The following is a 71,417-nucleotide window of genomic DNA, read 5'->3' on the forward strand; positions in this document are numbered from 1 at the left end:
TTTTTTTTCCAATTCTGTCTTTATTAGGGAAGACATACCCAGAGAACTATAACTAAGCCCCAAAAATAACGTACAATAGGGGCGTAGAAAAGACTCTGCGTGCCTTAGGGGCCCGCACCTCCATCACCGGTGGAGAACCACCGTCGTCATACGCCCAAAGACATTATAGCATCTGACACCACCCTGTAAGCACATAATCGTAATTAAAGAAATGTCCCTCTTAGTCAGTCCCATGTCCAACAATGTGTCCGCACTAGCGCGGGCCCACACACCACGGAGACACAACGTCACACTTGACACGATGGGATCCTGGCCATCACCGCGCACATGGTCACAAATTTCTGGACGATCATATTTTAATACCTTGTGGCCGTGCGCAAGTTCCAGGGCTATACCGGTGCCCACCACCTGGGCGTCTAAGACGTAGGTTTGGTTTCCTCTCTTGGCGACGAGGTCAGGTTTTAGGGCGCCTTGGGTGGTTCGGATGATGGGTTCGACGGTAGTGTCCCATCCTGTCTCCCGCAGCCTCTTCGTCACGAAGCGCACGATGTTGTCGTGCCTGCGGGTACGGGCTCCGTGGGTGCGGTGGCAGGTTTGTAGAATGTGCGAGAGGGTTTCGTGCGAACGACAACCCGCCCGACATGTCCTCTCGGTGTCCAACCCCCGGCCAGATCTTGTGCGGCAGGGGAGGGCGTTGACTCGTAGCTTCGTTGCGTCGATGAACTGCCGGCCGTTGAGAATTCGGGTGCCCTCCGCTATCCAGGAATGCGCGAAGGGCACCAGAGAGGCATCGGCGAGGGCCTTTCCATCGTTGGATTGATAGAGTCTCTTGCACCAAAACTTCTTGATTGCCGCCGTAGATCTTAGCAGGCGGCCGTCGAACGTAGAGGCTTCCTCTGCCCTACGTAGAGCAGCAGTCACACACCCCGTAGTTGTGGCCGCCCTGACAGCAGGGTGGTCAGAGTCCTTGAGGCTGCGGATCCTGGCTCTCTGTAACGTGGGCACGCTCGTCCGCAGGGAGGGGATTCCCAGTCCGCCGCCCGCCACTGGCGCGTGGAAGTAGGCCACGGGGACATCATGTGGTAGTTTAATCCAACGGCGGACGGCGGCTCTGATGTTGGTGTCAAGACGGTCCAGCAACCCCCTTGACCAGTGACCCAGTACCAGGCGGTGATATAACCTAGGTATCAGATAATAACGTAGGATCACAAGGCGTTGTTGAGGCTTCAAGGGGGCTCGCTGGACACGTAGAAGGAGATCCGCAACTTCCTGGGTGGGGGGAGTTGGTCTTCCCGTCAGTGTGAAGGTTACGCCCAGGTACTTCCAGACGAACTCCGGACCCGCGGCCTGGACGGTATGATCAGCTACCTGGAACGTAGTGGACGAGTCTATCTTCACCTTCTTATCACGGCCTGAATAGATCATCGCCACTGTGAAGGTCTTGGCTGGATTTATGGTGAGGCCGCGGGGGGTCAGGTAGGCAGCCGCTTCTTGCAGACGATGTTGAAGTCCCACGGGGGAGGACGCGACGAGGATCAGATCATCAGCGAATGCCATCGCGTCTACCGACGTCTCCCCCAGGCTGAAGCCGATGCCTTCGCCCCCCTTCCTCAGGAAGCCATCCAACACTAAATTAAATAATAGAGGCGATAGCGGGTCTCCTTGTCTGACCCCCGTTGTGGGCTGTACTAAACGGGTGGAAGATCCCACACGAAGGAGTGTCGGCGCATCCCTATACAAGTCTTCTATGTACTCGATGAAATCTGTAGACAGGCCAGCTTCGGATGCTGCGGCAAAGATGGCGTCCCGTGTCACCCTGTCGAAGGCTTTGGTAAGGTCCGTAACTGCCAGAAAGAGAGATCTTCCCTTGGTCTTCGCCTCTTCAATGACTGTCTTCAAGAGCATTACATTCTCTGCGCATCCGTCCACAGGAATAAAGGCGCGCTGCTTGAAGTCTAGTTGAAGATGCGAAGACAATCTCCTTGCCAGGATCCGATGATATAACCGTAAGATGACAGAGGTGATAGTTATTGGTCGGAATTCTGCTGGAAGAGATGCATCCGGCTTCTTTGGAACGAAGGTGGTTCTAGCGTTCCTGAGGCATGTAGGGACCCTGCCGATGACAACTAGCAGGTTGAGGAGCACCCGAAGGACTGTCATGGGCACTGCGCGGAGATTCCTGGATGTAAAATTATCCGGGCCGGGTGCGGAGTTCAGGGAAGGCATGTTGGCTTTGATCTCTTGCGCTGTCACAAGGTATAGGGGGTAGAAGGTGGGCCGGTTCGGTGCTGATATGTTCCGGGAAAGAGTTGGAGGAGTAGCCGTCATGGTGCCCTGCCAGGTATCCAGGAATGCCCGCTCGTCCTCGACTGCAGCTTTCGCGTAACCATCGAGGATCGAGCGGGCACAATCTGACTGACGTCGACGAAACAGGTGTTGCGTGCGAATATATTCGATGCGTTTCCTTTTTCTGCGACTGATTGGGCGTTGTGGTCGGCGCTGCGTCGTGGTCTCTGCTCGGGGTCTCGATGAGTTTGGCTCAGGAACGCTGAACACCTCCACAATGTAGTTGTTCAGTTCAGCAAAAACGTCCCCTCCCGCAGCCGCCTGGCGGGCCAGGTCGAAGAGGCGGGCCGCTTGAAAACTGTTCGGTGGTCGTCTATTCGCCATCTTCTCCAGTTCGGCGAGCACAACTTGCCGTCTGGACGGGACCGAGGCATGGGTCTCTACCGGCGGTGGCACAGGAGAAGGTTCCGGAGTCTCAGTTGTAGTAGCGGCGGTCTGTACGTTCATCGGAGAAGACTCCACCTGTGGACTGGGGTCTTCTGCCGCTGGAACCTCTAACAGGAGATCCTGCACCAGTCGTCGGTAGACAGCACTCTTTCTGTGACATTTTATAGATTCCAATGTCCGGTCCGAGAAAAGCTCGTGCAAGGCCTGATTGATGAACCGGGGAGGTTTCGGAAGACGTAGAAGGCGAACTTCGGCTCGGGCAAGTACGTGCTCCTCTTCGGTTGACCATCTAGGTCTTGATCGCTGGGTAAGGATCTCTTGGTGGTAGGCTGCAGGATGGGCGGCTCGGCGATGTAAACTCAGGCCCCTTTTGCTGGAGAAAGCCGACCCACATTCTGGACATGTAGTAGAAGGCCTCCCTTGGGTAGTAGATGTGGCAGATGATGGGAGTTCCGTCGGTGACGGGAGAGCATCATCATCGTTGTGGGTACTCGTTGTCGCGGCAGGCAGATTTGGCTCCCCATCAGGTTCTTGTGGCTGCTGCGAAGTTGGCCGGGAAGAGGAGGCTAGCAGGGTAGGATGGTTATGATGGGTGGCGTGCACCCTCAGGCCTCTTGTGGTGGAGAAACTTCGGCCGCAGGAGCAGGTGAAGTCGTGGGAGTTGTCAGGGGATGGAAGATGCTGTTGGTCTTGGGCCGGTGCGGGCTGGTCCCTTGGGCGCAGGTTTGCACTGGGAGCCGGTACCTCTCGGCGCCGGCTTCCCCTTTGATTGGTTTGAAGACTTGTACCCAGTGGAGACATAGTGGAGGGATTGGTTTGAAGATTTGTACCCAAGAGAGTCATAGTTACTCCCGCCGTTTACCCGAATCACTCGTCTCCCGCACTCTCCCGCACTCGTCTCCCGAATCACTCGTCACCCGCCGATCACTCGTCTTTGAATGGATTGTATTTCAAACACATGGTGGGTATTATATTTGGTCGTCCTTTGTGGCATTTAGCTAGGAACTTTTATTGCATACACAATAAATCATTATCTCTTTACACGGGGAGATTGACATCTCAATGGTGACCGCTGGTGCCCCTCATGAACGAAAAGAAACATTTTATTGAGCCTAGGGCCACCAGCAGACATATGTGCGTAATTGGTTGCTTAGCAAGGCCTAAATTCCTCAAAAATCGTACAGTACCTTTATCTATACAAACGCGCTCGTTGAGTGTTACGGGCTCGTGATAGATTTCTTCGCAATCGGTTTTCCTCTGGATCTTCTCATTGAAGCCTGCCGTGTTGTACTTCCTGCGCTTTTCCTCACTGAAGGCTGCCAGAGGTCGGTAATCCCCGCGGACCTGGACGTCAGCGACCACGGCCACTCCACGAGCATATATTATGAGATCAGGCCGGAGTACCTCATCATCCACCGTGACCCGTGGTTCCCGTAGAACTTGTAGTCCAAGCTTCGTCGCTGTATGCTGTAGGTATTTGACTACTCCGTCGTGGCGGGCCACGCGTGCTCCATGAGTCCTTGGGCACGCTTGTACTACATGGGCCAGGGTCTCTGCGGAGAGACACCCAGCCGAACACCTAGTATTTTTGCAGCGGCCTCTGGCACATCTCATACGGGTGGGGAGGGCATGAATCCTATGGCGCACTAGATTCACCCATTCCGCTGCCGATAGGAATCTGGGTGGGTTGAACACCCAGGAAGGGGGGGGGGCTGCTGGAGGCTTCGCTCAAACCCTTACCATCCGTTGTTGCAAGTAAGTGAGCTCGCCAGTGGTTTATCTGGTCAGCCTTGCTGTTGAGGCTGGATCCCCCTTGCTGCAATGCTCCTTGCAGTCTGGCCAGTTCCCTGGTGTATGCCGGCGAGGTTGTCAGGGCTTGCAGGAATTCATCGTCTTGGCGGGCCGCCAGGCGGGCAAGCCTGTCCAACCGCATCCTTGGAACCGCCAGGGCAAAACATGGTATTCCTAGGCCGCCGCTCTTGATGTTACTATAAAAATAAGCACTTGGCACATCGTGAGGTAGGTGCAGGAATTGTTTGAGGCATTTTCGAATTTCACGATCACATTTTTGCCTTAGCTGGACGTTCAGTTCCGCAAGGGTCCAGCCGTACACGTAGCGTGGTAGCAGGTAGTACACGAATATTATCAGTTTTTGGTGAGGTTTAAGCGGAGAACAGCGAAGGGATTCTAAGTGGGAAGCAGCCAATGTTCTGTCCGTCGTCACATTCCCGAATGCATCGATACACACGCCCAGGTAGCTTAGCTTGTCAACTACAGACAATGTTGGCAGGGGGTCTCGCCCGATAAGATATTCGTGCCGGGTGATCTTAACTAACTTCTGTTGGCCTGATGGGAGCAGCGTCCATGTGGCACACTTGGTTGTGTTAATATGCAACCCATGAGCACAGGCGAACAGCGTGAACATGTCGAGCACATGTTGGAGACCTTGGGGGGTTTCTGCCAGCAGAATAATATCGTCAGCAAACGCTAACGCTCCCAGCCGCGTTCCATTCACTTCTGGTCCGATCTGGCGGCTCAATGTAGTCAGAAATTCGTCGATTATCAGATTAAATAGTAAGGGGGATAGTGGGTCCCCTTGGCGCACGCCTTTCAGTGGCCTGATGATCCTTTCCACTTTTCCCATTTGAAGTCCTGTTGAGCTGTTGTTGTAGAAATTCTCAGGATACTCGATGAGGTACGGGTCGACCCCGCGTATGCGTAGGGCTCGGAAGATTATGCTAAACGGAACACTATCGAATGCTCGTCTGAAATCGATAGAGGCAAGGGCCAGTCATTTGCATTCTTTACGGGCCTGTTTAACAATATGTCTTAGCAGGATAACGTTTTCGAATGTCCCATCGGTGGGTCTGAAAGCCCTCTGTTGGTTATTCAATGTCACGAAACCACGGAGCTTATTGTCCAGGATCTTATGGAAAGTCCGAAGTAACATGCTGGCTATGGTGATAGGTCGATAATGAGAGGGATCCGAACTTACATCTTTCTTTGGAAGGAAGATCGTCCGTGCAGAGGTGAGGGAGGGAGGCAGCTTGCCCTGAAGCAGAAATAGATTGTAGAGTGCGGCGAGATCCTCACAGGGGATACGGCGAAGATCTTCTCCTGTTATGCCATCAGCTCCAGGACACGACTTCATGCCGGAAACCACTCTCCGCACCTCTTCAGCCGTCACTGGATCCAGTTGCATTATGGTTCCGGGTCGGGGTGTGGCCTTCATCAGCATTGGCTCAGGAGCGTCAGTTAAAATCTTTCCCCAGGCTTGTACGACCTCTTCCGGGCTGCCCTGACTCTTCTTCCTCCCTTGCAATATTTCATTTGTTAGCCCTCTTTTGTCACAACGGAATAATCTTTGATGCCTTGCGTACTCTCTCCTTCTCACCCTTCGCCCTGAGGTATTTAGCCCTTGGTTATCCCGGTGGGTGGGGTGCTCCGGCCTAGGAGGTCTAGGTTTCATGAGCACTTGCAACCAGCGATCGAGGTCGGCATAACTGAAGTCGTTACGCAAAGCATGATTCGCTATCCTCTTCAATTCTCTAGACCTTTCACGTGTAGTGACAATGGCACAATACTCACGAAGGGCATTTTGTAGTCGAGGTATTGTCCCTACTTCCTCGCTGGGAGAGCCTGATAGAGGGGCAGCAGAACATGTGGCCAATGAGTCGACTCGTGAGTTGTACTCCTCAGCATCACTGACGTCTCCGCCATCAAATGGGTCCCTGTTCTGGATTTGTGTGGCCTCGAGACGATCTTGTAGTACGAAGTTGGCTATGTCCTCCGCCAGGTTCGAAAGCTCGATGGGATCTTCAGACCAACTGTGTCTTCGGATGACTCCTGTTCGGTCCCCGGGCGCTATTTCCTCATCCACATCAGGAAGTGGGCCTCTAGGTAGTTGCAAGGGTGACCCCTCTACCCGACCTCTCACTCTTTGATTACTTTGTCTACTGCTCCCTGTAGCATTAGCTCTGCTCGTACTAGGTAGTGGAGATACCGAACTCGCCACCACAGCTCTTCTAGCGTTGTTAGCTTCATTCCTTCTATTTTCCTCCATGCGCACCTCAGTGGTGCTGGCGATTTCCTTTTGTACCGTATTTGTTCGGATGTGCGCGTCGTAAATACTTCCGCTAGAGCCTGATTCATAAATTTAGGAGGCGATGGTTTCCCCATAAGCTCTATCTCTTTGGTCGCTAATAATATTAGTTCTTCTCTACTCCATCTTCTGTTAGTTCTCTCGACAACGACATTTGCGTTTACTACTTCTGGGGCACAGACTCTAAGATGCAAGGTAAGTCCCCTTTTCTTGTAGGTTCTATGGCAGTTAGGGCACTCGGCGGTCTCCGCAGGACCCGTCGCCTGACGGGCTGCCATTATTATTGGGTTTACGTTACTGCCTGCGGTACTAACATTATTCATACACAGACCAAAGCCTCTAGACTCCTCAGGTCTATCAAGGCAATATGGCCATACACAATATCTTGTAAACGTGAAAAAAGGGAAAAAAAAGCCACACAAATATCAACACAATAAGCAACATCTAGTCTGGGAAAGCTGCATGCTAAACGGTGCATTGCATCAAGGTAACTGCACTATGGCGTAGTCTGGTGGGATCAATACTACAAAGTACCAATGCTATTGTACCAACCTGTGCAAAGACGAAGAATTGTGTAAGCACACAGTGGCGGGTATGCTCCCACCAGACTACGCTGGCGCGCTCGGGCGTTGTGCTTAAGTAGGTTTCCCGTCGTCTCGGATTGGGCGATTGAAGATATGCAAATGTGACGCACAGGATTGGGTGCTTGAAGATAAGCAAATGACCCTGTCTGTAGCGCCCTCTGGGTTTCGACGGTCGTACTGCACCACTCGATTAGACACTACACTTGCTTGACTAACGCGCCACCTAGTGGCTATTCTGGTGAGTATCAGACCTCACTGCTGGAGAGATAGCTCGCACGGCTAAAGACTCTACCACAGGTCTTTTAGGACATCGTATAGCGGGTCTATAGAAAACGATGAAGGTTGGCTGCCACTTGAGGCTCACACAGCAAGCAGCCGCCGCTGTTACCCGCTCCAAGTCCGGACCTCGCAGCTTCTCTGCACGTCACTCCAGTAGAAAGTTCGTCGTCACAGCTTCCGTCGACGCCAACACCACCAGGCACTTAGTCCTACCTGTGCAAAGACGAAGAATTGTGTAAGCACACAGTGGCGGGTATGCTCCCACCAGACTACGCTGGCGCGCTCGGGCGTTGGGCTTAAGTAGGTTTCCCGTCGTCTCGGATTGGGCGATTGAAGATATGCAAATGTGACGCACAGGATTGGGTGCTTGAAGATAAGCAAATAACCCTGTCTGTAGCGCCCTCTGGGTTTCGACGGTCGTACTGCACATGGAGGTAAGAAACTAAGGAGATGCCCTAAGCGCCTCTCCCAATGCAAGCGAGCGTGCTGTGGCCCGCGCATGGCATTGTGGTTAGTTGCCCACACACGTGACCCATAAACGTCACGGCAAGACGTCATAAAACATGGCGTCCTCCATGTCCGCGGCGTACCTTACCTGAATACAGAGACGAGCTGCGGCCGAATAACTTGTTTTCGCTTTCATAACATCTTTGGAGTTAGAAGTTATCACACCCGTTGAAACACAAGATAGATCATCTCAGTGTGGAAGCAATGGATCACTAAATCGCTAGAAGACGTACGTACGTCATCGTGACATTACCTGGCTTCTCTTGTGTTTTGCTCAACTTTTGCTGTGATTTACCACGCGGCGAATGTTGAAACACCCCATAACCTTCAAAGTATTGTGCGAATGGACTCCTTGAAGGTAAGAGGTTTCCTGAAGATGAGGTTTGCTAAACTTCCAAGTCTCCGCGCAGACCGCCATAACGCCGAAACATGTGAGGATCACGTGACTGGGCAACTAGATGGGCGTGGTATTGCCACTAGCGACCGCTAGAGGGGTCCCACGGCCCTCCGATCTTATAGCCCTCTCCTTAGTTTCTTACCTCCATGGTACTGCACCACTCGATTAGACACTACACTTGCTTGACTAACGCGCCACCTAGTGGCTATTCTGGTGAGTATCAGACCTCACTGCTGGAGAGATAGCTCGCACGGCTAAAGACTCTACCACAGGTCTTTGAGGACATCGTATAGCGGGTCTATAGAAAACGATGAAGGTTGGCTGCCACTTGAGGCTCACACAGCCAGCAGCCGCCGCTGTTACCCGCTCCAAGTCCGGACCTCGCAGCTTCTCTGCACGCCACTCCAGTAGAAAGTTCGTCGTCACAGCTTCCGTCGACGCCAACACCACCAGGCACTTAGTCCTACCTGTGCAAAGACGAAGAATTGTGTAAGCACACAGTGGCGGGTATGCTCCCACCAGACTACGCTGGCGCGCTCGGGCGTTGGGCTTAAGTAGGTTTCCCGTCGTCTCGGATTGGGCGATTGAAGATGTGCAAACGTGACGCACAGGATTGGGTGCTTGAAGATAAGCAAATGACCCTGTCTGTAGCGCCCTCTGGGTTTCGACGGTCGTACTGCACCACTCGATTAGACACTACACTTGCTTGACTAACGCGCCACCTAGTGGCTATTCTGGTGAGTATCAGACCTCACTGCTGGAGAGATAGCTCGCACGGCTAAAGACTCTACCACAGGTCTTTGTGGATTGCATTTCAAACACATGGTGGGTATTATATTTGGTCGTCCTTTGTGGCATTTAGCTACCTAAAGCAGATTATTCTTACTTCCGCCTATCACTCGTCTTTGAATGGATTGTATTTCAAACACATGGTGGGTATTATATTTGGTCGTCCTTTGTGGCATTTAGCTACCTAAAGCAGATTATTCTTACTTCCGCCTATCACTCGTCTTTGAATGGATTGCATTTCAAACACATGGTGGGTATTATATTTGGTCGTCCTCTGTGGCATTTAGCTATTTTTTTTTTTTTTTAAACAATTCTCTCTTTATTGGAAGAGATACCATAAACACTACACCACCGCAAAAACACTCACGCGGGTAGCGATCCGCGTCCACTCCAGGCCGGCTCCCTACTTCACCGGTGGGTATTGGCCACCGTCGTCATATGTCCAAAAATCTTATAACTCCTTACGCCGCCTTGGAGAGCTATGATCGAGATAGTTCCAATATCTCTCCTGCTGAGTCCCATGTCCAACAGTGTGTCGGAGCTTGCCTTCGCCCATATGCCTCTGAATGACAGTGTTATGCTCCCCACCAGGGGGTCATCCTCGTTGTCGCCCTTTACTTTGGAGAGTAGGTCTTGCCTGCCATATTTAAGGACTTTGTGCTGGTGGGCAAGTTCGAGGGCGATGCCTGTGCCCACCACTTGGGCATCCAATATAGCTACCTGGGCACCTCTCTTCACAACGAGGTCTGGCTTTAAGGTGCCTTCTGGCACAGTGTATCGAGGCTCCAGGGAAACTGACCATCCGCACTCTTGCAGCCTCTTTGCGACGAAGCGCACTACGTTATCATGGCGTTTTGTCCTTGCGCCATGCGTTCTGTGGCACATCTGTAGGATGTGGGAGAGGGTTTCCTCCGACCTACATCCCGCCCTACATTCACGCGGTCCCTCGAGACCGCGCCCCGAGCGGGTGCGGCATGGCAGTGCATTGATTCTGATTTTGAGACAATCAATGAATTGGCGTCCTGGAAGGATTTTGGTACCCTCAGCAATCCAGCGGTGCGCGAAGGGAACGTAGGCGGCATCTGCTAGGGCTTTGCCGTCGTTCGAGGCGTAGAGAGTGGTTGCCCAGTACTTGTGGATGTGGGTCTTGGTGGAAAGAAGATGGCCGCCATGGTGGGAAGATATCTTGGCTCGGTCCAGAAGTGATCTCATGTTTTCGCAGCGGAGCGCCTCACGGACAATGGGATTAGAAGATCTGGTGAGTCTCTGAAGGCGCTGGCGTTGCTGGACCGGGATAGAAACACGTAGCGAGGGAATTCCAAGACCGCCGTGCGTTGTGGGGGCATGAAAGAAAGCAGTGGGTGTGTCGTGGGGAAGATGGAGCCACCCCCGCACAGCCCCACGGACAGACATGTCGAGACGCTGTAGTTGCCCGGTGTTCCATCGGCCGAGAACCAGTCTGTGGTGTAGCCGCGGGAGGAGGTAGTAACGAAGTAGGACTAATTTTTGCTGGGGCTTCAGGGGTGATTTCCGAATACGGAGCAGCAGTTCTTCCATTTCCTGAAGTACAGGGCGTGGTCGACCATCCAGGGAGAAAGTGACGCCAAGATAGCGCCATGAAAACTCGGGACCAGCTGCAGGGATGGATGTTCCAAGGACCGTGAAATGTCTGGTCGTGTCCACCTTGATCTTCTTATCCCTGCCGGCTGCCACCAGAGACACGGTGAATGACTTGTTGTGGTTGATGAGAAGCCCACGATGTTGAAAGAACTCACAGGCCTCGTAAAGCAGATTATTCTTACTTCCGCCTATCACTCGTTTTTGAATGGATTGTATTTCAAACACATGGTGGGTATTATATTTGGTCGTCCTGTGTGGCATTTAGCTACCTAAAGCAGATTATTCTTACTTCCGCCTATCACTCGTCTTTGAATGGATTGCATTTCAAACACATGGTGGGTATTATATTTGGTCGTCCTTTGTGGCATTTAGCTACCTAAAGCAGATTATTCTTACTTCCGCCTATCACTCGTCTTTGAATGGATTGCATTTCAAACACATGGTGGGTATTATATTTGGTCGTCCTCTGTGGCATTTAGCTTTTTTTTTTAATTCTTCTATCTTATAGGGAAGATATACCCAAAAAATACAAACTACAGCGAGATATCCCGCTATCGAACAGTAACACTCAGTCGCGCGACCCTCTTCACCCGTGCAAAACGGCGGTCATGCGGTGGAAGACCTTGTACGCACGTATTCCTCCCTGCATGGCAATTACGGTCAGCATCTTCACATCATCCTTCTTCATCCCCATCTTCAGTAGTGTCTCGGCGCTCTTCGTGGCCCATACTCCTCTGAATGAGATCGTCACCCCGGCCACCGTCGGCACTTCCGCAGGGTAGTCTGGCTCTAGCTGAGACAGCAGGTCCTCCCTCGTATATTTCAGTATCTTGTGCTCGTTTGCGAGGTCCGGGGTAATGCCAGTGCCAACAATCTGTCCATCGAGGACCACGGTCTCGGCGCCCCGTCGCGCCACCAGGTCTGGCTTAAGGCTACCGTCCACCACTCTGTAGATGCACTCCCTCGACGTCTGCCAGCCGAGCTCTCGTAGCCTTTTATCAATGAACGCCATTATACTGTCATGACGTCGGCATCGGGTGCCATGCGTTGGTGGCAGACCTGCAATATGTGCGAGAGGGTTTCATTGGCCCTACATCCCGCTCTGCACAGAACTTCTGGTTCTCTCTGACCTCTGGTAGACCTGGTTCGGCATGGCAAAGCGTTAATTCTTAGCTTCACCATATCGATGAACTGCCTTCCAGGCACCAGCCTCGTACCCTCACTCAGCCAGGCATGTGCGTGAGGGACATCGCCTGCCGCTTTCATCGCGCGTCCGTCGTTTGACTTGTGAAGTTCGGACGCCCAGAACTGCTCAAGCCTGGCTTTGGTAGCTAGCAGATGACCGTGATACCTTGAGGCTCCTCTTGCCTTCGCCAATGCTTCCTTCATATAATGTGATGCCATAGCCGCACGGACCACGGGGCTGGTGGAGGTGAGTAAATCTTGGAGCCGCCGAACCTGGAGAGCTGGGATGCTAGTACGGAGATGGGGGATTCCCAGTCCCCCCTGAGAGATGGGCGCGTAGTAAAAGCCCATAGGCACGTCATGAGGTAGCCTTAGCCATTCCCGTACAGCGGATCTGACTCGAAGGTCCACCTTCCGCAGTAGGCCCATCGTCCAGGCGCCCAGAACCAGACGATGGTAAAGCCTTGGAAGTAAGTAATGCCTCAACAGGATTAACCGCCGCTGTGGTTTGAGTGGTGCCTTGGAAATCCTGTTGAGCATATCATCGATGTCGCACGTTGCAGGCGCTGCTCGACCGCTGGCCCGGAAAGATACCCCAAGGTACTTCCACATAAACGCCGGGCCTTGTGAAGGAATCGGCACATTTCCCGCTGTGAAGCTCGAGTTCGTGTCGATTTTTATCTTCTTATCCCTTCCTGACGGGACCATGGCCAAGGTAAATGATTTACCCGGGTTGATGGCCAACCCTCGCTTCAGCAAGAAATCGTGGCAATGCTGTAGTCGCTCCTGCAGCCCTTCTTTAGATTAAAGCAGATTATTCTTACTTCCGCCTATCACTCGTCTTTGAATGGATTGCATTTCAAACACATGGTGGGTATTATATTTGGTCGTCCTTTGTGGCATTTAGCTACCTAAAGCAGATTATTCTTACTTCCGCCTATCACTCGTCTTTGAATGGATTGTATTTCAAACACATGGTGGGTATTATATTTGGTCGTCCTTTGTGGCATTTAGCTACCTAAAGCAGATTATTCTTACTTCCGCCTATCACTCGTCTTTGAATGGATTGTATTTCAAACACATGGTGGGTATTATATTTGGTCGTCCTTTGTGGCATTTAGCTACCTAAAGCAGATTATTCTTACTTCCGCCTATCACTCGTCTTTGAATGGATTGCATTTCAAACACATGGTGGGTATTATATTTGGTCGTCCTCTGTGGCATTTAGCTACCTAAAGCAGATTATTCTTACTTCCGCCTATCACTCGTCTTTGAATGGATTGTATTTCAAACACATGGTGGGTATTATATTTGGTCGTCCTTTGTGGCATTTAGCTACCTAAAGCAGATTATTCTTACTTCCGCCTATCACTCGTCTTTGAATGGATTGTATTTCAAACACATGGTGGGTATTATATTTGGTCGTCCTTTGTGGCATTTAGCTACCTAAAGCAGATTATTCTTACTTCCGCCTATCACTCGTCTTTGAATGGATTGTATTTCAAACACATGGTGGGTATTATATTTGGTCGTCCTTTGTGGCATTTAGCTACCTAAAGCAGATTATTCTTACTTCCGCCTATCACTCGTCTTTGAATGGATTGTATTTCAAACACATGGTGGGTATTATATTTGGTCGTCCTCTGTGGCATTTAGCTACCTAAAGCAGATTATTCTTACTTCCGCCTATCACTCGTCTTTGAATGGATTGTATTTCAAACACATCGTGGGTATTATATTTGGTCGTCCTTTGTGGCATTTAGCTATTTTTTTTAATAACTTCCCTCTTAATGGAAGAGGTACCAACCCCCCATCCCCAAACTCCGCGCTGCGAAGATACAGGACCCGTCTTCAGCGGTGGCTCATCACCACCGACGTCATTCGGCCGAAGATCCGGTACGCCCGAACGCCACCCTGTAGACTGATGATAGACATCATCTTCATGTCTTCTTTCCGTAGTCCCATGGCCAGGAGCTGTTCGGCACTTTCAGGAGCCCAGATGCCCTTAAACGACATAGTAATGCTCCCAACTTCGACCTCCGGAGCATCACCTCTAACCACGTCAGCCAAGTCATCTCCGGAATACTTCAGCACCTTATGTGCATGTGCCGCCGACAGGTCAATCCCGGTGCCAACAATCTGGGCGTCCAAAATTTTCACTGCGCCGCTTTTCCTCGCGATGAGATCGGGCTTCAATATTCCCTGGGGAACACGCATCTCTTCTCCCTCTGGACTTCCCAGCCGATGTCCCTCAGGCGACTTTCAGCATATCTTACCACATTATCGTGGCGCCTGGTGCGTGCTCCGTGTGTTCTGTGGCACACCTGAAGTATGTGAGCGAGAGTCTCCTGGCTACGACATCCCGCTCTGCATGTCTTTTCCACCTCTCTCCCTCTACCCGATCGAGTTAGGCAGGGGAGGGCATTCGCTCTGATCTTAATAGAGTCAATAAACTGACTTCCCCTCATAACTCTAGTGGCCTCTTGAATCCATCTGTGGGCGTAGGGTACTTCGGGGGCCTCCCTTAGTGCTCTCCCGTCATTTGAAGCGTACAACTTCTGCGCCCATTGCTTGTCGACCGCCTCTGATGTCCTCATGAGGCGCCCTCCCCTCTGGGCCGCGAGGTCAGCCTTCTGAGCTACCATCTTCATGAATGGTGTTGAAAGCATATGGGCGATGGCCGGATTCGGAGATCTTCTTAATGCTTCTAATCTTTTCCGTAGCATAACCGGGATAATCCACCTTAAAGAAGGTATGCCAATGCCTCCTCTCCGCACAGACGTATGAAAAAATCCAATGGGGACGTCGTGGGGTAAATGTAGCCAGTGCCTCACAGCTGCTCTAATATTCACATCCAACTTCTGCAACAACTTGGTATTCCATTGGCCCAACACCAACCTATGATACAGTCGAGGCAAGAGGTACCACCGAAGCAGGGCTAGTTTTTGCTGCGGCTTCAAAGGTGCTTTCCTTATGCATTGCAGTCCTTCGTCCAGCTGCTGGGTAGTCTGTTTCGCTCTCCCACTGGGGCCAAACGTGATCCCCAGGTACGTCCATGTAAACTTCGTATCCATAACAGATAGTCTGGATCCCCCAATCGTGAACGACACATCCTCGGCCACCTTTGTCTTCTTTTGTTTACCTGACGCCACTAGCGCCATCGTCGCCGACTTCCCGACGTTCACTTGGAGACCCCTCGCCTTCATAAAGTCATTAACGATGTTGAGACGTTCTTGGAGTCCTCCCGGCGTCGATGCCATGAGTATTAAGTCATCAGCGAAGGCCATGACGTCGAGGGAAGCTCCCCCAACGTCAAAGCCCACGCGGGAATCACTGGTCGACAGGAGCTCGTCGATGACCAAGTTAAAAAGAACCGGCGATAGCGGGTCGCCCTGCCGCACCCCAGTAGTGGGGTTTACCAACCGGGTCTGTCCCTGCAGTTGCAATAGCGTAGGCGCGTCATCGTACAAGTCTCTGAGGTACTCCAGGAAGCCTTCCGTCAAACCAGCTCTTCTAGCACCGTTTAGAATCGCACTCCTGGTCACTTTGTCGAATGCCTTTGCCAGATCGATGGTTGCAATATATAAAGACTTATTAAGCCGCCTACTTTCTGATAAGGCCGTGCTCAAGAGAAACACGTTCTCACAGCATCCATCTGCCGGGACAAAGGCTCGCTGTCGATAATCGAAGCTCAGAAAGGCCAGTAGTCTCTTTGCCAATATTCGGTGAAATAGTCCGGCAATAACCGATGTGATGGTGATTGGCCTGAAGTCACCCGGCGACACCGCTCGCGGCTTTTTTGGCACGAAGATTGTTCTAGTCATCCTCAGCGTCGTAGGCGTTCTTCCCATCAGCATAAGTAGATTCATCAGTAGGCGCAGCACCGCCATAGGAACTGCACGTAACGTCCTAGCTGGGAAATTATCCGGACCGGGGGCGGAGTTCACAGGGGGCATATTTGCCTTGATGTCTGCAGCAGTAATCAGGTAAAACGGATCTACCGTTGGCCTCGGCGCCATTGTCTCCGGCGCGGTGATATCGTCAATAGATGATGATGGGGGAGCCTCCGTCATAGTGGACTCCCAGGAGTCCATGAACGAGACAACGTCCTCGACTGCAGGCGCACCGTAACCATCGAGGACGTGCCTCGCACAGACTCCCTGCTTCCTTCTGAAGAGTTCTTGCATCCGGCGGTACTGGGTCTTCTTCTGCTTCCGCCGACTTAATTCAGGTGCAGCGACCCCAGGTGTCTGTCTTGATGCTCTGGGGCCATCTCGAAGGTCTTCACTGAAGAAGACGTCCCTTATGTAGCTGTTGAGTTGACACATAATGTCCACCCCCCTGACCGCCTGGTTGGCAATGTCAAACAGTCGGTCTGCTAGAAACGTAGTGGGAGGAGACCGACTGGCAATCTTCTCAATTTCATTCCGGATTACTTCAAGTCTTGACGGTGGAAGCTCTCTATCCCCTCTCAAATGTAGGTCCAGTTCCGGTTGCTGAGCCACTGGTGATGTTACCACACTCTGAGCGGTATCCTCAAGCGCCAGTGCCTCCCGGCTCTCCACCTCAGCATCCTTCCTTTCTTCAATGAGACGCTGCACCAGCGCTCTATAGTTAGGATCCTTTCTGTGTGACTTTATCGCCTCAAGCGTCCTCTCCGGGAACCTCTCGTGAAGGGCAATGTTTATAAACCGGGGGACCTGCTCAGCTATTTTCCAAGCGGCCTCAACTGATGCCAGACGGTACTCTTCTTCCTCGACCCAACGGGGCCTAGTCCTCTCCACCACAATGGCTCGATTATAGTCATCTGGATGGCGTGCCTTGCGATGCAGTCCCAGGCCGGTCTTCGTCGTGAACACTCTGTCGCATAATGCGCAGGACCAACCCCTCTCCTCTCGCTCTGGGGCTGCGGATGAATCAGGCCCCGAGCATGCCTCCTGGGATTCAAGTGGGTGCAAGCCTTCAGATCCAGCCGCATTCATAGAAGCGGCGCCGTGTTGTATATCTGTCTCTCTTTCTTGCGTCAAGCCTTCCGATCCTCGGTTTTCGTTGGCTGCTTGTCTCAAATTGGAGTCCGGTCTCAGCAAGTGCTTCTTTAGGCCGGCATGGATACGTAACCCTGTCATCGTGGTGAAGCTCCTACCACAGGAACATTGGTGGGTCTCGGTACAAACAGGATCCTCGGCGGGCTCTGCAGACTCTCCGCCGCACGGGTTCACACTAGGAGCTGACGCTACTCGGCGCCAGCTTCCTCTTACATTGCTTTGTCTTTCCGTGCCTAGCGTAATTCACTCCGCAGAGGTTGGCAGCCTCTGCAGAGCGTGGGTGGGTCAGAGCTCCGTTTGTCCCCAAGGCCCGCGAAGACCAAGGATTAATAGGTTGCACCACGTGAAGGTGGAGTTGACCACTTCCGAGGGAGAGGCTGTGTATTGCGCATCCACTCAGCTTGTGGCGCCAGCCAGATCAAGTTCCCCACCGAGAGACGCCCAACCCTCACCCCCGATTAACTGGGTTACAGGCAGCCGCAACGCTGCCCAGTGAATAGGGAGGGGGACCGCCCGGGCGGATCAATCCCTGGCATAACGCCCGGCCCCGACCGAAGTCGAAACCCAACCCAAAAAGCAGATTATTCTTACTTCCGCCTATCACTCGTCTTTGAATGGATTGTATTTCAAACACATGGTGGGTATTATATTTGGTCGTCCTCTGTGGCATTTAGCTACCTAAAGCAGATTATTCTTACTTCCGCCTATCACTCGTCTTTGAATGGATTGTATTTCAAACACATGGTGGGTATTATATTTGGTCGTCCTCTGTGGCATTTAGCTACCTAAAGCAGATTATTCTTACTTCCGCTTATCACTCGTCTTTGAATGGATTGTATTTCAAACACATGGTGGGTATTATATTTGGTCGTCCTCTGTGGCATTTAGCTACCTAAAGCAGATTATTCTTACTTCCGCCTATCACTCGTCTTTGAATGGATTGTATTTCAAACACATGGTGGGTATTATATTTGGTCGTCCTTTGTGGCATTTAGCTATTTTTTTTTCACAATACCCTCTTAAAGGGAAGAGGTACCCAGAAACCCGCCCCCCTAAAGGGACGCAACTGCTAACACACACCCAGCGACATCTCCTTCAGGAATGGGTTCCCACCATCACCGTCATACGACCGAAAACCCAATACGAGCGCACTCCCCCCTGTAATGCTATGACTGTCATGATTTTAACGTCTTGCTTAGTTAGTCCCATGTCCATTAAATCACTCACACTGTCCTTAGACCACACTCCACGATAATTCACAGTGGCACTGGTAACTTCCACGCCGTCCTTGGGTACACTCCCACGCACACAGTCGTTAGGTCCTCACGACGGTATTTCAAAACCTTATGGGCATGCGAAAGGGCTAACGAGATTCCTCCACCTACCACTTGCGCGTCAACTATTCGGACACTGTCACCTCTCACGGCTACAAAATCCGGCTTCAAAGTTCCTTCAGGGACATGGCACACCGGTTCACACGTCACTGTCCACCCAATGTCACGGAGCCTTCGAGTCAAATACTTTGTAATATTATCATGGCGCTTCGTTCGCACCCAGTGCGTTCTATGACATTGTTGGAGGATGTGTGAGAGCGTCTCATCACTTTGACAGCCGGCTCTACATCGCTTTTCACTTTCGCGGCCGCGTGACGAGCGAGTCCTACAGGGGAGGACATTGATCCGTATCTTCACGGCATCAATAAATTGGCGGCCTGCCATGATCCTCGTGCCCTCCCCTATCCATCCATGGGCAAAGGGAACATTCGCTGCTTCTGTCAGAAGTTTCCCGTCGTTAGTATCGTAAAGCTTCTTAGCCCAGTACCTCCCGATTGCTGTTTTGGTGCGCAGAACATGGTCACCGAGGGCTGAAGACCTCCTAGCTTTCTCCAAAAGCTGCTGTACGAAGGGCGTCTTCATCACTTCACGGACCACTGGGTTTGTAGATTCAGCCAAGGGAATTAACCTCCTTCTCTGCAGCACTGGTACGGAAATGGCAAGGGCGGGAATTCCCAGGCCACCACTTGCGATGGGCGCATGGAAAAAAGGGGTCGGGACGTCATGGGGTAGTCTAAGCCATGTCCTCACTGCACTCCGAATGTTTACGTCCAGTCTTTGGAGGAGATTCTTCGTCCACCTACCGAGTACCAGACGATGGTAGAGCCTGGGAATAAGGTAGTGACGTAGCACTACCAATCTTTGTTGGTGTTTCAACGGGGCTTGCCTAACTCTCACCAGCCACTCATCGAGATCTTGCCAAGCTGGCCTCACCTTCCCAGTGGGAGAGAACACAACTCCGAGATATCTCCACGTGTCATCGGGTCCACCTTTGGGGATTTCTGTGTCGTAGATATAGAAAGACCTCTGTTGATCAACTTTCATCTTTTTGTCCTTGCTAGACGGGACAAGTGCAATTGTCATTGACTTCGAGATGTTAGCCTTCAGACCTCTACACTCGAAGAAATCGATCGCAGAGTTAATTCGGGCCTGCAGTCCACCAGGCGTTGAGGCAACCAGTGTCAAATCGTCTGCATATGCCATAACGTCTATCGAGGCTTCTCCCACTTGGAATCCAATTCGGGCGTCCACGTGTCGTAAATATTCGTCAAGAACCAGATTAAAGAGCACAGGGGAGAGCGGGTCTCCCTGTCTGACTCCAGTCGTAGGGTTTACCAATCTGGTAGACCTCCCTATTCGCAGTAACGTGGGGACATCCGAGTAGAGGTCCTTCAGATAGAGTAGAAAATCTTCGGATAACCGGGCGACTTTGGCTCCTCGTAGAATGGCATCCGTTGAGACGCTATCGAACGCCTTGGAGAGGTCAATCATGGCCATATATAGTGCAGCTTTCCTCCGTCTGGCCTCCGCGATCGCCGCAGCCAACACTGTCACTGTAAAGCAGATTATTCTTACTTCCGCCTATCACTCGTCTTTGAATGGATTGTATTTCAAACACATGGTGGGTATTACGTCCTCTGTGGCATTTAGCTTTTTTTTAAATAAGTTCTCTCTTTATACAGGAAGAGATACCTCACCTAAATACACTTATAGCTAAAACATTCCCGTCGAAGAGGGTCCCACACCCTCCATCAGCCGTGGGGTTTCCACGGTCGTCATACGGCCAAACACTTTGTAAATGTGCGTGCTCCCTTGGAATACGATGACTGTCATTAAAGCGATGTCGTTCTTGGAGAGGCCCATGTGTTGTAGCTTGATGGCGCTCTCCTTAGCCCATACTCCTTTAAATGACATGGAGATACTGGATACTGTGACATCCGCCGCAGGTGATGCAAACTTTTCAATAATCTGCTGGCGGATGTCCGCTCTATCATATTTTAGGACTTTATGTTGGTGGGCTAGTGCCGTCGGGATTCCAGTGCCCACTATCTGAGCATCTAGGAGCACTGCTTCCTCTCCTCTTACTGCAACAATGTCTGGCTTCAATATCCCTTCCGGCACGGAGAACCTGGGCTCCTCTTCCACCTTCCAGCCGTTCTCTATCAACCGCTTTGCCGCATAGCGAGCAACGTTGTTGTGCCTCCGAACTCTTGCGGCATGGGCCCTGTGGCACATTTGCACAATATGTGCCAACGTCTCATCAGAGGAGCAGCCAGCCCGGCAGGTCTTTTCACCTTCCTGTCCTCTCCCCGACCTGGTGCGGCATGGCAGCGCATTTATGCGGATTTTGACCGCATCTACGAATTGGTGGCCGGGCATTACCCTAGTGCCTTCCGCGATCCATTTGTGGGCACTAGGTACGTGACAAGAATCTCTTAGCGCTTTTCCATCGTTGCTGCTGTGGAGAAGAGAGGCCCAATACTTGTTCGCCGCCCTTGTGGTTCTCAGGAACCTTCCATTTATTGTAGCAATAGCCGTTGCCTGGGCAAGGATGCCTTTAAAGGGACCGAAAAGTGAAAAATAACCCCCATATTTTGGCCCACCATCCTGCACATTATCATTGTTTGATAACACAGAGAAAGCATTACCTCACAAATCGGAATATTTTTTACGTATAAATATTTTGAAGGTTGCCGGAACATGGACGGTGCTGCCAACAAACGGCAAAAAAGAGTAACTTGGGTTTCAGGTCCAGGGCGTCCGGGATTGGTCAACCTGTATCACGTGACAATTAGTTTCTAGAGAACAAAGTTGATACACATTATCGTTATAACTAAACGTCATTTTAAAAATGACGTTCACTTCCAGGCATTTGAAGAACATAGTTTTTATACTAATATAACATTCAGCTACGACGCGCCGTGCCGTTTGCAAGGCCGTCTGCAAGGCCGTCTGTGTTATCGCGCTTATTGTCTACGCCGTGGGTGGTCATACCGGCAGCGCGAAGCATGAAGTGAAAGTCTGTGAAAGTAATCAAATAACTTGTCTGTCACTGTTGTGTCACGTATTTACGAATGCCTGGTGTACGTTGTGGAGTTCGGGGATGCGGAAATCGTTCATCTTCGACGACGGGCGTTTTCTACCACAAGATTCCACAGGACAATGCGCGAAAACGAAAGTGGTTCGAAGCACTCGGCTATGAGATACAGCAGTCGTGTCGTGTGTGCTCATTCCATTTTTCTGCCGATGACTACGAAGATGCCGCAGTTGGCGAAGTGCGAAAACGTCTGAAGCAAACTGCCGTTCCGTCACCTGTTATTCTGCTTCGCTTTGGTGACGGGCTCAGCACAACGTCTCAGGTATGTACAGGTGGCACACATGTATAAATTATAATATAGCGATGACGTATACCATTTAACTTGTGTTATCCCACCCACTGGGCATTGTGAACATGACCAAATTTAATTTCAGGGACATTCCGGTGTTGAAGTGGCGCCGGACTGCTTTGTAGTATGTAGAGATCTCACCATTTGGTCATCTTTTGAAAATTTCTGTTTTGAAATAGTTTTAAAACTGTTTCAGGTCGACTGCAATGATTTCATGGACTTGTGCATGGAAGTCACCGTATCGGATGACACTACTGATGCTGCTAGCACATTGTCCACGTCGACGGACACTGTTTGTGAAGTACGCAGTAAAAAAGTCTTGTCTAGATCTGCACTGCAAGAATTCAGAACCAAATATACTCAGTAAACTTGAATTTTCCTACTTTGCAGGAAACAACTGTAGTCGAGTTCGACCATGCATACTGCAGCACTGTCTCTCCAATCACTATGAAGTCTGCATGTAAGAAGTGTATACAAGATTAGTGCTCAATGTGATCCGCATTTCTTATTACTCTTTTTGTTTGTGTCTGTGTGTGTGATCCAGGCACTCAAGTTAACATGACAGAAATAGCTGGAAGCTGGTATGCTAAAAATGATGATCCGGATTTGCCAGGAGTGACAGCATTCCTACCTGTGGCTTCGTCTCCCCCTCTTGCTTCTACCAGTTACAGCTGTGTGATTGCTCAAGAGGTAGGATAGGGGTGACTCTGTATCCAATTGATAATATTTTTGCAATCCTTACACGGACACAAAGACAGCTGAAAGGACATCACGTGGGCCAATAATTACATCGACCCCCACTTCGCAGATTCTGCCAAGTCCACAGGTGGAACCACTAGCTTTGTTACGTGTTGCAGACTTTGTAACATTTTTGGAGTCTTTGGACAGGTGCAGAACATCAGTATGACATCAACAGTGGGAGAAGAAACTGATGAGAGCTACTACCCATCTGAGGATAGCTTCCTTGAAGGGTACAGGAACACTTTCTGTTGAAGCAAACTTATGATTAAAGATGGCCAATTAATTTTCTAGAGACACCACTACACCTGAATGTCCAGTGGAACAGCGAAAATTCATTGTCTTTGAAGCCCCACTACTGGAATTGTTCAAAGCATGTCGCAGTTGCAGTGGGTCATGCAAGGTTACCACATCAGTTCGGGGCACACTTCTCACTGTTGTGTCCGAATGTGCAAGCGGCCACAAATTCTCTTGGAACAGTCAGCCAGAACTGAACAGGATGGCTGCAGGAAACGTTCTGCTCTCCGGTGCAATACTGTTCAACGGAGCCAGTCCCACCAAGGTGTGTACTTGCATGTTTGGGAGCATACATAATAAAACGTTACATCCCTTTCTAAAGGTTCTTCGACTGCTGAGCTCCATCAACATACAAATGATTTCAAAGGTTGCATACGACACATATCAGAAAGGTTGCCTACTGCCTGCTGTATCACAGGTACCAGTTCCTAGTCGCTTCCACAATACTTGAAAATCTATCTAAAAATATTAATTATCATCATATGATTGTGATAAGTAGTAACTGACAAGCATCGGTGCTTCAGTGTATCAGGAGGTATAGAGTTTGCTTTCTGCAACAATGGCTGTTATATTGCACAAATCTTACAGGTTTGGAATGCAGAACACAACCACCTGCTCCTTTCACTTCAAGACAAGCCTGTTGACCTCCTTGGAGATGGCAGATGTGATTCTCCTGGTCACTGTGCCAAGTACATGACATACACTTTTATGGAAGCCCATTCAAAGAAAATCGTCAGCTCCGTTCAAGTACAGGTTGGTGAGGTAAGTGTTTGGCACATATATTACTTGTATAAGGCCTACCAGCTGCCATAGTTTGATTCTTTCTTTTTGTGTGTTCTTCTTGCTCTAGTCTCCAGATGTTGCTTCCAGCACAAACATGGAAAAGGTGGGATTTGTGAGATGCCTGGACGAACTGAAATCAAATCACATCATCGTGGCATCCATTACGACTGATCGACATCCTGCAGTGAGAAAGCACATGCGTGAAATGGAACCCAGCATAGTGCATGGATTTGATACCTGGTATGTGGTGAAAGGTGATATTTGCTTGCTTATTATGTAACCCACACCGTAGGGTCGATTGCACTGCTACTGATACGCTGTACATCATGACCATTTCAGTGCTCTGCCGTTGAATTTATGTCATGAATTTTTATTGTTGGGCTTATGTATTTAAATTTTGTATGCAGGCTTGAAGAAGAAATTGGACACAGCAGCCAAAACTAGTGCAGGTGCTCCTTTAAAACCATGGGTGCAGCATATTTGCAACCATCTCTACTGGTGCAATTCCACAGCTGAGGGGAATTCAGAACTGCTACTGAGCATGTGGAAAAGTAAGACTTAATCAGATAATAACAGATATGTAGCTCTGACACTAACATTACTTCATTAGGCATGACACGCCACATTACAAATGTCCATACCAGTCACGAAGGTCCATACCATCGCTGCTTACATGACACAGTTGCAGAAAGGCCGTGGCTGCAGCCTGGTAATTTGAATTAGGAGAAGCGCATTTTTCCTTAGTGTGTTAGTCTAGCATACTCCACATGTACTAGACGTAATGTATGTACAGTGTACATGGCGAGGACAACAAATGCTCTGAATGTACAGGTACCGTAGCTTATGCAAGACTTCTGAAGATTGTACTGAACCCAAGGCTACTGAAGGATGTTCAACAACTATCAAGAGTGGGTCAGACATCAGGGCTCGAGTCATACCACTCCGTCATACTGAAGTTCGCTCCTAAGTCCACAGCGTACACACCGAAAGTTATGCGTGCTAGGTGCGTACCCACGCTTTGAAATGGGAGAAAGACAAGGGGTTGACGTAGTGCTTGACATTTTTTCTTTACTGTATAGGTTGTCAAAAAGGTTATTTGTGAGGTATCACATTTACAATGTCTTATCTCTTCTATCACTCCTTGTAGGACACAAATAGCTGCCCTGCACTTCAATGAAAATGCTGACCGGGAGTATGCTTATGGAAAGGATGGACAACAGATGTTCAGGAGGAAGCTCCTAAAAACAAAGAAAGGGGCAGAAGTAGTTTCTAGAGTGAAGACAAAGGCCACTTACAGTATGAAAATCTCTTTCCGTTTATGATACAGGCATTTGTACTGCTTATCTCTTTACAGATTATGTGGCAAATCTTCTAAAGGGGGCTGTGACAGTGTGTGAAAGCACAACATACAGTGCCATGGTAGCAGCCCACCATAGTCCCGAGCCTGCGCCAATGACTGCAGCTTACCCACGTGAATCGAAAGAGGTCCTGATTGCGAGAAGGATGCTTCGCTTTCCAACAGAGTGATGTAATGTTGCTTTACCCTCCTTGCATAACTTCCTGTTGAGCACTGTCGCCTTCACCTTGCACTATAGCTCTCATGAGGCCACCTGCAACTGCAGTCTTGACCTGGGAGCTGCTTTGGATAGCCCGCTCTACCAAAACTCCGTCAAAGCCTCCAAAGATGAATGAAGGGAAGTACCAATTACTTTGGATAGGGTGTTAAAGGAGCACTAAAATGCAAAAAACAAGTTAACTTTACATTGCGTTACATGCAGTCAGAGCCGTTTCATGGGGGGGGGGGGGGGGTTAGAGGGGCAGCAGCCCTGGGTACCTTCCCTAAGGCGGCACAGGATGGTACATCTGGACAGCACGGTGCACAATAAATCAACAGCCGGCATATTTGGCACCCGCACCTAAGTCAGTTGGCTCCAGTGGCTCCTATAAGCTACTGAAAGAATAATAGGAGAGGACTGTGTTATAAAAAAGCACCACTTTGTTCTCTTTGTAGCACACTGGAGTCATGTGACCAACTACTGCAATTCACACAGATAAATTGGCACCGGAAACGGTTTGTCTCTGTCAACTGCTTTTTCACCGGTCTTCACCTCGGAAGGGCACGCTGTGTTAAGTAGTGGGGGGGGGGGGGTCTTCAGCTTTATCGTGCCCCAGGCAGACTTTGACATCGTAACTGCTAACATGCTAACTTTCCACATGACATCGTAACTCAATATGTACATTGATTCCATTACAAAGGTGCAGTCAGAACTATACAGGCTCCTTGCTTCGGCACGAATGCAGTGAATGTCTGCCGCACATGCTATGCTATAGAGCAGTAACTGTGAAAAACAATAGTGCGAAGGACGTGAATATAATTGTTGTCAGTGGAACATTTGTGATAACTGTTGTGGGCAACGATTCAGTAAATCTGTATTGAAAAAGTGATGTGACCAACACACATCATGTCGCACATATATGGTGTACGTACTACGGCCAGCCGCATTCCAAATCCACAGAAACACGAAAGGCTTCTCCTACTGTCTCATTGGATGCTGCCAATCGTTGCTGCCCCTCTTCAATCGTGCTCATTGCTGCCAAAGACTGTTTACATTGCGTTTTTCTTCAAATGGTGGTGCTTTGTGAGCTAATTTCGATTGTATTATACTATAATCCGAACACGTACTTTCATGTAAAGAGTTCTTTTTGCATTTTAGTGCCCCTTTAAATAGACATGATCTGCCTTCACCGGATTATGTAACAGTTCTTTTTGAATTTGTGGCATAATAATCAAGTGGCATGTTGAAAACCTATAGCCCAGAATATGAGCCTGTAGCCCAGAATGTAGGTGTCATCCTCCAGGTGCACGCAATAACTGGAGCCTGATATGTTAGGGTTCAACCTGATTGTTCCCTGAATTTGCAGTGCATGCGCTTTTTCTTGCTTTCTGTTTATTTGCCTGTTATAGAATGTCAGACTTCTTTGATATTGTTTTACTTGCTTTTCTTTGAAATCTTAATCCTTTCTCCATGAGAGTGTGTTCCACAACCTACGTCCCATCTCCATACTCACAAAGTGCATGAAGGTGCACCTAATGCTTCCTGATCCATGAATATGTAAATACTGTTACGTGACGCCAGTGATGATAAGGTGGCCAGCAGAACTTTTTACTCATATAAAGTGTTGCGACTCCTTATCTGAGGTTTTTGTTCATTGAAGTTAACTATACTGCAATGTGACTTATTGTCTTGACTTCGTTGTACTCTATAGTATGAGAAGTACAGGACTGCACAGACAGATTTGCTCATATGTTTTGTAAGTGTCCGTCTGTGGCATCATCATGCCACGCAACTCTTTGTACAGTGAGGGGAGGTAGGTTCCTTGGGAGAATGAAAAAGGAGATTGGTGTCATGCATCAAAAGCTTTTCTACTTTTAACCAACTGTCAAGTGACCATGGCAAGACTAATGGAAAACTTTGCAACCACTTACGTACCACAGCATGTTACAATATCACTGTCATTGTCCGCGCTATGTGGCTCTAGCTGCACTCTTCTTTATATCATGCTTTCACATTGTAATTCCAGTATTTTTCTCTTTTTTTTCCTTGTGTTTCAGTTGCAAGTCTTCGCACAGGTGCATAACAGGACCCTAACCACGGATCATGAAGAGAATGGCGTAGTCCAGGGCACAGAGGGGGACAATTGCAGCAGAACCCTTTTTCTTAAACAAGGACACTTCTAATATGCATATTGTTGGTAAGGACCTCATATGTGAATTTTGGGCTGCTACCAATGGACTTCATTTGACATACAAACACCCTAAGGTCGTAGCTTTATAGTTTCTGTATCTTAACATCAATTATGCACTGATACACGTATGCAGCTTCTGCACGTCAAGCTTAAGGAAATATGCCTTGCAGTACTATTCACTGGCCCCACACAAATTGTCAAAGCACTTCTAACGCTTTTGGACGCCATAGGATTTCCGTCATCGCTCTGAGGCAACCCATTACTCCATTTCAGCACATTACCTCAAGAGATGGGGTAGAGCCCCATAATATTTATTGCAATTCTGAATGTAGAGTGAATCTAGGTACCTTGATGCTCTTTCGCTCGATGCAGCAGAAAAATACATGCGAGACAATTGAAAGGGTACTATAGAAACAGAGTGTGTATTGGAGCAGCCCATATCCTTGGTCCTAACTATGCCAAGTTACCCAATTTCGGACGCAAGTCATTTATCGCTCTCCCGATTCTACCTTCCCTGAGATTATGTGGTTCTACACGTGCTGCATGGACGCTATCTTTTTTTACTCATGCTTTCCGTTTCTTGTGCTGTTGAATAATTGTGAGTTTGCAGCCATCATGTTGTCTATGTTGTCATGTATGTTGGTGTGCACTAATGACCTTGTGAACATGCCAAATCTTTTTCTAGCCACAACTTCCACCTCTGCACCGTGCTGCGACTGAAGAATGTCGAGTAGTCCTACTTTTGGACGGAAACTACATGAGGTAGTAATATCCAGATTTCTAAAACTTTTGTCAGCAGACATTTGCTGTTTCTGTACAACTTTCATCGTATATTTCTTTTGTCACAATTAGCACACTCTCGAAGAACAGCTCTCAGCTTCATCTATGTGCTCCATTATTATTCCTGTACCCTTAGGAGAATACAAAAGCACATATATGGTAAAATGTAACTTTCTTGTTAAGCTCAAAAGTGAAAGGCAAAACTGTCTATACTTCCATTCTGTATCTTACCTATTTTTTTTTTCAGGTTTTACAGCTCTATGAAGTACATGAAAACATCAGAGAGCAGAAAGTCCTACTCTGTCTCCTAAATTGCTGGACATTAAAAAAGAAAAATACAGAGTTGTGAAAAAATGTTGTTTCGGCTGTTTTATTATATTTCAATTAATTGTTCCGCGAAGTCTGTTGCGTACACTGAAGCCAGTTTCTATTTGGAGGACTGTCAAAATTTCTTTACAAAAGTATCTCGGTCACAGTCACCGAGAACTTATATGAAAAAAAGAATACGTGGGTACAGTCATTCTCATTCACAGAGACTGTTCACAGTAGTTTTGTTGTCGAATGGTGGCGAATCGAATACTGTGTGCAGAAAAGTGTCAGTGTATTTCATCTTAAAAAAATAGCATTGCAAAGGTAGTGTGAGCCTGTTACTGCATAATAAATTATGTAGCCATTTTGGAGTACTCTTGCCCACACCGACGCTGCATGGTTAACTGTGAACTGAGATGAAGAGGTGCTGTACCATTTAAGTCAGCACTAAGGACTTTCTTTACAAATGTTAGTTGGTCATATGATAATAGATCAGTTACAAGTGCTCCTTTCAGTGAAATCAAGTTAAGTGTTTTCAACCGTTAATTAGCATTTGCAAACCTGGTCAATCTCTAGTGTATAAAAAATTATAAACACAGTTCAGGTGAAGTACAATGATAAAAATTATTTTATTTACTCTCCATATATACAAGACATGAGTATGTACAAATAGATATGCTCCCAGGCATCCATGCACAAACATAATAATTACAATATTGTGGGACTATCTGAAAGGAAAAAGCAATGAAAAAATTCGCAGCAAGCTAGAAATGAAAATTTGCAGGCATCAATATACATTTTTACAAGTGTGCAGGTTCAAAGCCCTTATACACATCTGATGGAAAAGCATCCCTAATGGCATGCACCACGCAGGCAGGAAGAATCTTCCTATGGTGCTTTCCCAGACCACCCCATATCCACCTTGTGAATTGCCGATAGGCGATATAACGGAATTTCCTGCAGAAATAAGGTTTTTCCATTCAGTTTGCCGTTCAAGTAGCGCGTAAACACTCACTTGTTCACGGCGATGTCACGTATGTTGCCATACTCTTCAGTATCTCGGATGTACGTAAAAGACACTCGCAGAACTTCGGTGTCGAGGCAGAGTATCTCGAAATATTCGTTGTCTGTAATGCAGTTGACCGTCTGCTTTTTACAGACGTTCTCTACCTCCCGGCAGCACAAACACTCGTCAGCGGTATCCATCGGTTTGCACTTCCCGCAAGAACACCTGCACAACGAAAAAACAGCGCTTGTTTCACCTTAAACAAGTGCTTCTCCCTAATACATATAAATTTCACTAACCAGTCCGCGTTCCCGGCACGATCAGATCCTGGTGAGGACGGCGGTGACTCCGATATATCTGAGGATGATGAATCTTCTGCTGCGACGTACACACTTTCCGGCATGCTATCGTACGAACAGAAGTTCTGTGCACGCGATAGTTCTAGAATGCGGAGTTCTAGCGCACTCAGGTTCGGGAGACTCGACATTTTCGACGTAGAAAGTGGTTGCAGACGCTCACAGCCACTTTCGTTTTCACCGGATTAGCGAGTGGAAGCGCGCGTATTACATGCATCCTCGACAGATGGCGCGGTGTTATGCCATTGTTGAGAGACTGCCGGTTTCCTACTAGGTACCTAGACATGCAATCATCGAAAATTCGATTTAAAAAAACTACAGCGATTTCAGCGGAGTTCTTTGACATTTGAACTTTAGAAGGTTCAAGCTTTTCACTGAACATAAAGTTTCGATAGGTTTATTCACTTTTCGGTCCCTTTAACGTATTCAGTTCGGGCGACCTCCCTCACCACAGGGTGAGAGGAGTCCTTTAGGCGTAGGATCCTAGACCGCTGAAGGATAGGGATGGTAGTGGATAGAGCTTGAACGCCGAGACCTCCCTCGGATACAGGTGCATGGAAGAACCCCAAAGGGGTGTCATGAGGGAGCTTCAGCCATCCCCTGACGGCGCTCCGTACGTCCGTGTCTAAACGGCGCAAAGTCTTCGCTGTGAACCTGCCCAGTACTAGCTTGTGGTGGATCCTTGGTAGTAGGTAGTATCTTAAAAGTACCAGTCGCTGTTGCGGCTTTAAGGGCGCTTTTCTGATTTTGAGGAGTCCATCTTCGAGTTCTTGAAGAGGTGGTGTCTTTCTGAGTTCAGGGTCCACGGAGACACCCAGGTATCTGAATACAAATGTTGGGCCCCCTGCAGGCAATACGTCTCCCTCTATCTTGAATTTCTTGGTGATGTCGACTTTAACCTTCTTTTCCCTTCCGGATGGTACCATGGAGATCGTGAAAGACTTTTGAATATTAAAGCAGAGCCCGCGCTGAGTTAGATAGGTGTTTGTCTCCTCCAGCCGTTGCTGCAAACCTGTCGGCGTTGAGGCGGCCATAACCAAGTCATCGGCAAAGGCCATGGCATCGAGGTTACGTTCCCCGATACCAAAGCCAATGCCGGAATCCATCTTCTTCAGGAGGCCGTTAATGACTCAGTTAAACAAAATTGGGGAAAGGGGGTCGCCTTGTCTCACTCCTGCTGTTGGGTGCACTAGTTTCTTCGAGGTTCCAAACGTCAACAGGGTAGGGGCATCCTTGTATAAATCTTCAAGGTAGGTAACAAAGGCGTCAGAAAGACCCTCGGCCCTTACCGCCTGCAGAATTGCCTCTCTTGTCACCCTGTCAAACGCCTTGGCGAGGTCCAAAATCGCTAAGTAAAGGGGCTTTCTCCCTCTTCTTGCCTCAGCCAATGCCGTCGTCAGTAACAATACATTTTCTGCACAGCCGTCTATGGGGAGGAAGGCTCGTTGTCGGTAATCTAGATCCAAGAATGACGTTAACCGTCGAGCCATGATGCGGTGAAACAACCGTAGCACAACAGGAGCAACCGTTATAGGGCGAAAATCGCCTGGAGAACTTGCATGAGGCTTTTTCAGGATGAAAATCGTACGGGCGCTGCGTAGAGATGCGGGAACTTTGCCTTGGGGGATGATCAGGTTAAAGACGATGCGTAATACCACAAGGGGGACAGCTCTTAAACACCGTGCAGAGAACCCGTCGGTACCTGGCGCAGATGCCATGGGGGGATAGTTGTTCTTAATGTCTTGACCTGTGATTAAGTAGAAGGGTTCTGTAATCGGGAGAGTTGAATCTGGAACTGCATTGCTGTCTTCCTGTAGGGCTCTCGGAGATGGTCGTGTCATGATGTCCTCCCAGGCAGCCAGGAACGCCGCCTCATCCTCGACTGCAGCATGCACGTAACCGTCGAGGATAAGGCGCGCGCACACTGGCTGCCTTTTACGATACAGCTGTTGTATTTTGAAGTACTGGATCTTCTTTCTTTTCCTGTTACTGAGCTCCTGACGTCTGGAGCCTGGTCGTCGTCGTTGTTCCACACGGGGGCGGACATCCTCCACCACGGGGGAGAAAAATACGTCTCTGATATAACTGTTCAGGTCAAGCTCGACGTCCACACCAAGAGCCGCCTGTCTCGCAATATCAAACAGTCGTGCGGCTTGAAAGGTTTCAGGTGGCGTTCGACTTGCTACTTTCTCCAATTCCCTTCGAATTGCCACCATCTTGGACAGTCTACCACGCCCAGTGTTGTCTTCCCGAACAGGACGGGAGGATGGAGTGGGTTGTGAGGGGTCCGCAGAGTCATCAGGCGGCAGCGGACTAGGCTCCCCGTCCTCGGGTAAATGAGCTTCTTCGTCGGTGGGAACTTCCGGGACCACTGGAACCCGCAGAGCTTCTTGTTTGAGCTGCAGAACTAGTTGACGATAGGACCCTTGCTTCCTGTGTGATTTTATAGAATCGAGGGTGCGTCCAGGGAAGAGTTCGTGGAGGGCCACATTCATGAATCTTGGTGGAGGAGCCGCTAACAGTAGGCGTACCTCCGCCCTCGCCAGGATATATTCCTCTTCCGTGCTCCATCGAGGACGAACTCTATCGACGTCGATCTCGGCCTGGTAGGCCACCGGATGGCGGGCCTTTCTATGCAGCCCCAAACCATTCTTGGTTCTGAAGACCGCTCCACAGTCGTGGCAACGAAAGCCCTCTCGGGAAGGACCTGAGCTCGAGCTTGAGGGTTGTTGAGCCGAGGCACACATGATTACAGAAGAACCTCCCTGCTCAGTCGACGATGGACCGGCCCCATCAGTAACTGGATTGAGCTGCGTTCTATTCTGATGAACCACTTCAGGAAGGGTATGCTTCTTCAGTGAAGCGTGAATACGTAAACCCTTCATAGTCGAAAATTGTGCACCACACGAACACACAGGAACGTACACATCTTCGCAGCGTCGGTCAGGGCATGCGGAGTCCTCTTCACGGGAGTTGGCACTGGGAGCCGGCACCACTCGGCGTCGGCTTCCACTTGTTTCATTTGAAGTACTCGCACCCAGTGAAATTTTCGTCCCGATAGGGTTGGCAGCCCGATCAGGACAGGGGGGTAGGCCAGAGCTCCGTCAGTTCCCTGCCCCGCCGAAGCGGTACCAGGGGTAACAGGTAGCACCACGAGAAGGTGGAGTTGACCATTTCCGTGCGAGAGGCTATGTATTGCGCATCGCACGACTTGCAGCAAGGAGAATTCTATAACCAATACCGTTAGCACGAGCCGGCAGCGCCCAGTACACTGGGTGACAGGTCGCCGCAACACGATCCCGCTAAAGCCGACAGGAACCTCAGGCCCTTTCCTTATTCCTCCACACCAGCCTCCTAGTCGCTGGATGACAGGGTGAAGCCACTCATCCCCGGCTTTGAGACAGAGGTCGTCCCCTCCCTCTGTCAGGTCTCCAGGTTGCTGGATTACAGGGGGAAGCCACTCACCCCGACCTATGGTGAAAGGTTACGGAAAGAGAGTCATAGTTACTCCCGCCGTTTACCCAAAGCCGAAAGCAGATTATTCTTACTGCCGCTTTTCACTCGTCTTTGAACAGATTGCATTTCAAAAACATGGTGGATGTCATACTTGGCCGTGCTTTGTGTCATTTGGCAGCCGAAAGCAGATTATTCTTACTGCCGCCTATCACTCGTCTTTGAACAGATTGCATTTCAAAAACATGGTGGGTGTCATACTTGGCCGTGCTTTGTGTCATATAGCCGCCGAAAGCAGATCATTCTTACTGCCGCCTATCACTCGTCTTTGAACGGATTGTATTTCAAAAACATGGTGGGTGTCATACTTGGCCGTGCTTTGTGTCATATAGCTACCGAAAGCAGATTATTCTTACTGCCGCTTTTCACTCGTCTTTGAACAGACTGCATTTCAAAAACATGGTGGATGTCATACTTGGCCGTGCTTTGTGTCATTTAGCAGCCGAAAGCAGATTATTCTTACTGCCGCCTATCACTCGTCTTTGAACGAATTGTATTTCAAAAACATGGTGGATGTCATACTTGGCCGTGCTTTGTGCCATATAGCTACCGAAAGCAGATGATTCTTACTGCCGCCTATCACTCGTCTTTGAACAGATTGCATTTCAAAAACATGGTGGATGTCATACTTGGCCGTGCTTTGTGTCATTTAGCAGCCGAAAGCAGATTATTCTTACTGCCGCCTATCACTCGTCTTTGAACGAATTGTATTTCAAAAACATGGTGGGTGTCATACTTGGCCGTGCTTTGTGCCATATAGCTACCGAAAGCAGATGATTCTTACTGCCGCCTATCACTCGTCTTTGAACAGATTGCATTTCAAAAACATGGTGGATGTCATACTTGGCCGTGCTTTGCGTCATTTAGCCGCCGAAAGCAGATTATTCTTACTGCCGCTTTTCACTCGTCTTTGAACAGACTGCATTTCAAAAACATGGTGGATGTCATACTTGGCCGTGCTTTGTGTCATTTAGCAGCCGAAAGCAGATTATTCTTACTGCCGCCTATCACTCGTCTTTGAACGAATTGTATTTCAAAAACATGGTGGGTGTCATACTTGGCCGTGCTTTGTGCCATATAGCTACCGAAAGCAGATGATTCTTACTGCCGCCTATCACTCGTCTTTGAACAGATTGCATTTCAAAAACATGGTGGATGTCATACTTGGCCGTGCTTTGCGTCATTTAGCCGCCGAAAGCAGATTATTCTTACTGCCGCTTTTCACTCGTCTTTGAACAGACTGCATTTCAAAAACATGGTGGATGTCATACTTGGCCGTGCTTTGTGTCATTTAGCAGCCGAAAGCAGATTATTCTTACTGCCGCCTATCACTCGTCTTTGAACGAATTGTATTTCAAAAACATGGTGGGTGTCATACTTGGCCGTGCTTTGTGCCATATAGCTACCGAAAGCAGATGATTCTTACTGCCGCCTATCACTCGTCTTTGAACAGATTGCATTTCAAAAACATGGTGGGTGTCATACTTGGCCGTGCTTTGTGCCATATAGCTACCGAAAGCAGATTATTCTTACTGCCGCTTTTCACTCGTCTTTGAACAGATTGCATTTCAAAAACATGGTGGGTGTCATACTTGGCCGTGCTTTGTGTCATTTAGCCGCCGAAAGGAGATTATTCTTACTGCCGCCTATCACTCGTCTTTGAACAGATTGCATTTCAAAAACATGGTGGATGTCATACTTGGCCGTGCTTTGTGTCATTTAGCCGCCGAAAGGAGATTATTCTTACTGCCGCCTATCACTCGTCTTTGAACAGATTGCATTTCAAAAACATGGTGGATGTCATACTTGGCCGTGCTTTGTGTCATTTAGCCGCCGAAAGCAGATTATTCTTACTGCCGCCTATCACTCGTCTTTGAACAGATTGCATTTCAAAAACATGGTGGGTGTCATACTTGGCCGTGCTTTGTGCCATATAGCTACCGAAAGCAGATTATTCTTACTGCCGCTTTTCACTCGTCTTTGAACAGATTGCATTTCAAAAACATGGTGGGTGTCATACTTGGCCGTGCTTTGTGTCATTTAGCCGCCGAAAGGAGATTATTCTTACTGCCGCCTATCACTCGTCTTTGAACAGATTGCATTTCAAAAACATGGTGGATGTCATACTTGGCCGTGCTTTGTGTCATTTAGCCGCCGAAAGCAGATTATTCTTACTGCCGCCTATCACTCGTCTTTGAACAGATTGCATTTCAAAAACATGGTGGATGTCATACTTGGCCGTGCTTTGTGTCATATAGCTACCGAAAGCAGATTATTCTTACTGCCGCCTATCACTCGTCTTTGAACAGATTGCATTTCAAAAACATGGTGGGTGTCACGCTTGGCCGTGCTTTGTGTCATTTAGCCGCCGAAAGCAGATTATTCTTACTGCCGCCTATCACTCGTCTTTGAACAGATTGCATTTCAAAAACATGGTGGGTGTCACGCTTGGCCGTGCTTTGTGTCATTTAGCCGCCGAAAGCAGATTATTCTTACTGCCGCCTATCACTCGTCTTTGAACAGATTGCATTTCAAAAACATGGTGGGTGTCACGCTTGGCCGTGCTTTGTGTCATTTAGCCGCCGAAAGCAGATTATTCTTACTGCCGCCTATCACTCGTCTTTGAACAGATTGCATTTCAAAAACATGGTGGATTCATACTTGGCCGTGCTTTGTGTCATTTAGCCGCCGAAAGCAGATTATTCTTACTGCCGCCTATCACTCGTCTTTGAACGGATTGTATTTCAAAAGCATAGTGGGTGTCATACTTGGCCGTGCTTTGTGTCATATAGCTACCGAAAGCAGATTAGTCTTACTGCCGCCTATCACTCGTCTTTGAACAGATTGCATTTCAAAAACATGGTGGATGTCATACTTGGCCGTGCTTTGTGTCATTTAGCAGCCGAAAGCAGATTATTCTTACTGCCGCCTATCACTCGTCTTTGAACGGATTGTATTTCAAAAACATGGTGGGTGTCATACTTGGCCGTGCTTTGTGTCATATAGCTACCGAAAGCAGATTAGTCTTACTGCCGCCTATCACTCGTCTTTGAACAGATTGCATTTCAAAAACATGGTGGATGTCATACTTGGCCGTGCTTTGTGTCATTTAGCAGCCGAAAGCAGATTATTCTTACTGCCGCCTATCACTCGTCTTTGAACAGATTGCATTTCAAAAACATGGTGGGTGTCATACTTGGCCGTGCTTTGTGTCATATAGCTATAAACTTTTTATTGAGTGCTAAGCAATACAACAAATCATTCTCTTTTTCCAGGAAAAGATTAACCATAACAATGGAAGGTCGCTCGTTGAAACATACGGAAGCAATGTATCGAACCAATACACACAAATAGTGCTAGGAGAGCAAGGCCCCTCTTCCTCCAACCCAAGTCGAGAAGAATGGATGCTGCTGTGTACTCGATGACGCCTCGTTCCGTAAAGGTGATGGGGCAATGAGTTACCTCCGTGGCGTCTGTTAACTCTTTAATTTTATCATCCAAACCTGGGAAAGAGTACTTGCTAATTTTTTCATGGGCGAAGTGGGAGAGGGGCCGATATTCTCCCCGCACTTGAACATCAATAACCAGGGCAGTGCCGGCTCTGCAACAGATAATGTCTGGTTTGAAACACATATCATTGACCATTAGACGTGGTTCAATAAACACCACCATACCCTGAGCCTCAAGTTTACGCTTAATCTTCTGTACAATCGAATCGTGCCTCTTAACTCTGGTGGAATGAGTCCGTGGACAACTCTGAATGATATGAGCAACAGTTTCGGAGGCACAACAACCTGCACTACATCTAGTGTTCTTATCGCGACCTCTGGCACAACGGACTCGGGAGGGTAGTGCGTGAATACTGTGTTTTATAAGGTCGACATATTCACAAGCACTAAGAAAACGGGGCGGGTCTTTAATCCAAAATGGATTCGGATTCCCAATAACCTCCCTTAACCCCTTTCCGTCCGTTGTACCAATAAGTCGAGTATACCAGTACTGATTTTGAGACTGTTTTGTTGAGATATCACTACCTCCTCTGTGGAGGAGATTGTGCAGGCGCGTTGTGTCTCTGAGGTACAGGGTCGAGTTAGAAACTGCTTGCAGGAATTCATCCTCAGGTCGCATGGCCATCTTCCGCGTCCGACCTAACTTAATTCTGGGGATCATAAACTCAAAACATGGAATTCCCAGACCGCCTTCTTGGGTTGACGCGTATAGATATGCATTCGGGATGTCATGCGGCAAATGGAGGAAACTGCGTACGTATTGACGGATACTTCTATCACAACGCTGCAAGAGGGGCATATCGACGTCTGCCACCGACCAGTCGTAAATGACTCGGGGTAATAGATAGTACAATAGTAAGGTGAATTTTTGATGAGGTTTTAAAGGAGACCTCAGAAGCGCATCTAGTTGGGTGTTGATGGTGGTAATCTGGGGCCGTATTTTGCCAAGGCTATCAATGGTGACCCCTAGATAGCTAAGCGACTCTTTGACGTTTAAGCAAGGAAGTGGGCTATCCTGAACGAAATAAGTATCTGTGGATACCTTAGTTAATTTTTGATAACCCGAAGGAACCAACGTTAGAGTGGCACACTTACTCGCGTTGATTTGAAGGCCATTAGCGACCGCAAAGGTGTAGAACTCCTGCAACAGTTGACGAAGGGCTCCTGGGGTTTCGGCAATCAGTACCATATCGTCAGCAAACGCAAGAGCTGATATGCGGGTGCCTTGGATGTCAGGACCTATGCGTGCAGGAAGATGGTTAAAGAAGTGATCGAGAACCAAATTAAAAAGCAGAGGAGACAGGGGGTCACCCTGTCTCACTCCTTTGGCTGGTCTTACGTTCCTGCTACAATCCCCGGCCTCCAAGGTGGTAGATCCATCACGATAGAAGTTCGAGAGATAGGTGTAGAATACCTCGTCAACCCCTTGGCGCTGCAAGGCGTGCAAGATGGCATGCACGGGTATGCTATCAAAAGCCATTTTTAAATCAAGAGAGGCCAGGGCCAACCCTTTGCAATGGCGTCTAGCTGATTTAATAAGATACCGCAACAAATAGAGGTTTTCAAACGTTCCGTCCGTTGGGCGGAAGGCTCGTTGCAGGTTATGCAAGGTTAAGGCTGATCTTAATTGCCAGTCAAGGATTTTATGAAAAACCCTAACTACCATAGAAGCAATCGTGATGGGTCTATACTCAGCCGGAGATTGGCTCACTTGCTTTTTGGGAAGAAATATGGTCCTGGCCATCAATAAACTAGACGGGAGCCTTCCGATAAGCAAAAAAAATATTAAAGAGGGCTGCCAATGCCTCAGGAGGTATTCTGCGGAGGTCATCAGCTGTGATCCCATCTGGACCGGGAGAGGACTTCTGACCTCTCAAGGCTCGTTTAATATCATCCGCAGATATTGGAGAGAGAGTTATAGTAGGTGATGTTTGATCTACTATAGTAGTAGTAGGGGGAGTTTTAGGTGGGGAAGAAAAAATCTCTGACCAGAAAGAGATTATCTCACTAGGAGATCCTTCGCTCCTGTTTTCTCCATCGTAGATCTTATTAGCTAATTTACGTTTGTTTTTGTTGTATAGGCGTTGGAATTCCGCGTAACGCCTACGTCGGGCTCGCCTATTCGAGATATGGCACTGATTGACCCCAGCCTGACAAGGTCTCGTTACCGGCGGGATGTTTTTACCAATACCCGCTAACCAGCGGTCAAGGTCTGCCATACTGAGATCCTCCGCAAGAGTTCTAGTGACAATTCGCTGGAGTTCATGAGTAACACTGTTGTTAGTGGCAAGAGATGAAAAATCACGTAGAGCATCTTCAAGTTTAGATCTGGTATTATAACTAGGAGGTTCATTAGCAAAGCTGTGCTATACATCCCTGTCACTATCCCTATCATGAAGAACATGATGGGCCACTTGACTAGCTAGTCTCTCCAACTCTATCTCTTCCAATACATTACGGTATGCCGCTGTTTTCCGTTTATAGCGGATCTGTTCAGCTGTTAGATGCGGAAAGAATTCCGTCAGGGCGATGTTAATAAAAGTTGGTGCGCTCAACTCACGTAATTCCAGTTCTTTTTGAGCTAGTTGGATAAGGTTCTCCCTTTGCCAGACAAAAATGTGTCTGGCTACATTGACACGCTCGTTAGCCAGATCGGGGGCACATTTCTTTAGATGTGTTGTGAGACCCCTTTTTTTAAAAACTTTGTTGCAATTCGGGCAACCTTCCATCCCCCTCGAGCCCTATCGCCTGATAGGGAATACAGACATGAAGGTCGAATAACTACTCGAGGAAAAAATACTAAATAGTGGACCAAAACTCACTGACCGACTAGGGCCTCCTGAGCACAATGGTCATATTACGACAATAGTTACAAAACAGGGTTGGAAAAAAGGGGACTAAAAAACCATAACATACAATATACTACAATACAGCTCGACGAGGATGAGAAGGCATAAAAAGATACCATTGATACTAACCTGTAACACAGGTGAAACGTAAATACAGTGCTCTGTCTCGATCCCGTCGAGCTGTGGAAGGGGACGCTGGAACCCAGGCTAATAAATGATGGTTCCTCTGCCCTGATTGGTTCTCCCAGAAGGGATGCAAAAGACCTCCGCCCTGATTGGGTCCTTTGATAGATATGCTAATAGGTCTCACTCCGGGCGCCCTCTTTTGGCGGAAGGATGAACTTGATTGATAATACTGTCCCTAGATGGCGCTACAGTAAGAGCACGAGTGGCCAAACTTTGGAGGCGCTACAAACAGGGAGCTAGCCCTTTGTACCCTCATAGGAGGTCTTAGCACACGCCAAGGTTCCCGAAGGACATCGTATAATCGGGCTATATAAAAATAGATGAGGAGCAACGTCCTCGGCCTCCACTTCTCCACTCCGGAACTCCTGTATTGGGACTGCTTCACTCCTGGGTCTTGACTGCTGGTACTGGAATCAAGACCTAAGGGCTGCCCGGCTGCTAGACTGCACACTCCGCTGCTTCCTAGGGCACGAGGTCCAGGTCACGAGGTCCAGGGTATACACTGTAACACAGGTGAAACGTAAATACAGTGCTCTGTCTCGATCCCCGTCGAGCTGTGGAAGGGGACGCTGGAACCCAGGCTAATAAATGATGGTTCCTCTGCCCTGATTGGTTCTCCCAGAAGGGATGCAAAAGACCTCCGCCCTGATTGGGTCCTTTGATAGATATGCTAATAGGTCTCACTCCGGGCGCCCTCTTTTGGCGGAAGGATGAACTTGATTGATAATACTGTCCCTAGATGGCGCTACAGTAAGAGCACGAGTGGCCAAACTTTGGAGGCGCTACAAACAGGGAGCTAGCCCTTTGTACCCTCATAGGAGGTCTTAGCACACGCCAAGGTTCCCGAAGGACATCGTATAATCGGGCTATATAAAAATAGATGAGGAGCAACGTCCTCGGCCTCCACTTCTCCACTCCGGAACTCCTGTATTGGGACTGCTTCACACCTGGGTCTTGACTGCTGGTACTGGAATGAAGACCTAAGGGCTGCCAGGCTGCTAGACTGCACACTCCGCTGCTTCCTAGGGCACGAGGTCCAGGTCACGAGGACCAGGGTATACACTGTAACACAGGTGAAACGTAAATACAGTGCTCTGTCTCGATCCCCGTCGAGCTGTGTTTCCCCGGAAAGCAGATTATTCTTACTGCCGCTTTTCACTCGTCTTTGAACAGATTGCATTTCAAAAACATGGTGGATGTCATACTTGGCCGTGCTTTGTGTCATTTAGCAGCCGAAAGCAGATTATTCTTACTGCCGCTTTTCACTCGTCTTTCAACTGATTGCATTTCAAAAACATGGTGGATTCATACTTGGCTGTGCTTTGTGTCATTTAGCCGCCGAAAGCAGATTATTCTTACTGCCACCTCTCACTCGTCTTTGAACGGATTGTATTTCAAAAACATGGTGGGTGTCATACTTGGCCGTGGTTTGTGTCATATAGCTACCGAAAGCAGATTATTCTTACTGCCGCTTTTCACTCGTCTTTGAACAGATTGCATTTCAAAAACATGGTGGATGTCATACTTGGCCGTGCTTTGTGTCATTTGGAAGCCGAAAGCAGATTATTCCTACTGCCGCCTATCACTCGTCTTTGAACGGATTGTGTTTCAAAAACATGGTGGGTGTCATACTTGGCCGTGCTTTGTGTCATATAGCTACCGAAAGCAGATTATTCTTACTGCCGCCTGTCACTCGTCTTTGAACAGATTGCATTTCAAAAACATGGTGGGTGTCATACTTGGCCGTGCTTTGTGTCATATAGCCGCCGAAAGCAGATTATTCTTACTGCCGCCTGTCACTCGTCTTTGAACAGATTGCATTTCAAAAACATGGTGGGTGTCATACTTGGCCGTGCTTTGTGTCATATAGCTACCGAAAGCAGATTATTCTTACTGCCACCTCTCACTCGTCTTTGAACGGATTGTATTTCAAAAACATGGTGGGTGTCATACTTGGCCGTGGTTTGTGTCATATAGCTACCGAAAGCAGATTATTCTTACTGCCGCTTTTCACTCGTCTTTGAACAGATTGCATTTCAAAAACATGGTGGATGTCATACTTGGCCGTGCTTTGTGTCATTTGGAAGCCGAAAGCAGATTATTCCTACTGCCGCCTATCACTCGTCTTTGAACGGATTGTGTTTCAAAAACATGGTGGGTGTCATACTTGGCCGTGCTTTGTGTCATATAGCTACCGAAAGCAGATTATTCTTACTGCCGCCTGTCACTCGTCTTTGAACAGATTGCATTTCAAAAACATGGTGGGTGTCATACTTGGCCGTGCTTTGTGTCATATAGCCGCCGAAAGCAGATTATTCTTACTGCCGCCTGTCACTCGTCTTTGAACAGATTGCATTTCAAAAACATGGTGGGTGTCATACTTGGCCGTGCTTTGTGTCATATAGCCGCCGAAAGCAGATTATTCTTACTGCCGCCTATCACTCGTCTTTGAACGGATTGTATTTCAAAAACATGGTGGGTGTCATACTTGGCCGTGCTTTGTGTCATATAGCCGCCGAAAGCAGATTATTCTTACTGCCGCCTGTCACTCGTCTTTGAACAGATTGCATTTCAAAAACATGGTGGGTGTCATACTTGGCCGTGCTTTGTGTCATATAGCCGCCGAAAGCAGATTATTCTTACTGCCGCCTATCACACGTCTTTGAACGGATTGTATTTCAAAAACATGGTGGGTGTCATACTTGGCCGTGCTTTGTGTCATATAGCCGCCGAAAGCAGATTATTCTTACTGCCGCCTATCACTCGTCTTTGAACGGATTGTATTTCAAAAACATGGTGGGTGTCATACTTGGCCGTGCTTTGTGTCATATAACTACCGAAAGCAGATTATTCTTACTGCCGCTTTTCACTCGTCTTTGAACAGATTGTATTTCAAAAACATGGTGGGTGTCATACTTGGCCGTGCTTTGTGTCATATAGCCGCCGAAAGCAGACTATTCTTACTGCCGCTTTTCACTCGTCTTTGAACAGATTGCATTTCAAAAACATGGTGGGTGTCATACTTGGCCGTGCTTTGTGTCATATAGCCGCCGAAAGCAGATTATTCTTACTGCCGCCTATCACTCGTCTTTGAACGGATTGTATTTCAAAAACATGGTGGGTGTCATACTTGGCCGTGCTTTGTGTCATATAACTACCGAAAGCAGATTATTCTTACTGCCGCTTTTCACTCGTCTTTGAACAGATTGTATTTCAAAAACATGGTGGGTGTCATACTTGGCCGTGCTTTGTGTCATATAGCCGCCGAAAGCAGATTATTCTTACTGCCGCTTTTCACTCGTCTTTGAACAGATTGCATTTCAAAAACATGGTGGGTGTCATACTTGGCCGTGCTTTGTGTCATATAGCTACCGAAAGCAGATTATTCTTACTGCCGCCTATCACTCGTCTTTGAACGGATTGTATTTCAAAAACATGGTGGGTGTCATACTTGGCCGTGGTTTGTGTCATATAGCTACCGAAAGCAGATTATTCTTACTGCCGCTTTTCACTCATCTTTGAACAGATTGCATTTCAAAAACATGGTGGATGTCATACTTGGCCGTGCTTTGTGTCATTTGGAAGCCGAAAGCAGATTATTCCTACTGCCGCCTATCACTCGTCTTTGAACGGATTGTGTTTCAAAAACATGGTGGGTGTCATACTTGGCCGTGCTTTGTGTCATATAGCTACCGAAAGCAGATTATTCTTACTGCCGCCTGTCACTCGTCTTTGAACAGATTGCATTTCAAAAACATGGTGGGTGTCATACTTGGCCGTGCTTTGTGTCATATAGCCGCCGAAAGCAGATTATTCTTACTGCCGCCTGTCACTCGTCTTTGAACAGATTGCATTTCAAAAACATGGTGGGTGTCATACTTGGCCGTGCTTTGTGTCATATAGCCGCCGAAAGCAGATTATTCTTACTGCCGCCTATCACTCGTCTTTGAACGGATTGTATTTCAAAAACATGGTGGGTGTCATACTTGGCCGTGCTTTGTGTCATATAGCCGCCGAAAGCAGATTATTCTTACTGCCGCCTGTCACTCGTCTTTGAACAGATTGCATTTCAAAAACATGGTGGGTGTCATACTTGGCCGTGCTTTGTGTCATATAGCCGCCGAAAGCAGATTATTCTTACTGCCGCCTATCACACGTCTTTGAACGGATTGTATTTCAAAAACATGGTGGGTGTCATACTTGGCCGTGCTTTGTGTCATATAGCCGCCGAAAGCAGATTATTCTTACTGCCGCCTATCACTCGTCTTTGAACGGATTGTATTTCAAAAACATGGTGGGTGTCATACTTGGCCGTGCTTTGTGTCATATAACTACCGAAAGCAGATTATTCTTACTGCCGCTTTTCACTCGTCTTTGAACAGATTGTATTTCAAAAACATGGTGGGTGTCATACTTGGCCGTGCTTTGTGTCATATAGCCGCCGAAAGCAGATTATTCTTACTGCCGCTTTTCACTCGTCTTTGAACAGATTGCATTTCAAAAACATGGTGGGTGTCATACTTGGCCGTGCTTTGTGTCATATAGCCGCCGAAAGCAGATTATTCTTACTGCCGCCTATCACTCGTCTTTGAACGGATTGTATTTCAAAAACATGGTGGGTGTCATACTTGGCCGTGCTTTGTGTCATATAACTACCGAAAGCAGATTACTCTTACTGCCGCTTTTCACTCGTCTTTGAACAGATTGTATTTCAAAAACATGGTGGGTGTCATACTTGGCCGTGCTTTGTGTCATATAGCCGCCGAAAGCAGATTATTCTTACTGCCGCTTTTCACTCGTCTTTGAACAGATTGCATTTCAAAAACATGGTGGGTGTCATACTTGGCCGTGCTTTGTGTCATATAGCCGCCGAAAGCAGATTATTCTTACTGCCGCCTATCACTCGTCTTTGAACGGATTGTATTTCAAAAACATGGTGGGTGTCATACTTGGCCGTGCTTTGTGTCATATAACTACCGAAAGCAGATTATGCTTACTGCCGCTTTTCACTCGTCTTTGAACAGATTGCATTTCAAAAACATGGTGGATGTCATACTTGGCCGTGCTTTGTGTCATTTAGCAGCCGAAAGCAGATTATTCTTACTGCCGCTTTTCACTCGTCTTTGAACAGACTGCATTTCAAAAACATGGTGGGTGTCATACTTGGCCGTGCTTTGTGTCATATAACTACCGAAAGCAGATTATTCTTACTGCCGCTTTTCACTCGTCTTTGAACAGACTGCATTTCAAAAACATGGTGGATGTCATACTTGGCCGTGCTTTGTGTCATTTAGCAGCCGAAAGCAGATTATTCTTACTGCCGCCTATCACTCGTCTTTGAACGGACTGTATTTCAAAAACATGGTGGGTGTCATACTTGGCCGTGCTTTGTGTCATATAGCTACCGAAAGCAGATGATTCTTACTGCCGCCTATCACTCGTCTTTGAACAGATTGCATTTCAAAAACATGGTGGATGTCATACTTGGCCGTGCTTTGTGTCATTTAGCAGCCGAAAGCAGATTATTCTTACTGCCGCTTTTCACTCGTCTTTGAACAGATTGCATTTCAAAAACATGGTGGGTGTCATACTTGGCCGTGCTTTGTGTCATATAACTACCGAAAGCAGATTATTCTTACTGCCGCTTTTCACTCGTCTTTGAACAGACTGCATTTCAAAAACATGGTGGATGTCATACTTGGCCGTACTTTGTGTCATTTAGCAGCCGAAAGCAGATTATTCTTACTGCCGCCTATCACTCGTCTTTGAACGGATTGTATTTCAAAAACATGGTGGGTGTCATACTTGGCCGTGCTTTGTGTCATATAGCTATTGAGAACTTTTATTATCCCATAATAATAAATAGCATTCCCCCGATAGGGCGGGGTACCCAACAAATAAGGGTAACGGGCCAAGGGCCACAGCATGCAAGTTATATAAACACAAGCGCGTGTACAGTGGAGGTCTTCTTGCGCGTACAGGCATGGGCGCGTACAGGTTAATGGGCGCCACAAGGAGTCATCGTCGAAGATCTAAGCCGCTCCAAGACCAGTGATGCGATGGGTGGTCGAGCTCTTAAAGGTCCTCCAAGCCCGGACCGTGCCCTCGAGGATCTTCAACGTAGCGATCTTCAATTGACCCTTAGTCATCCCGAGGCTCAGAAGGGAGGAGGCCGACTCCGAGGACCAGAGGCCACGGAAGGAGGCCGTGGCGGACGTGAAGCAGACAGGCGTCGCGGGTGACAAGGACGCCCGCAGTAGATCGGCGATCTCTGGAGTGTTGTAGACCGCCGCCTTGTCTCGATGCAGAGTGTTAAGCGCCCTACCACAGCCCACCACTTGGACGTCGATGACGTGGACCTCCCCTCGGCCGTATAGGATGAGGTCGGGTTTGCGAAGACCTCGGGACGTGGCCAAGTGCCGCTCCCGCTGCACGTGCCAGCCCCTCCTCCTCAGGCAGGAAGCAATGAAGATTGCCACTCCATCATGGCGGCGGTGGCGGGAGCCATTCGATGTGGGACAATGCTGGACGGCGTGAGCCAATGTCTCTACTGCCAGGCACCCAGCCCGGCAGCGGCGGTCCTCCTCTGGGCGACCCCTTGACGATCGGGACCTGGTCGGGACGACATTCCCTCTGACTTTCAGGATGTCGATAAAGTCCCTCCCAGAGACCAGGGACGATCCGTCGGTGATCCAGGAATGGACGAAGGGGACCGCCGCAGCCCCTCGTAGCCCACGACCGTCGACGCAGAGGCCTAGCTTTCGTGCCCAGTACTGTCGGACCTGTGGGGCAGTTCGGAGCAGAAGGCCTTCCCAGGTTGCCGCACGGCGAGCCCAGGAGCACTCCGAGCGTATGGGGGGGAGGCGGTACGCCTCAGCAGCTGCGGGCCATGAGGATGATGAGAGACCCTCCATGCGTGCCAGACGAAGACGGGGAATCTGGGTAATGAAGGCCGGAACGCCGAGGCCACCGTCGCGATGAGAGGCATGATAGAAGGGCACTGGCGTGTCCAACGGGAGCTTCAGCCAGCGCCTCATCGCCGCGCGAGCCAGGACATCGAGCTCGTAGAGAAGCCGCAGCGAACATCCTCCCAGGACCAGGTGATGCAGCAGACGGGGCTGGATAAAGCTCCGCAGGAAGACCAGCCGCTGCTGGGGCTTTAAGGGAGCACTGGTAACTTTGGCCAAGAGACTGCGGAGCTCCTCGGCGGGCGAAGGGGGACGATGACCTGCCGTCGTGAAGGCGATTCCAAGGTACTTCCACTCCGCCGTGGTGGTAGAGGCCGGCAGGACCTGGTCGTGGAGCCGGAAGGGTCGAGAACGGACCACACACTTCTTGTCTCTCCCGGATGCCACCAGGGAGAGGGTCCTGCATTTCGAGATGTTAAACGAGAGCCCACGAGGGGCTAGGTAGCACTCGGCGAGGTCCAAGAGTCGCTGCAGTCCTGGCTCCGAAGAGGCGAACAGCACCAGATCGTCAGCGAATGCCATACTGTTGATGTTAACCGCACCCAACGGCACGCCCACATGGCGGGGCAAAGACTGGAGAAGGCCGTCGAGCACGAAATTGAATAACGCCGGGCTCAAGGGGTCGCCCTGGCGCACCCCACAAGAGGGCGCGACAGATCGTCGAAAGGTGCCGGATATCAGAGTAGTCCGTGAGCCCCGGTAGAGCCGTTCCAAGTAGGACACCAGTAGGTCCGGCAGGCCAGTCCTCTTCGCCGCAGCAAGGAGTGCACCAAACGTGACAGAATCAAACGCCTTCCGGAGGTCGAGTGTCGCCATGAACAGGGAGCGACAACGGCGATGGGCCTCTTTAATTAAAGAATGCAGAATAAACACATTTTCTGCACATCCATCTGCCGCTGTAAAGGCCCTTTGTTGTTCGGAGAATGGGCAGGCCAGGCGCAGACGACTCGCAAGTACCCGGTGGAAGAGGCGAAGGACCACAGAAGGGATGGAGATTGGCCTGAAGTCGCCAGGACCGCCGGGACAAGCCACCTTAGGGATGAAAACCGTTCTTGCCTCGTGAAGGTAGTCGGGGACGTCTCCAGCCATGAGGAAGAGGTTCATAATGACCACGAGGAAGGTCACTGGGACGGCTCTTAGGGCAGCCGCGGGGACACCATCCGGACCAGGTGCCGTAGAGCCCTTGGGGAAGGCAGCCGTAATCTCCTCCGCCATTATGGGATCAATTAGGTCCAGGACCTCAGGCTTGGCAGTCGACTCCGCAGGCTCTCTGAAGTCCGGCGCCGAGGGGGCCATGATCCCCTCCCAATAGTTGAAGAAGGCAACAGGGTCACCAGGAGGCTCAGCGGGGGGCCCATCCAACACATGGCGGGCGCAGGCACGTCTATTCTTGCGGAAGAGATCCTGGGTCTTCGCATAGTCCATTCGCCTTCGAATCTTTCGAGTGGTGCGTGCTATTGGGCGGGGGCGGGTCCCGGCGGCACTCAGAGGTTGGTGAGGCAAAAGGTCCCTCAGGACGGAGTCCAGTTGGTGGAGGAAGCCATGGCCCTCAGTAGCTAGCCCTACGATGGAACGGAGGGCGGCCTGGCGTGGCCCAATCCCCAGTTTCGGCAAATAGTCAATCAAGAAGGTCCTGAGCCGCCCCAACGGCGAGGGGGGTTGTTGAGCAGGTGAGGGGTAGTCTGTAAAGGAGTCCTCCTCGCTAGGCATGACTGAAGCATCAGGGGCATCCGCAGTCATCCGGGACGCCGAGTCGATGCACTGGGAAGCTGCCGGGGCCATAAGGCTAACGGCAGCCGACTCTTGGACAACTGGGGTGTGCCTGTGTCCCGGCGTAAAAGGTGTAGAAGTCGTCAGATGGTCATCATTGAGCATCTCTGGAACCGTCAAGGGCGTAGTCGGAGATGTAGGGGCGTCCGCAACAGCAAGATCTATCCGCTGTAAGGCTGCTGGCGCAGCTGCTGGGCTTGAGAAGGAGGCAGACGATTCCCGGACTCCTCGGGTGGGCAAGGGTCTTGATGAAGGTGGTGTAGAAGCTGCAGGGGAGCCGCCACGAAGCATCTCCAGTGCTGCTGAAACTCTGGAGCGATGGTCGCTTGCTCGACGGAGGCCTTTGATTCCTTCCAAGGAGCGTTGGGGGAAGGCGTCGAGAAGACCCATGTTAATGAAGCGGCAGCCAGCGATGGTAAGTTCTGCCTCCTTGAACGCCAGAAGCTGCCGCTCCTCTTCGCTCCATCGTGGGCGCACTCTTGCCGTATCCACAGCCATGTCAGCCTCCTGGGGATGAGCACGACGCATGTGTTGCCCCAAGCCATTGGCCGTGCGGAACACACGCAGACAGTCAGGAATAGAGCACTGATGGTCGGTGCCGAGCTGCCCAGTAGTACTCGGTTGAAGACCATCCCTCGGCGGGACTCCAGAAGACGATGGAACCACCAAGTCCATGCCGGGATGTCGCCAGTTGTGGTGTGCCCGCAAGCCGTGCGTAGAGACACAATGCCGGCCACATATAGAACAAATCACAGGTGCAGGCAATATATTAGTTGATGAGTCCACTTGATTAAACACACTGTTAGTAGCAGGGACCACCTGCCCCACGACCGGGTCACGATCGGCTTGATCTTGTCCACGATGTGTACGTCTGGTATGCTGCGCTAACCCGCGCTCAGTCCTAAAGGACCTCCCACACAATGTGCAGACAGCCATAGCTGCCCAAGCCCGTCACCAGCTAGGCTGTTGGGCCCACTGCCGCGGCGGCGGCGGGGCAAAAAACACTTTTTGATCACGCGCCAACAGAGAAGGCACCGAGGAAAACACGCCGGCGCTACGCACGTCACCACCTAAACACCTGAACCGACTTTAGCCACCTGATACGCAAGGTAACAGGGCCCGGGGGGCACCACGTGGAGGTATCGGTCAGGAATTGGCCCCCCAAAGCGAGAAAGCAGATGATTCTTACTGCCGCCTATCACTCGTCTTTGAACAGATTGCATTTCAAAAACATGGTGGATGTCATACTTGGCCGTGCTTTGTGTCATTTAGCAGCCGAAAGCAGATTATTCTTACTGCCGCCTATCACTCGTCTTTGAACGGATTGTATTTCAAAAACATGGTGGGTGTCATACTTGGCCGTGCTTTGTGTCATATAGCTACCGAAAGCAGATGATTCTTACTGCTGCCTATCACTCGTCTTTGAACGGATTGTATTTCAAAAACATGGTGGGTGTCATACTTGGCCGTGCTTTGTGTCATATAGCTACCGAAAGCAGATGATTCTTACTGCCGCCTATCACTCGTCTTTGAACGGATTGTATTTCAAAAACATGGTGGATGTCATACTTGCCCGTGCTTTGTGTCATTTAGCAGCCGAAAGCAGATTATTCTTACTGCCGCCTATCACTCGTCTTTGAACGGATTGTATTTCAAAAACATGGTGGGTGTCATACTTGGCCGTGCTTTGTGTCATATAGCTACCGAAAGCAGATGATTCTTACTGCCGCCTATCACTCGTCTTTGAACAGATTGCATTTCAAAAACATGGTGGATGTCATAGTTGGCCGTGCTTTGTGTCATATAGCTATATTTGTTTATTCATATTTGCTCCACTGAGGTAGGAGGCAACCACTACAGAAACAGAATGGGCACCAAATAACAACCAGTTTAACTAAAGAGAACCCTGACATTCACAAATAATCGAGGACCAAATACCCTAAAAAGGGCGGCCATCAGTACGAGTCGTCGTCCTGTTGAAAATTCGCCACGTCGCCGCAGTTCCCTCAAGCGCCCGCACCGCTATCACTTTTATGTCACTTTTGGTAAGTCCCAAGGTAATTAAATCATCTGCCGAGTCTCGGCACCACACTCCTCTATAAGTCAATGTCACTGAAGTCACACCGGGAATTGACGTTCTATCACCCTGCACCACACTCAACACCTCCCTCGTGGAATAGTAGTCGACCTTCCGCTGATGGGCATCCGTCAAAGCAGCCGACCCTGATACCACCTGGACGTCCAAGATCACCGAGTCGTTGCTCCTGTTAATCACGAGGTCCGGCTTCCTTCGACCCGCACCCGTATTGTATACGGGCTCCCGCAGCACCGACCATCCTTGCTGCTGAAGCCGGTTCCCCACGATGCTGACGATGGAGTCATGGCGACGAATGCGGGCCCCATGCGTCCGTGGACAGCTTTGGGCGATATGAGCCAGCGTCTCAGACACAGGGACCCTCGTTTCCTGGATGAGGCACCCCGCCCGGCAGTCACGCTCTCGGTGTGGCTGCCCACGTGACATCCTCGCATGAGTGGGTAGGGCATTGGCCCGGATCCTCAGCGCATCCAAAAAGGAGGCACCAGTCATCAGCCGACTCCCGTCCGTGAGCCACGTGTGCACAGAAGGGACCCTCCGTGCCTCTCGCAAGGCCCTGCCATCAGTAGATTCGTGGAGCCGTCGAGCCCAGAAGACACGTTGACGAGCTCTGGTGTCCAAGTAGATGTCCTCGTACCGTAGACATCCCCTAGCCCTGTCCAGGTCAGCCTGCACCGCCGGAACCAGCGCTGCTTCCCTGAAGATGACGTCCCTCGAGGAGAGTAGTCTCTGCAGCCGGATTAGCTTCAGACGTGGGATCAGCAACTCCAGGCAGGGCACCCCCAGGCCCCCATCTTGAGACGAAGCGTAGATGAAACCCAGAGGAACATCATGGGGGAGCCTCAGCCATCCTCGCACCGCATTCCGCACACTACTGTCCAGTCTCCTAAGCAACCTCACTGACAGGCGTCCCAGGGAGAGGTGGTAATAAAGTCTGGGCATAAGAAACGTTCGCAAAATAAAAAGCCGTTGTTGGGGCTTCAATGGAGCCCTGGTGAGCCGATGAAGGAGTTCATTAAAACCCCCACCACCCTGCACTGTCACACCCATACAACTAAACGATAATCCAAGGTATCGCCACTCTTCCGTACAGGTTGTCATTGGTAGAGCTTCCCCATTAATGGTGAAGGCGACGGCCGCAATCTTAATTTTCTTTTCCCTACCAGAGGGGATCATTGCCAACGTCCGGCATTTTGGGATGAGTCCAACCCACGCGGCCCGAAGAAGGCCGTTGCTCGATCTAGGAGAAGCTGCAAACCCTGCTGAGTGGTCGCCACCAGAACCAAGTCATCAGCGAATGCTAAAGCATTGACTCTCGCCTCTCCAAGCTGGAAACCAATGGAGTCCGGTAATCCACACAGGAATTCGTCCATCACTAAATTAAATAGATGGGGCGATAGGGGGTCGCCCTGCCGAACCCCCCTAGCCGGGAGCACCTTGGTAGATACCTGCGCAGATGTAATGACAGTCTCACAGCTTGAATAAAGTTGTTGCAGGTAGCTTCGGAAACCTTCAGGAAGTCCCGCCCTTTGTGCAGCCAAAAGCACCGCCTGAGTTGTCACCAAGTCAAACGCCTTCTTTAAGTCTAATGTGGCCATAAACAGAGGGGATAACCGACGCCTAGACTCCGTAATTAACGCCTGTAGCAGGACTGAGTTCTCGGCACAGCCATCAGCACTGATGAAACCCCTTTGTCTCAAATCCAAAGCACACGACTGGGACACCCTCTTTGCCAATATGCCATGTAGCAGCCGAAGCATCACTGGTGTTACCGAAATCGGCCGGTAGTCCCCAGGCAGCCGAGGTGCATCCATTTTCGGGACGAAAGTTACTCTTGACTGAAGCAAGTAACTCGGAATTCGGTCACTCTTCATGATTAGATTACAAATAACAGCCAGGACAGGTGGTTGAAGTCGCCTAAGCTGTCTCGGCAGAAGGCCATCCGGGCCCGCCGCAGAGTCTCTCCTAGGCAGGCTCTGGAGGACCTCATGGACTGAGATGGGCGACCAGAGGGCAGCAATAAAGGGCCTTACTGGGGCAGGTTCTGGGAGTCGAACCACGGGGGGAGGCATAGTGAAATTTGCGACCCAATACGCTACAAAATTCATGTCATCCCTTGTAGGTACCTCTTCCTTTGCGTCCAATATCCTATGAGCACAGGCACGGCGATTCTTCGAATATAAGTATTGGGTTCTGGCGTAATCACGCCTTCGCTGCCTTCGCTTGCTTCGCTGTTGTGGACGCTCGGACCTAAACCCCGTAGTACGCCCACGACGAGGAACACCACCCGTCAGATGAGTCTTGAGGAAATTATTGAGATCATCGGAGAAGGGCTGCCCTGAGGATGCCAATGCCACCAGGGATCGCAGATCGGATAGCAGCGGCTGGTCGTCCTCCAGTCCTGCCACGAGGGCTTGAATTGCCTCGTCAAAAGGCGCCACAGTAGAGATGCTGGTTTCATCCTGGGAATCTTCCGGCAGGAGTTCCAATAACACCGCACGGATCACCTCAAAAGAGGCATCCGGAGAACGGACTTCTTCATTCTCTTCATGGGTGGGCGTATCGTCCACCGCCCTTTGAGCTTGCGATACCAAATCTCGATGGTGCCAGCCCTTCCTCCTACACTTGATGGCCTCGTAGGATCTTGTAGTGCCACGGCGCTCTAACACCTCCCACATAGCCTGATTCATTCGGGCCGGCTGAACCCCTTCCTGCAGGAGAGAAACTTCAAGTTCCGCCAGAAGTCTGGATTCCTCAGGCGACCACCTTGCCTTGACTCGTGCTACATTCACTGCTTCATTAGCCTGTTGAGGATGCGTCCTCCTCCGATTTTGCCCCGGCCTTGCATCGTGCGGAAAGCCCTCAGACACCCTGGGATATCACATTGCAGGAAATCCTGTCGCTGCACCTGCGGTGCAGCAGCACCCACTTCCACAGGAGAAGGCATTCCCTCACACTGTACTGTCGGTAGAGTGACCGTCTCTGTAGATGACGAGGAGATTAGGCCCCCAGTCGGAACCACTGCGCCAACAGGAACTTGATATTGCAGGCCCGGAACACCATGAGGAACTGCAGCAGCTTATGACGACGACGACGAATGCGCCCAGCGACGATGCTGAGCCAAACTTCTATTGGAGGGGAACCAACGGTCGCAACCCTGAGTCCCACAATGCAGGCCCTGAAAAGGGCCGTGGGGGGCCGCTGGCTGTGGTCTCGAAGACGAAGGCTGGGGCACAGAAGATCGCAGAGAAGAAACGTAGGCAGCAGGAGCACGCTCTTCAGAGGAAGGCGCGCTGAACTCGATATTTCTAGACTGTGACGTGCCTGCTGATGACGGGTGACGGGGAAGGCAACCCCGTCACCCCAGGATAGGCCAGAGCTCCGTCAGTTCCCTGTGGCACCGAAGCACCAACAGGGGGAACAGGTAGCACCACGAGAAGGTGGAGTTGACCATTTCCGAGTGAGAGGCTGTGTATTGCGCATCACACGGCTTGCAGCAAGGAGATCGTATAACCACTACCGTCAGCACGTGCCGGCAGCGCCCAATTCACTGGGTGACAGATCGCCGTAGCGCGATCCCGCTAAAGCCGACAGGCACCTCAGGGCCCTTCCTTATTCCTCCACACCAGTCTCCTTGACGCTGGATGACAGGGTGAAGCCACTCAACCCCGACTATGAGGCAGAGGTCGTCACCTCCCTCTGCCAGGCCTCCATGTTGCTGGATGACAGGGGGAAGCCACTCGCCCCCAGCCCTTGGTGAGAGGTTACGGAAAGAGAGTCATAGTTACTCCCGCCGTTTACCCAGCAGAAAGCAGATTATTCTTACTGCCGCTTTTCACTCGTCTTTGAACAGATTGCATTTCAAAAACATGGTGGATGTCATACTTGGCCGTGCTTTGTGTCATATAGCTATAAATACTTTATTGAACATACATACAATGCACAATAAATCGTTCCCTTTTTACAGAAGGTTAACTACGGAACGTTGCCCTTAGGTGCACTTTAAACGCGTTAATCGACCCAAGACATACCCAGAAGCACAATAAACTAATGATATAATTAGTTAACCCTAATGAAGAAAGATATGCCTGGGAGGTTTTACAGAGGAGCCCTCTTTCAGAAAAGGTTATCGCCATACATCGTACTTCCTCTACTCCATATGAAGAACAAATTGTTTCTTTAACGACGTCCCGCAAGTATTTTGCCTCCTTTTCCCTGGTGAAATCCCGCAGTGGTTTATATTCGCCTCTAATCTGGACATCGATGAGACTGACCACTCCGTCTTCCTTAAGCAGCAGGTCGGGCTTGAATACCTCACTGTCGGTTCGTACCAGGGGCTCCCTGACCACGTCCTTGCGTAGTCCTAGCAGATGCTGCTGGATTCTCTTGACGATCCTGTCATGCCGTTTAACCCGGATGCCATGAGTTCTCGGGCACCCTTGCACGACATGTGCATTGGTTTCAGCCAGGTTGCAACCAGCCCTACAACGAGTACCCCGACTTCGGCCCCTTGAGCATCTCTGCAAAGTAGGCAATGCATGAATTCTATGTTTCACCATATCGATGTACTCTGACGATTTCAAGAATCGAGGAGGACTTCGCAACCAGAAAGGAGATGGAGAATCTCTAGCCTCCTTTAGGCCTTTCCCATCAGTTGTTGCGTAGAGGTGGGTTGCCCAATACTCCTGTTGCGCTTCTTTTGTATCCAGGACTGATCCTCTGAGGAGAAATCCCTGCAACTTTGCCACCTCCCTGTGGTAGAACTCAGTGCATGCTAAAAAGTCCAGGAAGCGATCCTCAGTCATGGAACATCTCACTAGCCTCGCTAGTCTAATTCTAGGGATCGAAAGTGCAAAACAGGGAATCCCTAAGCCTCCATCTCTGATTGAGGTATAGAGAAATGCTGATGGAACATCATGAGGAAGGTGAAGCATCGCCTTCACATGGCTACGTATTATCCTATCCACCTTCTGAAGCTCATTCATCCGAATATCAGAAACTGTCCATTCGTAAATGACCCGAGGAAGAATGTGGTAAAGAAGCAGAACCAGCCGTTGATGTGGCTTCAATGGTGATTTGCCTAGCTTAACAATTGCCTCCTTGATTTCATCAAAACTTGCAATAATATCTCCAGTAGGCAGTACACTGACACCAAGGTACTTCATATTTCCGCCGGGTCCCAAGACTGGCAGTGGATCATCCCCTACCAGAACCATTTCATCGGAAATTTTTACCCTTTTCTGTCTTCCAGATGGGGACAGGATGAGGCTTTGACATTTCCTTGGATTGATTTCCAAACCTCTTGAAGCCGCATAGATAATGAAAGAGTCCAGGATGGTCTGTAGCCCAGTCTTGGTTTCTGCCATGAAGATAACATCATCAGCAAACGCAAGAGCCGCCATCCTGTTGGCGCCCATGGGAACTCCAACGTCCGGGTTCAGGTCCTTGAAGAAATCATCTAACACCATATTAAAGAGTATAGGAGACAAGGGATCTCCTTGCCTCACCCCTCTCCTTGGCCGAATCATTTTCTCCTCAGATCCGTACTGCATAGTAGTGGAGCTATTGTTATAGAACCATTCAATGTAGTTAGCTACCACATCATCAATTCTTCTTGATTTAATGGCATGAAAGATTGCTCCAAAGGCCACACTGTCAAAAGCTCTTCTAAGGTCTATACTGGCTAGAGCCAGGCTACCAGTCTTTCTTATCACCTCTTTGATCGTATGCTTTAGCAGTAATACATTCTGGAAGGCCCCGTCCACCGGCTGAAAACCTCTCTGCTGGTCACTTAGGATCACCAATCTCCGGATCTTTTTCTCTAAGATTTTGTGAAATATTCTCGTTAATAACGGAGCAATCGTTATAGGCCGGAGCTCACCCGGTTGCTCACTCTCCTCAACCTTCGGAAGAAACACAGTTTTCGCTGTTGTCAGGCTGGCAGGTAGTCTTCCCAAAAACAAGAATAAATTCATCAATGCGGCCAGCATAGTGGGCGGAACCTTACGAATATCCTGCGCTGTAGTGCCATCAGGACCTGGTGAGGTCTTCATTTTAGGAAGAGCCGACACCACTTCATCTGGGGTAATGGGGCCTATAGGTTGAGCCAGCTGAGGACCACCAGGAATACCATGATTAATAAGCGTATCAGCTTCTTCCGTCATAACGTTACCCCAAAACGTTAGGATTTGGTTAGCATCACCACGAGCCATCTTCTCACCATTCACAATTTCGCTAGCCAACCTTTTCCTATCCAGGTCGAACAGCCTCTGATATCTTGCATACCGTTGCCTTTTTCCCTTCCTACCAGATGAGTCTGCTTTCCGTTTAGGCTTTCTCCTTCCCTTGGGTTTAGGTGAGGCAAAACTGGCTACAAACCGGTCCAGGTCTGCAAAACTAGGGTGACCCTGCAATGACTCTTGAATTATTTTCGCTAACTTTTTCTCCTTTGCACCGGCATGGTCCAATTCTGTGTAGTTAATCAGATATTCATTCACAGCTATTAAACATGACGAGGCCCTGAAGCCACTACTCCCTCCTGGTTCAGGAGAAGCGGGAGTACAACATTCCGCTTCGGCCGTAGTTTAAAGTGCTTCCTGTATTTCCTGAAGCAGTTCCTTATATTTCACGGACTTCCTCTTTCCTTTAATATGCTCCACTGTCCACTGCGGGAATTCCTTATGTAAGGCTTGGTTAATGAATCTAGATCCCGCCTTTACCAATTCAACCTCTTTCCTGGCTAGGACTCTTAACTCCTCCGTTGACCAAAATATATTCTTCCTTTTTGTACTTATTCTCTCATTGGCTAATTCAGGGTCACATTTTCTTAGATGCTGGGTTAATCCCCTTTTTTTATAATGTACGCCGCACTTAGGACAAGGCTCCATCCTGAGAGATCTCGTCAACTGACGAGTGATTATCACTAAATGATTAGATAGTACTCTCAGGACACCTACACACTCAGGGACCTAACCATTTTGATAGGTAAATATCGACAATGGGAAAAGGTCAAAGAACCCCCCACCCCTAGGGTACGGGAAAAAAGGGGATTACAACAAAAAAAAAAAACCCTATTGTAACATCAGCAGAAGCTGACAACAAGAATATCAACACAAACAATCACTATAACACACTTAAAAGTTTGGCAGCCCGGTGGGATCAACACTCATGCAAAAAGAAAAAAATTTAGAAAGGCATAACCAACCTGTGCAAAGCAAAATCCAAGGTAAGTGCACTGTGGGACAGATCCCACCCCACTGCCAGCACTGCCAAGTTTCCAGTTCCTTAAATACTATTCAAGGCGTATCCCATTGGCTGGAAGCGTTTGCTGTATGCTAATTACGCCTGGAGCCGATCGTAGCGCCCTCTGGCCTTAGAGCAGGCGTGCCATCTAGTGGCAGCCAAATGAAGTGTTGACTTTAAGTAGCGTCCTCTGGAAGCGACAGCTCTAAACGATCACTGGTGAAGCGGTATCACATGATGCAGGAGGTGTGGCGTAACAGGCCAATGGACATCGTAAAAAGAAAAAAAAAAAGATGTCTTCACAGGATCTTCACAGCAACAGGATCCCCCAAGTCCACACCGCTGGTCACCAGCTCCAGGTCCTCTCCGATGAAGTCAAGGCTCCACTTCCGGCGCCTGCCACTGCCAACCGTTGTCCAGGATACAGCTGTGCAAAGCAAAATCCAAGGTAAGTGCACTGTGGGACAGATCCCACCCGACTGCCAGCACTGCCATGTTTCCAGTTCCTTAAATACTATTCAAGGCGTATCCCATTGGCTGGAAGCGTTTGCTGTATGGTAATTACGCCTGGAGCCGATCGTAGCGCCCTCTGGCCTTAGAGCAGGCGTGCCATCTAGTGGCAGCCAAATGAAGTGTTGACTTTAAGTAGCGTCCTCTGGAAGCGACAGCTCTAAACGATCACTGGTGAAGCGGTATCACATGATGCAGGAGGTGTGGCGTAACAGGCCAATGGACATCGTAAAAAGAAAAAAAAAAGATGTCTTCACAGGATCTTCACAGCAACAGGATCCCCCAAGTCCACACCGCTGGTCACCAGCTCCAGGTCCTCTCCGATGAAGTCAAGGCTCCACTTCCGGCGCCTGCCACTGCCAACCGTTGTCCAGGATACAGCTGTGCAAAGCAAAATCCAAGGTAAGTGCACTGTGGGACAGATCCCACCCGACTGCCAGCACTACCAAGTTTCCAGTTCCTTAAATACTATTCAAGGCGTATCCCATTGGCTGGAAGCGTTTGCTGTATGCTAATTACGCCTGGAGCCGATCGTAGCGCCCTCTGGCCTTAGAGCAGGCGTGCCATCTAGTGGCAGCCAAATGAAGTGTTGACTTTAAGTAGCGTCCTCTGCAAGCGACAGCTCTAAACGATCACTGGTGAAGCGGTATCACATGATGCAGGAGGTGTGGCGTAACAGGCCAATGGACATCGTAAAAAAAAAAAAAAGATGTCTTCACAGGATCTTCACAGCAACAGGATCCCCCAAGCAGGAAAGCAGATTATTCTTACTGCCGCTTTTCACTCGTCTTTGAACAGACTGCATTTCAAAAACATGGTGGATGTCATACTTGGCCGTGCTTTGTGTCATATAGCTACCGAAAGCAGATTATTCTTACTGCCGCTTTTCACTCGTCTTTGAACAGACTGCATTTCAAAAACATGGTGGATGTCATACTTGGCCGTGCTTTGTGTCATTTAGCAGCCGAAAGCAGATTATTCTTACTGCCGCCTTTCACTCGTGTTTGAACGGATTGTATTTCAAAAACATGGTGGGTGTCATACTTGGCCGTGCTTTGTGTCATATAGCTACCGAAAGGAGATGATTCTTACTGCCGCCTATCACTCGTCTTTGAACAGATTGCATTTCAAAAGCACGGTGGATGTCATACTTGGCCGTGCTTTGCGTCATTTAGCCGCCGAAAGCAGATTACTCTTACTGCCGCCTATCACTCGTCTTTGAACGGATTGTATTTCAAAAACATGGTGGGTGTCATACTTGGCCGTGCTTTGTGTCATATAGCTACCGAAAGCAGATTATTCTTACTGCCGCTTTTCACTCGTCTTTGAACAGATTGCATTTCAAAAACATGGTGGGTGTCATACTTGGCCGTGCTTTGTGTCATATAGCTACCGAAAGCAGATTATTCTTACTGCCGCTTTTCACTCGTCTTTGAACAGATTGCATTTCAAAAACATGGTGGGTGTCATACTTGGCTGTGCTTTGTGTCATATAGCTACCGAAAGCAGATTATTCTTACTGCCGCTTTTCACTCGTCTTTGAACAGATTGCATTTCAAAAACATGGTGGATGTCATACTTGGCCGTGCTTTGTCTCATTTAGCCGCCGAAAGCAGATTATTCTTACTGCCGCTTTTCACTCGTCTTTGAACAGATTGCATTTCAAAAACATGGTGGATGTCATACTTGGCCGTGCTTTGTGTCATATAGCTACCGAAAGCAGATTATTCTTAGTGCCGCTTTTCACTCGTCTTTGAACAGATTGCATTTCAAAAACATGGTGGGTGTCATACTTGGCTGTGCTTTGTGTCATATAGCTACCGAAAGCAGATTATTCTTACTGCCGCTTTTCACTCGTCTTTGAACAGATTGCATTTCAAAAACATGGTGGATGTCATACTTGGCCGTGCTTTGTCTCATTTAGCCGCCGAAAGCAGATTATTCTTACTGCCGCTTTTCACTCGTCTTTGAACAGATTGCATTTCAAAAACATGGTGGATGTCATACTTGGCCGTGCTTTGTGTCATATAGCTACCGAAAGCAGATTATTCTTAGTGCCGCTTTTCACTCGTCTTTGAACAGATTGCATTTCAAAAACATGGTGGGTGTCATACTTGGCTGTGCTTTGTGTCATATAGCTACCGAAAGCAGATTATTCTTACTGCCGCTTTTCACTCGTCTTTGAACAGATTGCATTTCAAAAACATGGTGGATGTCATACTTGGCCGTGCTTTGTCTCATTTAGCCGCCGAAAGCAGATTATTCTTACTGCCGCTTTTCACTCGTCTTTGAACAGATTGCATTTCAAAAACATGGTGGATGTCATACTTGGCCGTGCTTTGTGTCATATAGCTACCGAAAGCAGATTATTCTTAGTGCCGCTTTTCACTCGTCTTTGAACAGATTGCATTTCAAAAACATGGTGGGTGTCATACTTGGCCGTGCTTTGTGTCATATAGCTACCGAAAGCAGATTATTCTTACTGCCGCTTTTCACTCGTCTTTGAACAGATTGCATTTCAAAAACATGGTGGATGTCATACTTGGCCGTGCTTTGTGTCATATAGCTACCGAAAGCAGATTATTCTTAGTGCCGCTTTTCACTCGTCTTTGAACAGATTGCATTTCAAAAACATGGTGGGTGTCATACTTGGCTGTGCTTTGTGTCATATAGCTACCGAAAGCAGATTATTCTTACTGCCGCTTTTCACTCGTCTTTGAACAGATTGCATTTCAAAAACATGGTGGATGTCATACTTGGCCGTGCTTTGTCTCATTTAGCCGCCGAAAGCAGATTATTCTTACTGCCGCTTTTCACTCGTCTTTGAACAGATTGCATTTCAAAAACATGGTGGATGTCATACTTGGCCGTGCTTTGTGTCATATAGCTACCGAAAGCAGATTATTCTTACTGCCGCTTTTCACTCGTCTTTGAACAGACTGCATTTCAAAAACATGGTGGATGTCATACTTGGCGGTGCTTTGTGTCATATAGCTACCGAAAGCAGATTATTCTTACTGCCGCTTTTCACTCGTCTTTGAACAGATTGCATTTCAAAAACATGGTGGATGTCATACTTGGCCGTGCTTTGTGTCATATAGCTACCGAAAGCAGATTATTCTTACTGCCGCTTTTCACTCGTCTTTGAACAGATTGCATTTCAAAAACATGGTGGATGTCATACTTGGCCGTGCTTTGTGTCATATAGCTACCGAAAGCAGATTATTCTTACTGCCGCTTTTCACTCGTCTTTGAACAGACTGCATTTCAAAAACATGGTGGATGTCATACTTGGCGGTGCTTGTGTCATATAGCTACCGAAAGCAGATTATTCTTACTGCCGCTTTTCACTCGTCTTTGAACAGACTGCATTTCAAAAACATGGTGGATGTCATACTTGGCCGTGCTTTGTGTCATATAGCTACCGAAAGCAGATTATTCTTACTGCCGCTTTTCACTCGTCTTTGAACAGATTGCATTTCAAAAACATGGTGGATGTCATACTTGGCCGTGCTTTGTGTCATATAGCTACCGAAAGCAGATTATTCTTACTGCCGCCTATCACTCGTCGTTGAACAGATTGCATTTCAAAAACATGGTGGATGTCATACTTGGCCGTGCTTTGTGTCATATAGCTACCGAAAGCAGATTATTCTTACTGCCGCCTATCACTCGTCTTTGAACGGATTGTATTTCAAAAAACATGGTGGGTGTCATACTTGGCCGTGCTTTGTGTCATATAGCTACCGAAAGCAGATTATTCTTACTGCCGCTTTTCACTCGTCTTTGAACAGATTGCATTTCAAAAACATGGTGGATGTCATACTTGGCCGTGCTTTGTCTCATTTAGCCGCCGAAAGCAGATTATTCTTACTGCCGCTTTTCACTCGTCTTTGAACAGATTGCATTTCAAAAACATGGTGGATGTCATACTTGGCCGTGCTTTGTGTCATATAGCTACCGAAAGCAGATTATTCTTAGTGCCGCTTTTCACTCGTCTTTGAACAGATTGCATTTCAAAAACATGGTGGGTGTCATACTTGGCTGTGCTTTGTGTCATATAGCTACCGAAAGCAGATTATTCTTACTGCCGCTTTTCACTCGTCTTTGAACAGATTGCATTTCAAAAACATGGTGGATGTCATACTTGGCCGTGCTTTGTCTCATTTAGCCGCCGAAAGCAGATTATTCTTACTGCCGCTTTTCACTCGTCTTTGAACAGATTGCATTTCAAAAACATGGTGGATGTCATACTTGGCCGTGCTTTGTGTCATATAGCTACCGAAAGCAGATTATTCTTAGTGCCGCTTTTCACTCGTCTTTGAACAGATTGCATTTCAAAAACATGGTGGGTGTCATACTTGGCCGTGCTTTGTGTCATATAGCTACCGAAAGCAGATTATTCTTACTGCCGCTTTTCACTCGTCTTTGAACAGATTGCATTTCAAAAACATGGTGGATGTCATACTTGGCCGTGCTTTGTGTCATATAGCTACCGAAAGCAGATTATTCTTAGTGCCGCTTTTCACTCGTCTTTGAACAGATTGCATTTCAAAAACATGGTGGGTGTCATACTTGGCCGTGCTTTGTGTCATATAGCTACCGAAAGCAGATTATTCTTACTGCCGCTTTTCACTCGTCTTTGAACAGATTGCATTTCAAAAACATGGTGGGTGTCATACTTGGCCGTGCTTTGTGTCATATAGCTACCGAAAGCAGATTATTCTTACTGCCGCTTTTCACTCGTCTTTGAACAGATTGCATTTCAAAAACATGGTGGATGTCATACTTGGCCGTGCTTTGTGTCATATAGCTACCGAAAGCAGATTATTCTTAGTGCCGCTTTTCACTCGTCTTTGAACAGATTGCATTTCAAAAACATGGTGGGTGTCATACTTGGCTGTGCTTTGTGTCATATAGCTACCGAAAGCAGATTATTCTTACTGCCGCTTTTCACTCGTCTTTGAACAGATTGCATTTCAAAAACATGGTGGATGTCATACTTGGCCGTGCTTTGTCTCATTTAGCCGCCGAAAGCAGATTATTCTTACTGCCGCTTTTCACTCGTCTTTGAACAGATTGCATTTCAAAAACATGGTGGATGTCATACTTGGCCGTGCTTTGTGTCATATAGCTACCGAAAGCAGATTATTCTTAGTGCCGCTTTTCACTCGTCTTTGAACAGATTGCATTTCAAAAACATGGTGGGTGTCATACTTGGCCGTGCTTTGTGTCATATAGCTACCGAAAGCAGATTATTCTTACTGGCGCTTTTCACTCGTCTTTGAACAGATTGCATTTCAAAAACATGGTGAATGTCATACTTGGCCGTGCTTTGTGTCATATAGCTACCGAAAGCAGAATATTCTTACTGCCGCCTATCACTCGTCTTTGAACAGATTGCATTTCAAAAACATGGTGGATGTCATACTTGGCCGTGCTTTGTGTCATTTAGCCGCCGAAAGCAGATTATTCTTACTGCCGCTTTTCACTCGTCTTTGAACAGATTGCATTTCAAAAACATGGTGGATGTCATACTTGGCCGTGCTTTGTGTCATATAGCTACCGAAAGCAGAATATTCTTACTGCCGCCTATCACTCGTCTTTGAACAGATTGCATTTCAAAAACATGGTGGATGTCATACTTGGCCGTGCTTTGTGTCATTTAGCCGCCGAAAGCAGATTATTCTTACTGCCGCCTATCACTCGTCTTTGAACAGACTGCATTTCAAAAACATGGTGGATGTCATACTTGGCCGTGCTTTGTGTCATATAGCTACCGAAAGCAGATTATTCTTACTGCCGCTTTTCACTCGTCTTTGAACAGACTGCATTTCAAAAACATGGTGGATGTCATACTTGGCGGTGCTTTGTGTCATATAGCTACCGAAAGCAGATTATTCTTACTGCCGCTTTTCACTCGTCTTTGAACAGATTGCATTTCAAAAACATGGTGGATGTCATACTTGGCCGTGCTTTGTGTCATATAGCTACCGAAAGCAGATTATTCTTACTGCCGCTTTTCACTCGTCTTTGAACAGATTGCATTTCAAAAACATGGTGGATGTCATACTTGGCCGTGCTTTGTGTCATATAGCTACCGAAAGCAGATTATTCTTACTGCCGCTTTTCACTCGTCTTTGAACAGACTGCATTTCAAAAACATGGTGGATGTCATACTTGGCGGTGCTTTGTGTCATATAGCTACCGAAAGCAGATTATTCTTACTGCCGCTTTTCACTCGTCTTTGAACAGACTGCATTTCAAAAACATGGTGGATGTCATACTTGGCCGTGCTTTGTGTCATATAGCTACCGAAAGCAGATTATTCTTACTGCCGCTTTTCACTCGTCTTTGAACAGATTGCATTTCAAAAACATGGTGGATGTCATACTTGGCCGTGCTTTGTGTCATATAGCTACCGAAAGCAGATTATTCTTACTGCCGCCTATCACTCGTCGTTGAACAGATTGCATTTCAAAAACATGGTGGATGTCATACTTGGCCGTGCTTTGTGTCATATAGCTACCGAAAGCAGATTATTCTTACTGCCGCCTATCACTCGTCTTTGAACGGATTGTATTTCAAAAAACATGGTGGGTGTCATACTTGGCCGTGCTTTGTGTCATATAGCTACCGAAAGCAGATTATTCTTACTGCCGCTTTTCACTCGTCTTTGAACAGATTGCATTTCAAAAACATGGTGGATGTCATACTTGGCCGTGCTTTGTGTCATATAGCTACCGAAAGCAGATTATTCTTACTGCCGCTTTTCACTCGTCTTTGAACAGACTGCATTTCAAAAACATGGTGGATGTCATACTTGGCCGTGCTTTGTGTCATTTAGCAGCCGAAAGCAGATTATTCTTACTGCCGCCTATCACTCGTCTTTGAACGGATTGTATTTCAAAAACATGGTGGGTGTCATACTTGGCCGTGCTTTGTGTCATATAGCTATTCAGTGTTTATTCAAACACATTGCTCCGACAAGAGTGGGCGGAGGAACCACTAAAGAAAAACTTTACATCACTGCCCCCCCCCCTTAACGGGGGCCTAACACGCGAGTCCTAAAGGCGGGAGCACGCCGTACAACAAAGTCTTCCTGGCCGAAGTCTTCAGTCTTCAGGGCAAGGCCAGGCAGGGCAACGTAGATCTGGTCGTGGCGCTCTTGAAGACTCTCCAGGCCGCCACGGTACCCTCCAGGGCCATCACACTCGCGAGCCGCAGGGTAGACAGCGAAAGGCCCAGGTGACGCATAGCCTCCGCAGACTCCGACGCCCTCACGCCTCTGATGTTTAAAGTAGCGGACGTAAACAGGACTGGAGTTGAAGGGGTGGCCGTCGCCCGGAGAAGGTCCGCCATCTCTGGAGTATCGTAGACTCTACTCTTCTCCCTGTGCAGCACGTTGAGGGGCCGGCCGCACCCTACCACCTGCACATCAATAACCCAGATGGCCTCGGGGCGCTGCGCTATAATATCCGGTTTTCGCAGGCCCAAGGAGGTAGGCACGTGGCGCTCCCGTTGGACATGCCGCCCTTTACTTCGGAGGCTCCTCGCCAGATGAATTGCGATACGGTCATGCCTCCGATGCCTAGCTGCGTTGGTCACGGGGCAGTGTTGCGTTGCGTGGGCAAGTGTTTCAGTTGCACGACAGCCCAGCCTGCACCCAGTCTCCACCCCCGCTCGCCCACGGGAGGACCTTGCTCTAGTAGGGATGGCATTTATCCTGGCCTTGATGATGTCAACAAAGTTCCGGCCCTCGATCAGTCGGGATCCACTGGAAATCCAAGCATGGGTCCCAGGTACAGCAGAGGCCTCCCTCAGACCACGGCCGTCGATGGTGGTAGCCAGCTTCCTAGCCCAGAATAGACGGGCCTGTGCCGGAGATGCTAGAAGGCGGCCCTCCCAGGTGGCTGCTCTAGTGGCCCAGGAGATCTCCGCTCGCAGCAGAGGAAGAGAGGTAGCGGCCACCACCGCATCCCAGGAAGAACCGGCCAGGTTCAGGAGTCTTGCCAGGCGGAGGCGAGGCACCTGGGTGACCATGGCTGGGACCCCGAGACCACCGTCACGCTGAGAGGCATGGAAGAAGGCAGTCGGAACGTCCAGGGGGAGACGCAACCAGTTCCGAATCCCAGCTCTGATGATAACGTCGAGCTCGTGGAGGACGCTGAGCCGGGCGCCCCCAAGCACCAACTCGTGCAGCAGTCGGGGGAGGACGAACACTCGCAGGATAAACAGACGCTGCTGGGGCTTGAGAGGGGCACCACGCAGGCGACCCACCATGGTGCGAAGGAGCTGAGCCGGGGATGGAGGGCGGGGACCAAAGGTATTAAAGGTGATCCCAAGGTATCTCCACTCGGAGGACGCAGTCGACGCCGGCAGAGCCTCGCCACGAAGATGGAAGGTCATGGGCTGCACCACGGATTTCTTTTCTTCCCCAGCTGCCAGGAGGCTCAGAGTCCGGCATTTGGCGACGTTGAACTGCAGACCGCGGGGGGTGAAGTATTGCTCCGCCAGCATCAGAAGGTGCCGCAGTCCCACCGGGGAGGAAGCGCACAGCACCAGGTCATCCGCGAAGGCGATCGCGTTGACAATTGAATTTCCAACAGCGACGCCCACGTGGCCGGGCAGGGTCTTCAGAAATCCATCTACCACAAAGTTAAACAGCGCAGGGCTGAGCGGGTCCCCCTGGCGAACCCCCCTCGTTGGAGAGATCCATCTAGTGAAGGGTCCGGACGATAAGTTCACCCGGCCCCCGGCATACAAGTGCCGCAGGTAAGCCAAGAGCAGCGGGGGAAGCCCAGCCTCGGCAGCTGCTGAAAATACTGCCCCGAAGGCCACGGTGTCAAATGCCTTCTTCAAATCCAATGTGGCAATGAAGACCGAGCTCCTCCTACGACGACCCTCCGCCAAGATGGTGTGGAGCAGAGCCGTCCCCTCAGCGCATCCATCCGCCACGGTGAAGGCACGCTGCTGGTCACAGAACGAGCACTCTTCCCGAAGCCTCGCCGCAATCACACGATGAAAGAGCCGCAGCAACACTGACGAGATGGCAATTGGTCTAAAGTCGCCAGGCTGGGTCGGAGAAGTCACCTTCGGGATGAAGACCGTACGAGCATCCCTCATAAAAGCGGGCACCTCACCCGCCAGAAGCAGTAGATTCAGGACGATGACAAGGAATGGCACGGGAAGATCCTTGAGAGCGCGCACCATTACACCATCCGGCCCCGGCGCTGAGTCGGCTGCTGGGAAAGCAGCCACCACTTCCTCCGGGAGGATTGGGGCTACGAGTTGGTCCTTCGATGGCTGGAAGGGACCCGGGTGCTCCTCATACGTGTCCACAACCGGGGCCATTACCCCTTCCCAAAAGTCAAGGAACGCCACGGGGTCACCAGGGAAAGAAGCATCCGGCCCATCCAAGATCAGGCGCGCACAGGCTCGTCGGGAACGGGAGTACAAGTCCTGGATCCTGGCGTATTCAGCTCTGCGACGACGTCGGCGAGTCAAAGGCGCAGCGGGTGGACGGGTCCCCCCGCGACCCATCCCGCACCTGCGATGCGGTAGCAGATCCACCAAAAAGATTTCCAGGTCGCGGAGGAATCCCCGGTTGCCAAGAGCCGAGTCCACCAGTCTTCTCAAAGCAGCATGCCGCGGGTCCGGCCTGAGATGTTGGGAGGCGTAGTCCATCAAGAACTTCAAGAGCCGCTCCCGCGGCTCCACGGGCACCTGCCCAGGAGGCAGAGAGTCCTCAAGTCCGGGAGAAGACTGACCAGGAGGCAGCCCCCACGAAGAAGAACACGCAGCCGGGCTCACAACAGGGACCACGGGAGTAGAGGGAGGCTCGCCGTCCACGTCCAAGTCGTTGTAGGAGCCCTCAGGAAGGTCCATGGCAGTCCCCGCTGGCGCCGGCAGTGCTGGATCCACACCGCCCTCGGAAGATAGCGACGATGACCGCACCCCATGGGGAGGAAGAGGCAATGACACCGGAGAAGGTGATGATGACGACCCAGCCGGGGTAGACGGAGAGGAGGATGACGGGGATGGCGGAGTGGAGGGACACTCTCTTCTTGGTGGAGATCTTCTACGCAACACCTCCAGGGCAGCTGAAACACGCTGTCTGTGGGCCGCCGTCCTCCGGATGCCCTTGATTCCCTCCAGGGACCGGTCCGGGAATGCCTCACCCAGGGCGATATTCATGAACCGAGTGGCTCCCTCAAGCGTCAACTCGGCCTCCCTGTAGGCTAGCATTTGCCGTTCTTCTTCTGTCCAGCGTGGTCGGGCGGAAGCCGTCTGGACTCTGTCTGCAGCCTCGTCAGGGTGCTGGTGCCTCATATGCTGGCCAAGGCCAGCTCTTGTCCTAAATACCCGAAGGCATCCATCCACGAGGCACTGCAGGTCACCCTCCTCAGCACGAGGGGACTCCGGCGTTCCTGCAGGAGCCACCACGGCCAGCCGGAATTCCTCCCCAGGATGTCTCCAAGAGTGATGCGCACGAAGCGCCTGCATCGAACCAAACTCGCCCCCGCACACGGCACAGGCAACGGTCCTAGCCCACAGGTCAATGGGCGCCACAAAATCTAAGCCTTGGTGCTTCTGGCTGTGGTGCACACGCACACCCTGCACCGTCCGGAACTCCTTCCCGCATAACTGGCACGGCAACAAACGGGAACCACGGTCAGTCTCTTCTGCTTGAGATTGGGCCGAGACAACCGGCACCTGGGCCACAACAGCCTCCGAAGGGCTACTTGGCCCGGCTGTAGTAGACTCAACGGGGCTACTTAACCCGAAGACAACATCATCATTTGCAGGGGCCTCACAGGGCCGATGAGATAACCGCTGGTGCTGCCTGACACCACGGCCAGTGCGGAAGACCCTTCCGCACACAAAACATGTATGCTCCATAGGAGCACGGAGGGGGGCAGCAAGCTAGCTGCTGGACCCCTCACTGCAGCGGCAGAGGGGCTCTACAAGATTTGCCGAAGCGAGCCAACAGGAGAGGCGCTGAACGTAAAGATAGCACAGCACCGTAATCTTCACCACCTGAATACCTAGCACCTAGTCAGCCACCTGGAACTCAAGAGAACCAGGGCCCGGGGAACACCACGTGGAGGTCAGGGCTAGGATTTCGTCCCCCGAAAGGAGAAGATTCTTACTGCCGCCTATCACTCGTCTTTGAACAGATTGCATTTCAAAAACACGGTGGATGTCATACTTGGCCGTGCTTTGCGTCATTTAGCCGCCGAAAGCAGATTACTCTTACTGCCGCCTATCACTCGTCTTTGAACGGATTGTATTTCAAAAACATGGTGGGTGTCATACTTGGCCGTGCTTTGTGTCATATAGCTACCGAAAGCAGATTATTCTTACTGCCGCTTTTCACTCGTCTTTGAACAGATTGCATTTCAAAAACACGGTGGATGTCATACTTGGCCGTGCTTTGCGTCATTTAGCCGCCGAAAGCAGATTACTCTTACTGCCGCCTATCACTCGTCTTTGAACGGATTGTATTTCAAAAACATGGTGGGTGTCATACTTGGCCGTGCTTTGTGTCATATAGCTACCGAAAGCAGATTATTCTTACTGCCGCTTTTCACTCGTCTTTGAACAGATTGCATTTCAAAAACATGGTGGATGTCATACTTGGCCGTGCTTTGTGTCATATAGCTACCGAAAGCAGATTATTCTTAGTGCCGCTTTTCACTCGTCTTTGAACAGATTGCATTTCAAAAACATGGTGGGTGTCATACTTGGCTGTGCTTTGTGTCATATAGCTACCGAAAGCAGATTATTCTTACTGCCGCTTTTCACTCGTCTTTGAACAGATTGCATTTCAAAAACATGGTGGATGTCATACTTGGCCGTGCTTTGTCTCATTTAGCCGCCGAAAGCAGATTATTCTTACTGCCGCTTTGCACTCGTCTTTGAACAGATTGCATTTCAAAAACATGGTGGATGTCATACTTGGCCGTGCTTTGTGTCATATAGCTACCGAAAGCAGATTATTCTTAGTGCCGCTTTTCACTCGTCTTTGAACAGATTGCATTTCAAAAACATGGTGGGTGTCATACTTGGCTGTGCTTTGTGTCATATAGCTACCGAAAGCAGATTATTCTTACTGCCGCTTTTCACTCGTCTTTGAACAGATTGCATTTCAAAAACATGGTGGATGTCATACTTGGCCGTGCTTTGTCTCATTTAGCCGCCGAAAGCAGATTATTCTTACTGCCGCTTTTCACTCGTCTTTGAACAGATTGCATTTCAAAAACATGGTGGATGTCATACTTGGCCGTGCTTTGTGTCATATAGCTACCGAAAGCAGATTATTCTTAGTGCCGCTTTTCACTCGTCTTTGAACAGATTGCATTTCAAAAACATGGTGGGTGTCATACTTGGATGTGCTTTGTGTCATATAGCTACCGAAAGCAGATTATTCTTACTGCCGCTTTTCACTCGTCTTTGAACAGATTGCATTTCAAAAACATGGTGGATGTCATACTTGGCCGTGCTTTGTGTTATATAGCTACCGAAAGCAGATTATTCTTAGTGCCGCTTTTCACTCGTCTTTGAACAGATTGCATTTCAAAAACATGGTGGGTGTCATACTTGGCTGTGCTTTGTGTCATATAGCTACCGAAAGCAGATTATTCTTACTGCCGCTTTTCACTCGTCTTTGAACAGATTGCATTTCAAAAACATGGTGGATGTCATACTTGGCCGTGCTTTGTCTCATTTAGCCGCCGAAAGCAGATTATTCTTACTGCCGCTTTTCACTCGTCTTTGAACAGATTGCATTTCAAA

General features: G+C 49.3%; 2 protein-coding genes and 2 long non-coding RNA genes across 5 annotated transcripts; 3 read left to right on the forward strand and 1 right to left on the reverse strand.

Annotated features, from left to right (window-relative positions):
• The first annotated feature begins 22,011 nt into the window (after positions 1-22,011).
• On the forward strand, positions 22,012-22,655 carry LOC135375746 (uncharacterized). The gene is made up of 4 exons (XR_010417371.1): positions 22,012-22,085; positions 22,158-22,262; positions 22,352-22,421; positions 22,506-22,655. It is a non-coding gene; the product is annotated as an uncharacterized LOC135375746 (long non-coding RNA).
• Positions 22,656-22,774: 119 nt separating this feature from the next.
• On the forward strand, positions 22,775-24,223 carry LOC135375751 (uncharacterized). The gene is made up of 6 exons (XM_064608400.1): positions 22,775-22,932; positions 22,994-23,261; positions 23,319-23,414; positions 23,585-23,758; positions 23,847-24,019; positions 24,187-24,223. Exons 1-6 carry the CDS (start codon positions 22,865-22,867, stop codon positions 24,221-24,223), a joined length of 816 nt encoding a protein of 271 aa, XP_064464470.1. The 5' UTR covers positions 22,775-22,864.
• Positions 24,224-26,304: 2,081 nt separating this feature from the next.
• LOC135375745 (uncharacterized) lies at positions 26,305-28,649 on the forward strand. Of its 2 annotated transcripts, XR_010417370.1 has the most exons (4): positions 26,305-27,532; positions 28,212-28,288; positions 28,379-28,465; positions 28,554-28,649. It is a non-coding gene; the product is annotated as an uncharacterized LOC135375745 (long non-coding RNA). The 2 variants fall into 2 exon arrangements; XR_010417369.1 differs by having other exon boundaries at positions 28,212-28,465.
• A 701-nt stretch (positions 28,650-29,350) lies between these two features.
• LOC135375747 (P2X purinoceptor 7-like) lies at positions 29,351-30,231 on the reverse strand. The gene is made up of 3 exons (XM_064608398.1): positions 29,921-30,231; positions 29,631-29,846; positions 29,351-29,572 (listed from the first exon to the last, which is right to left on the reverse strand). Exons 1-3 carry the CDS (start codon positions 30,106-30,108, stop codon positions 29,416-29,418), a joined length of 561 nt encoding a protein of 186 aa, XP_064464468.1. The 5' UTR covers positions 30,109-30,231; the 3' UTR covers positions 29,351-29,415.
• Positions 30,232-71,417: the final 41,186 nt, after the last annotated feature.

This window comes from Ornithodoros turicata, unplaced genomic scaffold, assembly GCF_037126465.1.
Source record: "Ornithodoros turicata isolate Travis unplaced genomic scaffold, ASM3712646v1 ctg00000944.1, whole genome shotgun sequence".
Lineage (NCBI taxonomy): Eukaryota > Metazoa > Arthropoda > Arachnida > Ixodida > Argasidae > Ornithodoros > Ornithodoros turicata.

Coding starts and splice junctions, on each gene's coding strand:
- LOC135375747 (XM_064608398.1), bottom strand. CDS start 30,108: ATGTCGAGTCTCCCGAACCTGAGTGCGCTAGAACTCCGCATTCTAGAA. Junction 29,847..29,920: donor CGTGCCGGGAACGCGGACTG/GTTAGTGAAATT, acceptor TTCGTTGTGCAG/GTGTTCTTGCGGGAAGTGCA. Junction 29,573..29,630: donor CGTGACATCGCCGTGAACAA/GTGAGTGTTTAC, acceptor TTATTTCTGCAG/GAAATTCCGTTATATCGCCT.
- LOC135375751 (XM_064608400.1), top strand. CDS start 22,865: ATGACATCAACAGTGGGAGAAGAAACTGATGAGAGCTACTACCCATCT. Junction 23,262..23,318: donor ACGGAGCCAGTCCCACCAAG/GTGTGTACTTGC, acceptor CCCTTTCTAAAG/GTTCTTCGACTGCTGAGCTC. Junction 24,020..24,186: donor GTGCATGGATTTGATACCTG/GTATGTGGTGAA, acceptor TTTTGTATGCAG/GCTTGAAGAAGAAATTGGAC.